Source organism: Labeo rohita, chromosome 6 (assembly GCF_022985175.1).
Source record: "Labeo rohita strain BAU-BD-2019 chromosome 6, IGBB_LRoh.1.0, whole genome shotgun sequence".
NCBI lineage: Eukaryota > Metazoa > Chordata > Actinopteri > Cypriniformes > Cyprinidae > Labeo > Labeo rohita.
The window spans coordinates 14,867,630-14,939,718 of NC_066874.1; the positions used below are offsets into that span (position 1 = coordinate 14,867,630).

The following is a 72,089-nucleotide window of genomic DNA, read 5'->3' on the forward strand; positions in this document are numbered from 1 at the left end:
GACAGGAGAGATCTGCGTGAGGGCGACATGTTTCAGGTCGATGACGAAGTCAGAGAAGCTGCATAGTTTGGGAGTAGGAGGATTTCAGTTAAGACAATCAAGACTTTAGCTAAGCACAGTTAACGTTTTAAATAAAGATGCACCGATCGACCTGTTTTGTGTCTGCGTGCAACACAGCGGTGTTTCGTTACTGAATAAATCCACGCATTTTAACGAATCAAGTGAGTCAGTGATTCAGTAATCCATTCATAAAGACAGTTGCTTGCCTCGTTTCTGAATGAATCAGCTGTTTGAACGAATCTGTTGAACTCAAACAGCCATTTGCTGCCACCTACTGGTGATTTTTGTGGATGGTTTGCGCGTTCATTACGAGCGCATGAACCGTGACTGCGAGAGATCCCGCCGCTCGATCGGCTGTTGAGGAGGACGTTCTCCGGGCCGCCTGGGAATTTGGGTTGGACATGTTAAGGCATGTTCTCCCACTTTTGCTCAGGCTGGATGATTGGTTTTCTAGGGGGTCGAACGCCGCACTGCCGCGTCCCCCCTGAGACCTTTTTCCTCGGAGACACATGAGGCGCTATCTAGGATGTGGCAGCCCCTCACACGGCTCGCTTTCGTCCTTGCTCCTCACCCCTCACCCCTCATTACCCTCGTTCGCGGCCAAACGGTTACGTGGATGCTTCTCTTGTGGAGAGTGCAGTCGCGGTGCATTCGTGCTCGCAACTCGCCGCCACCTGATGGAGCAAGCTGTGAAATAGCCTCCCTGACTCGGGCAGCCTGGAATGGTGGAGATTGCTCTTCGGGGGACGACGACATCTACGCCCCACTCCCGGGGGAGGGCCGGGAGCTTCTGTGTGCTCAGCTGCCGCCGACCTATGGGTCGGTGGTACCACCCTCTCACAGAAAGAGCAATTTCCTCTGTTTCTAGGTTTCCAGGCCGTGTCTGTTCCTGAGTGACGCTGCTGCTTCCTCGGACTTGGAGCCTGAATTCGCCAACGCGGGGACCGGGAAGAGGTAAGTGCTGCCTTAGCAGCCTGACTTTTCTCCAGGACGTTCATCCTTCTGGGTTTAGTCCCCCTTTTCCTCTTTTCCCTTTTCCTTCTGGACTGCCCCACTGTGGTCACGTCGGTCAACGCTCTGTCGATCCCACTTGCACGCAGGCTAAAGCTCGTCCTTTCAGCTTCTAGCCCGTCTCATTGGTTGATCCAGGCGGTACGACTCGGCTATGCGAGTAAAAAAGAAAAAAAAAAACTCGCAAGGCGTCTGCCCACACTCAGGACGTTCTTTTACCTTAAAAGCTGAGAATGTATTCTTGTCCTGTGTGCAGAGATTGTCGTTCTCCTGGCGAAAGACACAATCAAGCCTTCCCTCCAGCCGACATGAAGTCCTGACTTCGTCGTGCCCGTTAAATATGGTGGGTTCGACCGACCTTACGTTGAGTTCTGAACGGTCCCCTTTAGGCTGCCGTTTATGACTTCGTCAGGATTGGTTTGCAGTCCTTGACCCGAAGGTCGCGTACTTCCATGTCTCGATTTTTAGCTTGACTCAAACCCTTTCTACGGTTTGCCTTCGAGGGTCGAGCGGATCAGTACAAGGTCCTCCCATTTGGCCTCACGGAGATCGCGGAGGGCGCCTTGAACCACCTTCGGTGGAAAGGGCGTCCGCTTCCTCAACTATCTCTGTGACTGGCTCATCTTAGCCCACTTGCGAGATCTGTGTGCACAGGGACCTGGTGCTCCAGCACCTCAGCCATCTGGGCCTTCAGGTCTACTGAGAAAAGAGACAGATCTTTTCTCGGCACGGAGCCGGACTCGGTCAACACGGCAAGGCCACGCCTCACTAGCGAGTGCGCGCAGTCAGTGCTTAACTGTCTATAGCGGTCCCTTTCAGAAGGCTTCTGGGGCATATGACAGCCGCAGCCGCGTAACGCCGCTCGACTTTATATGAGACCGCTTCAGCACTGCTACACAATCGAGTCCCGAGATGGGCATGGCATCGCGGCACTCTTCGGATTGGCGTTTTCCCGGAGTATTGCCGCCTATTCAGCCCGTGGTCAGACCCTGCGTTCCTACGGGCCGGAGTTCCCTTAGGACAGGTGTCCAGGCATGTCGTGCTGCACGCAGATGCCTCCTCCATGGGTTGGGGTGCTGTATGCAACGGGCAAGCAGTCTCGGGCTCCTAGAAAGGACCTCGACTGCTATGGCATCAATTGCCTGGAGTTGCTGGCCGTGCTTTTTGTGCTGCGACGATTTCTTAACCGATGCAGCGCCACAAGTACGTGCTTGTCCGTACAGACAACACTGCACCTACGCTCCCGTCGTATGTCGCAACTTGCCCGCCATCTGCTCCTGTGGAGTCAGACATGGCTCAAATCGCTGCGCGCTGTTCACATTCCAGGAGAACTCAACCGTGCAGCCAATTAGTCTCACGGCAGCCTTTCCTTCCTGGAGAATGGCGACTCCACCCCCGGACAGTCCAGCTGATTGGAGACTTTTCGGAGGCCCAGATAGATCTGTTGGCCTCCCCAGAATCCTCCCATTGCCAGCTTTATCACTCCCTCAGTGAGGCTTCCCTTGGCAGGAACGCACTGGCACACAGCTGGCCTCCGGGGCCTAAGTACGCCTTTCCCCCAGTGAGCCTCCTTGCACAGAACTTGTGCAAGGTCAGGGAGGACAGGGAGCAGGTCCTTTTGACTGCGCCACATTGGCCCACCCAGACCTGGTTTGCCGACCTCTTGCTCCTCGCGGCAGCCCCTCCCTGGAAGATCCCCTTGAGGAAGGACCTTCTTTCTCAGGGTATGGGCACTATCTGGCTCCCGCGTCCCAATCTGTGAACCTAACATGTGTGGCTTCTGGACAGGACACAGTAGACCTCTCCGGCCTCCCTAACAGGCCGTGGTAGAAACTATCAATCAGTCTAGAGCTCCCTCTACGAGGCAGGCCTACGCACTGAGGTGGGTTCTGTTTGTTGACTAGCGTGCCTCTCGTGGAGAGGACCCACAGAGATGCCCGACTGCAGTAGTGCTTTCCTTCCTGCAAGAGAAGTTGAAGCGCAGGCTATTCCCTTCAACTCTCAAAGTGTACATTGCTGCCATTGCAGCGTATCATGATGCAGCAGATGGAGCATCCATTAGGAAGCACATCAACTGGTCGTGAGGTTCCTCAGAGGTGCGAGAAGGGTTAATCCCCCTAGACCGCACCTCGTACCCTCTTGGGATCTCTCCGTCGCCCTTCAGGGCCTGCGGGGAGCCCCCTTCGAGCCGCTGGTTTCAGTCGAGCTGAAATTCCTATATCGCTTAAGACGACGCTCCTGACCGCGCTCGCCTCCGTCAAGAGGGTTGGGGACCTACAAGCCTTCTCTGTCAACGAAGCGTGCCTGGCTATGTGCCCAAGGTTCCCACCACACCCTTTCGGGATCAGGTGGTGAACCTGCAAGCGCTGCCCCCGGAGGAGGCAGACCCGGCCTTAGCGTATTTACGTGGACCGCACCCGGAGCTTCAGACGCTCTGAGCAGCTCTTTGTTTGCTTTGGAGAACAGCAGAAAGGAAATGCTGTCTCCAAGCAGAGGTTGGCCCATTGGGTGGTAGATGCTATCTCCCTGGCGTATGAAGGCCAGGGGGAGCCGTGCCCCCTTAGGATTTCGAGCTCACTCCACCCGGAGTGTTGCCTCCTCCTATGCGCTGGTGCACGGCGCCTCGCTAGCAGACATCTGCAGAGCTGCGGGCTGGGTGACACCTAACACCTTCGCGAGATTTTATAATCTCCGCGTAGAGCCCGTGTCCTCCCGTGTGTTAAGGTAAACATCAGGTAATCTGTGGGAGGCCGGCAGGTGTCGGCTTGTTGTGCCATTCCCACGGGATCCGTGCACTATTTTTCCCAGAATGTTCCCTCCGGTGAACCCTGGGTCCTCCATGCCCCGCAGTCAGGACTAGATGCGGAGTAGTCCACGACTGTGCTCCGACTGGGTCTCCTTCGCCCAGAAGGTTGTGGCAACATGTCTCAGTATTTTTCCACAGTCAGCCAGAAGGCTGTGTTTCCCCTCATATATCTATAACCAGAATAGATATATTAAATTTCTTTATTCCACATGCCTAAACCACATGTGCTCCGCCCCCCGACCCATGCTTCAGTCCAGGGTGTTGGGAAGGTTACATATTGACTCCACTGTCTGACACGTCCGCCTGTCAGCATTTGGTCTCTTGCGTAATGCGGCCTTAGGGTTGTGGCCTTTTCCATGAGTCTGTTCCCATATGTAACGGCGTAGTGAAATGACTGAAGGGGAACGTCTAGGTTACGTATGTAACCCTCGTTCCCTGAAGGAGGGAACAGAGACGTTACAACCCCTTGCCACAACCCTAGGTCACGCTGACGCCAGGCTGCGGCTCGGCTCCTCAGCAAAAACCTGAATGAGTGGATACACACCGCCACCTTATATACCCGTATGTACGGGGGAGTGGCGTTGCATGCAAATTCTACTCGCCAATTCTCATTGGCCTTTTCTATAAAGCTCAGAGGTGATTGGTCACTCAAGCGAGTTCCCATATGTAACGTCTCCGTTCCCTCCTTCAGGGAACGAGGGTTACGTATGTAACCTAGATGTTTTTTGTTGTTGTTTGTTTTATTTGTGGTAAAACCATGGTTAATTTTCATAAGGGAACAATAACATCATGCTCCTTGTGAATGGTCATGTTTTTGGTTGTGTAGTGTGGACTGAGATCATTTCTAAGACGCAGGGGAAACGTTCATTCAGCCATTTCATTCAAAACACTGGATCATTTAGGAACAAACACCATCTACTGCTCAGGGGCAGGCAATGGTTAATGGGAAAAATTAACAGTAAGTTGTCTTTACAGTGATTCATTTATTTTTGTCACAGATATCTAGAAATACATAAATATATTTTTGGCGGCTGCATCTATGAGCTGCCATCCTCCATATAGCATTTGTCAAAGAGGGCATGTTCACTGTAAACCTGCAACCACTTATCCACATTTAACTACACTGCCCTCCAAAAGTTTGGAAACACCCCTGGCAAAGTGTGGTTTTGGACGATATCAGCATAAATCATTATCATTTTTGGTGCAAATACATTAAAGTAACTTGACATTATCATTGAATACCAGCAATAATAATTTTGCATTATATATACAGGTCCTTTTCAAAAAATTAGCATATTGTGATAAAGTTCATTATTTTCTGTAATGTACTGATAAACATTAGACTTTCATATATTTTAGATTCATTACACACAACTGAAGTAGTTTCAAGCCTTTTATTGTTTTAATATTGATGATTTTGGCATACAGCTCATGAAAACCCAAAATTCCTATCTCAAAAAATTAGCATATCATGAAAAGGTTCTCTAAACGAGCTATTAACCTAATCATCTGAATCAACTAATTAACTCTAAACACCTGCAAAAGATTCCTGAGGCTTTTAAAAACTCCCAGCCTGGTTCATTACTCAAAACCGCAATCATGGGTAAGACTGCCGACCTGACTGCTGTCCAGAAGGCCATCATTGACACCCTCAAGCAAGAGGGTAAGACACAGAAAGAAATTTCTGAACGAATAGGCTGTTCCCAGAGTGCTGTATCAAGGCACCTCAGTGGGAAGTCTGTGGGAAGGAAAAAGTGTGGCAGAAAACGCAGCACAACGAGAAGAGGTGACCGGACCCTGAGGAAGATTGTGGAGAAGGACCGATTCCAGACCTTGGGGGACCTGCGGAAGCAGTGGACTGAGTCTGGAGTAGAAACATCCAGAGCCACCGTGTACAGGCGTGTGCAGGAAATGGGCTACAGGTGCCGCATTCCCCAGGTCAAGCCACTTTTGAACCAGAAACAGCGGCAGAAGCGCCTGACCTGGGCTACAGAGAAGCAGCACTGGACTGTTGCTCAGTGGTCCAAAGTACTTTTTTCGGATGAAAGCAAATTTTGCATGTCATTCGGAAATCAAGGTGCCAGAGTCTGGAGGAAGACTGGGGAGAGGGAAATGCCAAAATGCCTGAAGTCCAGTGTCAAGTACCCACAGTCAGTGATGGTCTGGGGTGCCATGTCAGCTGCGGTCAATGCAGCTAGCTATCAGGAGATTTTGGAGCACTTCATGCTTCCATCTGCTGAAAAGCTTTATGGAGATGAAGATTTCATTTTTCAGCACGACCTGGCACCTGCTCACAGTGCCAAAACCACTGGTAAATGGTTTACTGACCATGGTATTACTGTGCTCAATTGGCCTGCCAACTCTCCTGACCTGAACCCCATAGAGAATCTGTGGGATATTGTGAAGAGAAAGTTGAGAGACGCAAGACCCAACACTCTGGATGAGCTTAAGGCCGCTATCGAAGCATCCTGGGCCTCCATAACACCTCAGCAGTGCCACAGGCTGATTGCCTCCATGCCACGCCGCATTGAAGCAGTCATTTCTGCAAAAGGATTCCCGACCAAGTATTGAGTGCATAACTGAACATAATTATTTGAAGGTTGACTTTTTTTTTTTGTATTAAAAACACTTTTCTTTTATTGGTCGGATGAAATATGCTAATTTTTTGAGATAGGAATTTTGGGTTTTCATGAGCTGTATGCCAAAATCATCAATATTAAAACAATAAAAGGCTTGAAACTACTTCAGTTGTGTGTAATGAATCTAAAATATATGAAAGTCTAATGTTTATCAGTACATTACAGAAAATAATGAACTTTATCACAATATGCTAATTTTTTGAAAAGGACCTGTACATGTCAAAGTCAGACATTAAGTTTTTTCTATGTATAAACTGTTTATGTAATAAAATATGTTTTCGTAGTTTGTGTTGTCCCTTATCAGTGCAAAATTATCACAAATTAAAAAGGATTCATGCCAATATTGTTTTCTAGGGTGTTTGAACTTTTGTATATCTGCAATAACAGCTGAGTTTTACAAGATTTAGATTATTATTAATATAAGACCATTTTGCATATGGTAAATAAACAAAGAATATTATTTAAAGCTCTTATAAATATTACTGATTAGTGAATCTCTATCATAAATGTTGGGTTTTTGCAACCACAAAATGCACAGTGTTGTGGTATTTTTGATGAAAGTTATCTGTGTGATAGTGTGAGTGACAAACATCTTTGAAATGTTGTATGTAACATTCAAATATGTTATCTACGTATAGATATCTATAGCATATTTTGTCTGTACAAGAAAGCAGACATGAATAGTTGACATTTCAGCTCTTCTGGTCCAAGTTGGGAGTTCTTTAGTCATTGTTTCAGCAGCATTGGCCGCATACAGGAAACATACGTGATTAAAATTCCTTAAACACAAGCTTATTTTATTTTTATCCTTATCTTTATATGTGAGTACGTATGAAGATTATCAGTAAAAAAAAATTGGTGTGTAGTAGAATAACCAGTTTAGTTACTAGACATGCAAGAACCACATTTTTTTGGTAAAGTAAAAAGATTTTAGAGCTTCAGTCATTTTATAGCAGATCACAAAAAAGTCTCAGTGTTTCAATTCATTCATTTTTGTCTGTTAAAAAAGGTGTGGTTTTACTGTTGATGTACAGCAGGAAGGCTGTTTCATGAATGTATTTGAATGGACTCTGAATGGAATGGGGAACCTAGGTTAATTTTCTTGCAGGAAGTTACTCAGTGGTCTCATTCCTGCTCATGCAACACACACCCCTGCTCAGGAAGAGACAATATTTACATGTAGTTTTTTTCTCTGTGTAGTCAAATAATAACAATAACACTGACCCTAAAATAAGATCCAAGTTAATAGTCTCCTCCCATGTTTTGAGCCAGTATTTCCGGCCTTGTATTACTGGCGTGGAAGACACTAGTAAATGATTTGCTGCTTGTGCTGATTGCAAAAGCAGGATGTAAGGAGGATATCAAATTCATAATACGTTACATAACATAAAAAAGAACATAATTATTCAGTTTTAAATACCCCTCAGTGGTATTTGTGCCACGAGCCCTGGTTTATTTCTGACTTGTGTGTGAAGTTGTTATGATAACTGTATGATTTCTGATAAAATCATGTGCTATTGTTTATACTTTTACAGTTGAAGAGAATGAAGGGAGAAAGACTGAAAGCAGCATTGTTGTTTTTGTGAGTGGATTAGGCCTATGTCATGCTTCGTGCTTCAGCTGCCTGTGGTTTTTCCCATTTAGGTCAGGTATGTCTGTGCCAAAGTTTTGGAGTTTCAATTTGCCCAAAGGCATTTTTTTGCTATTAAGACGCCAACTTCCCATAGGTGTAAGTTTATTATATATAAAAATAGAGTTTGTCACGCCACAGAGTCTTTGTTAAAGCTGGTAAATCATGAAATATCTCAGTATACAGACCGGTACTTATTAGTGCTTAATTACCTGTTGAAATGCAGATTATTAGGCAAACCCTGTATGTTTAACTCCATACCAATAACTGTTACTGTTTTTGTCGTAGTCAAGCAACTGCAATTCATATATCTTTTCGGTACAGTTCATCTGCAGTTATTTATTTTAATCTTCAAATTCTGGTTTTATTTGCCAAGGTTTCATGTCACTGTGTACTCTACAGGATCTGAGACAATGACTTTAATTTTGAGCGACTGACCCACTTCACACTTTCCTGTAGACTTGCCGTGTCTTTTGGCAGGTTTACTAAATGTTCCTGTCAGTGCATAAATCTGCCTTTGGCTCCATTGCATTTGGCCAAGATCATTTAAGGTAGACCTCCCTCCCCCTACTCAAACACATTTCCCAAGCCCAGAGAGGTAGACCGCTGATCACTGTCCACCGCTTCCTTATATTGTGTAGCAGTGAATACAGGATATCTGAGTAATTTATACTCTGTAACTGTAAAACAACTTTCTGGGGGCCTGTTTATTTCAATATAATATATATGATTTTTAATGTTTTTTTTTTTTTGTTTTTTTTTAAAGTCTCTTCCGCTCACCAAGCCTGCATTTATTTGATCCAAAGTACAGCAAAACAGTAAAAATATTTCAAAATTTTACTATTTAAAATAACACTTTTCTATTTGAATATATTTTAAAATGTAATTTATTCCTGTGATCAAAGCTAAATTTTCAGCATCTTTACTCCAGTCTTCAGTGTCACGTGATCCTTCAGAAATCACTCTAATATACTGATTTGTTGTTCAAGAAACATTTTTTATTATTAATATTATCAATATTTAATACAGAAATGGAAAATGGAATATATTATCAATATTTAAAACAGAAATTGAATGTTTTCTGAAGGATCATATGATGCCAAAAATTCAGCTTTGAAATCACAGAAATAAATTACATTTTTAAATATATTTAAATAGAAAACAGTTATTTTAAATAGTACAAATATTTCACAATTTTTACTTTAGATCAAATAAATGCAGACTTGTTGAGCAAAAAAAAAAAAAAAACGGTTTTGACTGGTAGTGTACTGCTAAAGCAGGGGTGCCCAAACTCTGTCCTGGAGGGCCAGTGTCCTGCAGAATTTAACTCCAACTTGCCTCAACACACCTGCTGGGAAGTTTCTAGTATGCCTAGTAAGAGCTTGATTAGCTTGTTCAGGTGTGTCTAATTGAGGCTGGAGCTAAACTCTGCAGGACTCCATACTCCAGGACTCCATAACTGTAAAACAACTTTCTGGGGGACTGTTTATTTTAATATAATATATACCTTTGATTATTTGTCTTGTTTAAGTTTACACTTAAAGGTATAGTTCACCCCAAAATGGAAAATTTGTTCACACTTATATTATTTAACTATAGCATGTTTTATTAACATGTCTGGTTAAAATTTTTCAATGGTGGTGTAACAAACATCCTTTTTACCTTGACAAAATCTGCAAAAATCAACCTGTTCTGGTCGAAGTTGCTTTAAATGTTAATGAGCTCTGCTCGCCCCGCCCCTCTCTTCTCTCTGTGGAGTGACGAGTCTGTTTACTTTAGCTGCATTTAGCTGGGTTTAGCCACGAAACTTGCTAACTAGCACGTTATTAGGAAAAGCGATTACAAAGATTCATTAAAGGGGTCATCAGATGCCCATTTTCCACAAGTTGATACGATTCTTTAGGGTCTATAATATACTTTGGGTCTATAATATACTTCTCAATGGTTATGTAAAACAAGACCCTTTTTACCTTGCCAAAATGAGCTCTGCAAAAATCATCCCATTCTAAGGGGTTGTTCCTTTAAATGCAGATGAGCTCTGCTCCCCCGCCGCTCTCTTCTCTCTGTGGAATGACAAGCCTGTTTACTTTAGCTGCATTTAGCCACATTTAGCCGCGTTTACCCGCTAAACTTGCTAACTAGCACTAGCATTCATAAAAAAAAACCTTATACTCACTTCTGCTGTAAGTGAAGCCGGATCACAAATGATTCGAGTGAACATAGACGGATATATGTAAATCGGGAGCCGCATTCCCTTCACAAACGTAATCCACTGCATCTTTAGTGACTCAGATGTCGGGAGTAAATGACGACCACTATGTTCATTATTACATCCAGCCACACAACACCTCAATCGCTTAGTCGGAGATATTCTTGTCTAACTTACATGCCTGTTCCGGCATCAAAACAATGGAGGTTGGACTGAGACAGCTGATCTGAGGTAAGACGCTCATGTCAATCAACTATCGTGGGAGCGGCCTCGGTCGGTGTGACGCCACACAAATGATTCACACCAACATAAATGCATTTATGTGGATCGGGAGGCACATTCCCTTCACAAACAAAATTCATCCACTGGGTCTTCAGCGGCTCAGATGTCGAGAGTAAATGACGACTACTATGTTCATTATTACATCCAACCATTCTTGTCTATGTCCCTGTTCCGGCATGAAAACAATAGATATCGGACTGATACAGCTCATTAGGGCGGGTCTAAGGTTAGACAGCCCATCAATCAATATATCGAGGGAGCGGCCTCTGTTGGTGTGATGTCACATAGACAAGATGCTGAGAATAGCTTGATTTGAAAAAGGGGAAATTATTTTTACAGATTAAATAATAACCACTGGGTGAATTTTTATCATTATAGGGTGTTTGTGTACACACACTGCCAAAACACATTTATGTTCAAACAACATGTAAAAGTGAACTTTGCATCCGATGACCCCTTTAAAGAAGCCTCTTCTGCTCACCAAGCTTGCATTTATTTTGAAGTACAAAACAGTAAAAATTTTAAATATTTTTACTATTTAAAATAACAGTTTTCTATTGAATATATTTTAAAATGTAATTTTTAAAAAAAAATTTATTCCTGTGATCAAAGCTAAATTTTCAGCATCAATGATATAATAATAATAATAATAATAATAATAATAATTATTATTATTATTATTATTATAATGTTTTGTAACATTATACACTATACTGTTTGAAATCCATTCAAAATTCTTGCTTTATTTAGCAAGGATGCTTTAAATTGATCAAAAGTGATGATAAAGACATTTATAGTGTTACAAAAGATTTCTATTTCAAATAAATGCTGTTCTTTTGAAAGTTCTGTTCATCAAAGAAACCTGAAAAAATTCTACTCAGATGTTTTCATCATATTAATAATAAATGTTTTTTTTTAACAGGAAATCAGAATGTTTTCTGAAGGATCATGTGACTGGAGTAATGATGCTAAAAATTCAGCATTGAAATCACAGGAATAAATTACATTTTAAAATATATTCAATAGAAAACAGTTATTTTAAATAGTAAAAATATTTCAAAATGTATTTTTGGTGTACTTTGGATCAAATAAATGCAGGCTTGGTGAGCAAAAAATAATAAATAAAAATTTAAAATCTTACTGTTCAAAAACTTTTGACTGGTAGTGTACTTCTAAAGCAGGTCTGCCCAAACTCGGTCCTGGAGGAAGTTTCTAGTATGCCTAGTAAGGGCTTGATTAGCTGGTTCAGGTGTGTCTAATTGGGGCTGGAGCTAAACTCTGCAGGCCACCGGCCCTCCGGAACTGAGTTTGGGCACCCCTGTTTTTAATTTATATTATTTAATGAACCTAAACTACCAGTTACAATTTGCAACTAATGTTAACAAAGAATTGTTAGTTAATATTAATGAATGCATTAATTATAATCTACTAACAGGACCTTATCATAAAGCGTTAATCTTTCATTCCCTCTCTAAAAAAAAAAAAAACGGTTTACAATGACTTTCTTAAGTGTTTTAGTAATTATAGTCTATTATACGTATGTGAGGAGTTGCAAAAGGTTTTCCCCAAATATCTTGTTAGCAATAGAGCCAAGGCCCAATTCTTGCTGTTCTGATCATTGTCCAGTGTGGCGCGTGCAGATGGGAAGGGTTCTTCCTCTCGGTGAGAGTGAAGTGTGTACTGGGGACGTGCTGCCACTGTCCTAGTGTGGGGATTTCCACAGCTCTGCAGGCTGTCTTCCCATCTGAAGGTTTGTTTCAGAGAGATATCCTGTTTTGTGAGAAGTCTGTAATGGAGACGAACAATCGGAAGTCCCTGTTTTCTTTCCTACTGCTTATTTTTTTGAAATACATCCAGGTCTTAACTTTACAGTCATGTTAATTAATTAAGCCATTTAGACTTTAAAGACCTAACAGTGTAAGACTACATTCGAATTCTGCAATTAAAATGTATTTTAAAGATGGAAATCAACTGAAAGTTTAAAATTTTAAAAGAAACTGCACTGTTTTTAGGTCACCAAAAAAGCATATTTATGATGACGTTAATCATGTGGATTCCTTTGTACAAAAATAATATCAGATTTCCTTGTGTTCACTAAAACACACAAGTTGATCTTTGCAACACTGTCAAATCATGATGATAACATGATCATCAGGTTTTGCACAAATGTGGAGTTCATGTCAGCTCAAGTGCCGATAACTATACTATAACGTTCTAGTATTCATGGTCATTTTTTGGTATACCTTTTTGGTCAAATTGTCTTCCTGACAGTATAAAACTTTGTAGAAAAGTAGAAAACTGCAGACTCACTAGTGGTCTCAGACTTGGATTCCACTTGCTGCATTAGTCATCAGAGGCAGTGCAATTAGTAAAAATGTCTTGGAGGAAGTGCATACATGCACCACAAGTTCATCTGTTGGTGTTCAAGTTCATCACAAGTTCTGGCTGTTTACCTGACACTGACAAAATGAGTATCATTTGATTTTTAGCTAAATACTTTAGGCATGTCACAAGCATTTGTCTTTAAAATAACAGACACTATTTTAAAACCGCAAATGCCAATCGTATATTTTTACATACATACATACATATTACAGTTTAATCTATAGGACTTACACAGCTGGGTAGAACAACTTAAAATAGCACGCAGAGGAAGTGGTTGTTGTTCCTGTTACAGTACCTAGAACTCAGTGTGTCTAGTCCAGATGAACCCACTCTTTGAAAGGAACTGTCTGCATATGTCAGCTTTTAAGGTTGAGTGCTGTAGGCAATGCAGGGCTGATCTTATAAGGAGTTCTGTGAGTTTTCATCCCCTGAGATGCTGAAAAGTCTGCAGCACTGGAGCCTGACTGAGTGTGCAGTAAAAAAGACAGGTACTGCTATTTCTATCTCTCTCTCACACACAAACAGTTGCAAAGAAAGACAGGGATCTTGCATAAGCCTGCTATCCATTCTCCCTCCGTCTCACTAACATAACATAGCATACACGCACACCACTCTTTCCTCCCACATTTTCAGTTTATCTTAATTTGGTCTTGTACTAGTCAATAGTTATCTTGTGCAGTTAGCTACTACACTAGTTGTGTGCTACTAGTTGTGTGTTCAGTTGTTTTTTGTTCAAGTGTTATAAACAGACAGTCTACTAATAAGTGACATGTAGTCGCAAGGTTACTTATAGTTGGTAAAATGTCTAAAGTGGGCTATCAAAATAAAGTGTTAACCTGTTTGAACGTGTTTGTTGTTGTGCATCAGTGATTTTGAATCATGTTTGTTTTTGTCCGCGAATAATGTTATTGACACGACACTCATTGTGTCTGCCTAATTTATTCAAAAATACATTAATAATTAAATTCATATATACAATGACTTGAATAGACCTTTTTGAGAATGTTAATTTCTGAATTGAAATTCATGTTAATGTTAGATTGGATTTAATTAAATGAATGCAGTTCTTGAGTTCATGATATGGAGAATCAAAATTGTTTTGAGGCACTTATAAGAGGTTACTCTAGTATGAAACGCCTGAATTTGAATTTAAGAGAATCGTAACCTCATGATTCTCCTCAACCACGTTATGTATGGAGGTGTGGCCTAAACAAGTGTTTGAACTTGTGTTGCCAGAGTCACGGTTTTTCAGCACAGCTGGGCTATTTTGAAAACACATAGTTGCGAGAAAAATTACAGAGCCGCGGGTTGCACTTTTTCAGGTACTTACATACTGTACTGCGACCGCCAAACAGTTTATTTAATGTAAATACATACTTTTACCAATTTGTGTTGATCCTTGGAATGAATACCTGGCAACCGACTGTAAGGACAGCTGAACGATTGAGTGGAGGTGATATCGTGTGAGGGGCACTACCACAAGTTAGAGGTTGCGTGAGTTTCGCACACATACGGAAATTTAAAGCAGGTTATATATATAAGCAGGTAACTGAGTTTGGCATTGTAGATTAATCGCAGACAAAACAATAGTATGTGAAGTGTATGTAGACTATGTTCTTGACTGAGAAATATAAATATGTAAATATATCATTTATTTAATGAGGGTGTTTATAGTCTTCAGTATGTTAAAATAATTGGAGGGTTGGAGGGGTGCACAGACAATAGGTTAAGGCAAAATACATTTTAATCTGCTAAATCTCTAATCTGAAAATGCATAAAGGTAGGCCATAAAGGCTTTTATGATTTGACATGATCAGTAAAGTTGCTTTTATGGATGGCTGTGTCAGCATATTACATTGTCACTGTGTTATTCATATTTATATGTTACATTTTAAACTATTTATTTTGTAACAGTGTTAGAATTTATCATGCAAAGAGCTAAAAAATCAAACACAAAGAAAAAGAAGAATTAAAGGTATATCACCTAAAAAAAGAAAGAAAAAAAAAAAGAAAAATCTGTGATCATTTGCTTACCCTCAAGTTGTTCCAAACCTGTATTATTTTCTTTCTTTTGTCGAACATAAAAAGAAGATATTTCAAATAACCAAACAATCAATGGGCCCCACTGATTTAAATAAATACATAAATAAAATACTATGGAAGTCAGTGGGGACCAGCAACTGTTTGGTACACAAATTCTTTAGTTTAGCAGAAAAATAAACTCATTCAGGTTTGGAACAGCATCAGAGTGAATAAATGATGACAGAATTTTTATTTTTGGGTGACATGCCAAAATGTAAAAACTAAGTAACTGAAGAGAAATAAAATATATTAAATGGTTAAATATGCACCCTACATGTAAACATGCCTTGATGTAAACATGCCAACAATAATCAATCAAAAAAAAAAAAAAAAAATAAATTAAGATTAAAATTTAAGCAAAATTAAACTGTTTATTTAAGGGCCCATAATGGGAATCCCGTAGGAAAATTGCGCTGGTTTTCAATCCTTTTGGGTGGGGTTTTAGTGGGCTGGAAATTTTTCAGGGATCTGGCAACCTTGAATGTCTTGCATGTCTATGAACCACAAGTGCTATACTGCTGTTAGATAATAATGTCGAGACTGTCAAACTTTGATGTTTTTCTGATCAAAATGATTATTTTTACAACTATTGCTTCATATCAAGAATAAACCCTAACCCATAAAATAACCCCAAAAAGTGTATCAGCATATGTGATGTTCATTATTATTATTATTTAAAAAAAAAAAAAAAAAAATTACTTCGTATTAACATTTGTAAAACCTTTTGAAAATAATGATTACACATAAATTCCGGGAGTAAGTACAATCTAAAATTTATATTACTTAATGTAAATTAAATATTTTTCAAAAAACTATGGAGCAAAAATACAAAAAATAAATTTCTATAAACTATAAAAATATATATTTTAACTAGATTTTAAAAAGGTGTTTTTTGCTCTTTAGCTTAAGAACACTTGTCACTGACCTTCCTAATAATCTCCACACCAGGGTTATTACCAATGTTTATAGAGGGATTTTAGAAGTAAAGACTAAACATAAGGTGGGAAAGTAAAAGTTTGTAAGCGTAACTTTTTCTCTAGACTGGTACTAAATATATCTCAGTCTTGTGTGTGGTCCGCCCCCACATTTATGGGGACAGGATATGTGTCAGGTCCTGTCATCTACTGTCTCTCTGAGAGTAAGGGCCAAGTGAGTGGCAGGAAGCCTGTGGTTCAGCGAGCTGCTTTCTGTGCTGATACAGCGCTCTTGACCTTGTTTCTCTTCACTAGTTCAGTGCCTTTTTGTGCAAGGATCAGGGGCTTAATCTTTGTGTGCAGCACTAGGCTTAACCAGACCACATTTGTGTATGCATCACGTTGTTTGGCTAGATATGAAAGTTCATGCTGAACTTGTTCAAAATCCAGATCAGGGTGTTGTTTGTAATTAGAGTGATACATTAAACAAACATATTGAAAGGACTTTCCCTTCAGTGTGTCCACACACCCACTCCGCATCTGTTCTTTCACACATTCAGCCACCCTTTCTCCCCTGATCCTCCTTCGAAACTTTCCTCTGCCATGCCTCTGTCAAACTCTCTCTCTCTCTCTCTCTCGTTTCTCGTCCCTCCCTCACGTTCACTCAGCTTTGAGTCAGAGTTGCAGTTGTCCTCAGTGACAGCCGCAGCAGTTAGAGGAAGTGTTACACAGTGTGCAGCTCTCACTCTGACTGTTTGGCCAGCACAAGTTTTTATTCATTTGCCATATGATGTAGTCCACTGATAGTCTCACAAAGACGAAAGGTAAGGCGGTAGACTTCTTTTTCTTAGACTTCAGCATTGTATTGCACTTAACAGACAGTTGCTGATTACTGTGAAGTGTGATTCTGAGTTCAGCACTGAGAAACCAAGCTATCGGAAAGTTGCATAATTACGAGCTGTGTCGGTCACTTAAAAAGGGCCCTTTGTTCAGTTTCAGTTATTTGGTTTGCATGCTTTTTTCGCACTCGTTCTGGGTTTTGGATATCGTAGTTTCTTGGAAGTCGATTCTGTTGTGACTTAAAGTGTCTTAGCAACGGAACAGTTATTATTTGCATTGCGTTTCTGGTCAGTTATAAACCGTATCTGAGAGGGTGAAATGAAGGGGAAGTTTTCTTGTGTAATCAGTAGTGGGTAAAAGTGCACCTGAGACTGTTAGCCATGGTCATGTGCAAGTGTGTTTGCTTTTTAGTACACAACCTGAGCTATCAATTACAGTAAAGAGTTTACTGTAACACAGAGTGCATGTAATCATGCTAAAATAACCTGATACTTGAACTGTTTTATAAGCTCAAAAATATGCAATTTAAGATAATGTTTCAGCATGATGAAGTGGAAAATAGAAGAATGAGTCAGATTAATGTGACCAGCACATTAAAGGGATAGTTGGGCAAAACATTTATTCACGCTTAAGTCATTCAAAACATGTATGGAGTTCTTTCATCTGTGGAGCACAAAAGAATTTATTTTGTAAAATCCCAGCAAATGTCAGTGTGTGGTTTTTTTTCCGTCAATGACATTCAGTGTGGTCCAGTGTTGTTTGGACTCAGATGTTCCACAAATTATGTTCTTTGGTGTTCACTGTTTGGTCATTTTCTTAGAGTGAGTAAATGATGATAGTGATTTGCAAATGTAATGTGTTCATTTTCTCTTTTAATTTTATATAATAATGTTCGGAATATTTTTTGTCTTTGTGCCAGCAATCACAGCAGTGATTATTTCTATTTACCTCAGTATGTAAGGACCAAGCCACAGTATGGCGTCCTGGAGAAATTCTAGCAGTATTAATATGGACTCGGCAGGTGAGTGTTACACCTTTTGGAGAATTTTTTTGTAAATTATAAGTAACAAAAGATGCTTTTTGACATATCGCTGTTTTAACCCTTTAACTGTCACCCCCATTTTTAAACATAGTCATGAAATTACATTATAAACTATCTTAAATTGTTAGAATTCATGAACAAATACATTTTGTTATATGATTTTGAAGTCCAATTTTAAAATCCTTTTTTAAAAGGTGAATTTTGATAATTTATCAAAAAAGTAATAGGGAAAAGGTTGTGATGTGACAAAGGTTGGAACACCTGTTATGATGCAGATTTTTGAGCTTCACTCTTGTCATAAATTAATCTATTACTGTTCCTACATAATTTGTAACAAAGAACAGTCCTAAAATATCTATTTAGGAGCCTTAGACCTTTCAACAATATAGTTTGTCATGATTATATTTAGGATTTAATTGTAATATAGTGAAGTAAACCTAGGCATCCCTCTGAGGGCACAGGTGACAGTTAAGAGGTTAATATTTGATTATCCATTTGAGTACCATTCAAAATTTTGGGAGTGTTTTTTTAATGATTTTGAAAGTTTCATTAACACTTTAGTATAGGGAACAATTCTCACTTTTAACTACACTGTAAAAAACAATTTGTTGGGTCAAAGTTTATTCAACTTGAAATGTTAAATTATACTAAGTGACAACTCAGATATTTGAGTTGAATCAACTTAAAATTTTAAGGCAGCTGGGTTACTTAGCCATCTGTTAAGTTTAACAAACACAAATATCTAAGTTGTTACTTAACATTTCAAGTTGACTAAACTTATTTTAGTTGACTGAACTTAAAATTTTAAGGCAGCAGAGTAACTAATTATTTTAAGCTGACTCAACAAATTGTGTTTTTTTTTTTATTTTTTACAGTGTAGTTGCTTATTAGCATGCTTATTAATAACATATTGGCTGTTTATTAGTACTTATAAAGCACATGTTCTGCATGACCATATTCTACATCCCTAATCCAGCCCAATACCTAAACCTAACAACTACCGTACTAACTACTAAAAAGCAGCAAATTAGTAGTTTACTGAGGCAAAAGTCATAGTTAATAGTATGTTAATAGCGAGAATTGGACCTTAAAATAAAGTGTGACCAAAGTTTCTTATGCTTAGGCTGTAAAACAGGTAATATTGTGAATATTATTACAATTTGAAATAACCGTTTTATATTTTAATATATTTTAAAATGCAGTTCATTTCAATAATAGCAAAGCTCAGTTTTCAGCAGCTGTTACTCCAGTTCTCAGTGACACATTTTAGGACAGTTAAAAAACATTATTTTCATCAGCTTTCCAACTGACCCCAAACTTTGTATCTCACACATGTCATTTCATTTATATCAGCATTTAAATGTTATGTTGTTGGCTTCTTTTTAAAAAGTGGAATATGCTGCCATTGAATCCGAAATCTACCGTAGCCTGCTAACCATTATGAGAGAAATGGACCTTGAGCAACAAACTGTCAACAAAGGTATGACTTACACTTACAAATTACACACAACGACACACATACACCTGAAGTCCAAACCTAGATGCAGTTGATTTTCGTACAAAAAGGTACAAAAGCTGTCACTGGGGCAGTACATTTTCTAAAGGTACACTTTTGTACTTTTTAGGTACTAATATGTACACTTTAGATACTAATATGTACCTTTAAGATACCAGTATGCTTTACATACAAAGGTGCATCTTTTGAAAACAGCTTTTATACTTTTATTTCTGAAAGTGTACATACTATGTGAAGAAAAAGACAGGCTAAAATAGACACAGTTTCTTTAAGAACCACAATCTACAATCTAATCAGTCATGTCATCTGTTGATGTTACTGATGCTTACAAGTCACACTACTCTGTAAGCATTAGTTTCATGTAACAACTGGGGTACCATTTTCAACTGATAGTTTCAAAGTACGAAATCTGTCACATGAATATTCTAGTTTGTTGTATATAAGAGCTGTTCATTTTTGTTCATTCTGCAGGGATGCTGAGATGGACATTACATAAGAAAGTGCAGGACAGTTCTCTCAGGAGTCTGGCTTTGGTGAGAGTGGCCATCAAGGAACTAGAACGAGTGAGTCACCAGTTTCTATGGCATAATGTTTGTTGAAATATAACAGTACAATTCCTATTTTAGTGATTGACATAATGGTTCGAGCAAGTTCAGTTAGTGCTACATAAAAACTACTGAATTTAAATGAATAGGGTGTATTATGACAATGTTACTTGAAGGTACTGGCCTGAAAAACTTGAAATGTTTATCTGTCACTACTGTCACTAAGAATAAAGAGTTAATTTATTATAATAACAGTTAACAATAATGGGATAGTTAAACAATAATAACAGTGAATTAACTCTAATTAATGATGATTAACATAATTTCAACACACAAATGACAACTGTATGATTTATCAAATAATTTATATGAATTATTGAATGATTTGATAGATAGAGAATATTTCCTTGAATGATTTTCCTTCTTTTTATATACAGGCTGAAAGAACTGACTGCAAGAAGCATCTCATTCCTCTGCTTAATACACTCATATATGCTGTAATGCAGGTAAGAGAAAGGATGACTACTCTTATATCTTTTAACTTAATTTTACTTTTAGACTAGTGATTCTCAGCTGATTTTGACAGTCATCCAAGATATTCATGTCTTTCTTTCTTCTGTCATAAAGAAATTATGTTTTGTGAGGAAAACATTTCTGGATTTCTTTCCATGTAATGGACTTCTATGGTGCCCACAAATTTGAACTTCCAAAATGCAATTTAAATGCAGATTCAAAAGGCTCTAAATCAGGGGTGTCAAACAGCAGTCCAGGAGGGCCGCAGCCCTGCAGAGTTTAGATGCAACCCTAATTAAACACACCTGATCCAACTAATTAAGTCCTTCAGGCTTAATTGAAAACTGCATAGTATGTGTGTTGGAACAGAACTCTGCAGGGCTGCGGCCCTTGTGGGATTACAAATTTAAGGATCTGTTAAATATCTGCAGATCCCACATCCTAACATATAAAAATCTAAGGTGATCTATATTGTATTGGGCATTTAATGTAAACATAATGGCATCTGTTTGCAAAGTTTTAGTTCTCGTGACTTATTCTTGTGATGTTGATACAGTCTTAGTTCCCGCAACTATGGTGCTCAAACCATTTGGTGATGTCATTATGATTATTTGGATAGGTCTGCTGAGGTGTTACAGTTGGGGGAAGGGTAATGTCCTGCATCCTCTGTTCTTGATCTGATCAAAGGATGTCACCTCTGAGTACTGTGTCAATATCTCTAAGGCCCACCTACTAAATGTATATAAACTACAATGTATCACTGCCTTAGTTAGACGACTTTTTGATGACTGCAGCACCATGCAACAAGTATCTGAATAAAGAGAAATTTCTGCTACAAGATATCCAAAACGTCTCCTGGTCTCTAAGAAAAAGTTTACAACACCCTCCAGGAACTGAGTTTGATACCCCTGCTCTAAATGATCCCAGCCGAGGAAGAAGGGTCTTATCTAGCGGAACGATCGGTTATTTTCTAAGAATAAATTACAATTTCTATACTTTTTAACCTCAAGCCCTGTCTTTTCTAGCTCTGTGTGAACTGCTTTTTCCGGTCATGACAGTTTGGGTACGTTTCAAAACTCCCATCTCATTTTCTCCTCCAACTTCAAAATCATCCTACATCGCTGTTTTTACCTTTTTTTTTGTGAAGCGTGTTTGATCTTCTTTGCATGTTCATTTTGTAAACACTGGGTTGGTACTTCTGCAGCGATGTAGGACAATTTTGAAGCTGGAGGAGAAAATGAGATGGGGGGGTTTTTAACTGTCATGATAAGAAATAGCAAACTTCACACGAAGGTAGATGAGACAAGCGTTTGAGGTTACAACGTATATAAATATTGTAATAAAAAAACAAACAAAAAAAACATCGTTTTGCTAGATAAGACCCTTTTTTCTTGTCTGCGATAATTTAGAGGCCTTTGAAGCTGCATTTAAACTACATTTTGGAAGTTCAAATTTGGGGGCACCATAGAAGTCCATTACATGGAAAGAATCCTGAAATGTTTTCCTCAAAGAGCATAATTTCTTTACGACTGAAGAAAGAAAGACATGAACATCGTGGATGACAAGTGGGTGAGTGCATTTTCTGTAAATTTTGGTTCTGGAAGTGAACTAATCCTTTAAATTTCTTTGAACTTATATAACATATAGCTTTGAAACATTTTAACTTGCACAGTTTTTGACATCTGCAACAAAACATATTTTTGATAAACCTATATAGTTTATCTATAGAATGCAAAAAGCTGTGTGAAGTATGGGATCTTATATGATTATATCAGAACAGAGCAACCAGTTGAAAACACTGTTTTAGACATTGGCTCATTTGCTTAGTTAAAGATGTCTTGGAGACGAGAAATCACCTACAGTGATCTGAGTCTGTGTTTGTTCGCTTGTATACACACAGAAGTGTTATTTCCAGAAAAAAGTTTTTGTCGGTTTAATCAGTTTGCACCTTCTAAAGGACATTTGCTAGAAAATGAAAATTTGGACATCATCTATCCATCAGAGTGTCAAAGCTGTTCTTTTTCATACATTCTCAGAAATAAAGGTACAAAAGCTTTCACTGGGACTGTACCTTTTCAGAAGATACACTTTTGTTGTTACGGAGGGCGCGGAGTGGGGGGATCCATATGCAAGCTTTTATTGACATTAGACAGAGACATGGTCATAAACAGGCTGGGCCGAACACAAACAGGTTTACAGACAGCAAGACACAAGAGTATTCCACGAATAGGCGAGGGCTGATCAACGGCGAACGTAATATTAGAGGCGAGGCAAACGGGTATTCCAGACAGGCTTGAGTCCATATATGAGGGGGCGAACAGAGTCTGTGACAAGACAAAGGATAAATACATGACGGGCAAGACACGAATGACAAAACTAGATCACAAGAAATAACTAGACATGGAAACTAGGAAAGGGCTCCGTAATGCAGCTAACATAGGACGAGTGCTAAACACTGTACAATACTTTGCCCAGAATAGTGGGAAGGGCCTCATATTTATGCTGTTCGTGATTGGCTGCAGCTGTGAGCACGGTGAGTGAGGTGGAGCATGGGAAAGGTAGTCCGGGGTATAGTGCACCCCGTGTAATGGCAAGGCGACCTCCGGTGGCGAGTGGACCGAAGACCAGGACCAGACTCGTGACATTTGTATCTAATATCTACCTGTATGGTGCCAAAATGAACCCTTTATGTACAAACATATAGCTTTTAAAAAGGTACCGCCCAGTGACAGATTTTGTACCTTTATTTCTAAGAGATTTAAATTTGATCCCTAAACAAGAACTGTAGAAGACCCTAGCGTCTTGCATGACTTCCTTATGTTTCTTTGCAGACTGTATACATACCTGATGACCTCTATAAAAGAGTTTATGACTTCTGCAAGAGGTTGTTGACTCTGCCTCAGCCCTACTGCACTGTGGGCCTTAGTTATGCTGGCCAAATGAAAGCAGAACGATTTGCTCCAGGTTTGTGGGTTTTTATTTTATCACTTTCCTCAAACAAAACACGACAAGCGTGCTTAGTTTTTTTTTTCTTGGCTTGCAGTCGAGAAAACTTATCGGCCAGTCAAGTTATAAACAAGAAAAATGATCGCTGTATGTCTGATGAGCATTGTTTCTTTTCTCACAGGCCTTTTGTATCAGAAAAGGGTAATTGCAGAACAAAGTCTGAAAAATGAACACTATCCTCAGCAGGAGAGGTAAGTCAATGTCAGAGCGAAACTTTAATTCGTAAACATGCCTTTTCCCTGATCTGTGAACTTTTGTGTGAGGGCTCTATTATCATCATCGTTGTCATCACACTACTTCTAATATAGTTCATTAACCTGGAGTGATCCCTAGAAGTATTGAACACTTAAGTCATATTTAATGTTTAATGTTTAATGCCTTATATTAAAAATAAGTGGCAAATATAGCACAAACACTCACTGTTTATCAAAAGAAGTTTTAAACATTCAAAATATTGTTTAAAATTTAGACAATGTAGTATGTTCTACACAATTATGTTGTCATAAAACAGAAATTGCAACCGTCTTTTCTTCCCTAATTATAATATATATTTAACTGAATCTTTTTTCCAGTAAGAGAGAAATATAGAGAAAGACTTGACTTTGTTCATCAGAATTGATTTGATTGTTGTTGTTTCTAACTGCCGTTTCATGTTAGTGACAGATTGCTGGAGAGTTTTTAGTTTTATATGTATATATTAAAGGAGAACTACACTTCCAGAATAACAATTTACAAATAATTTACTCACCCCCTCATCCAAGATGTTCATGTCTTTCTGTCTTCAGTCGTGAAGAAATTATGGTTTTTGAGGAAAACATTTCAGGATTTTTCTCCATATAATGGACTTCATTGGTGTCCCGATTTTGAACTTCCAAAATGTAGTTTAAATGCAGCTACAAAGGGCTCTAAACGATCACAGCTGAGGAAGAAGGGTCTTATCTAGCGAAATGATTGGCCAATTTTTTTTGGAAAATAAACGTTTGTTTACTTTTTAAGAACAAAACTTGTGTAGCACAGGCTCTTGGATGCGCGTTCACAACGTTACGTACTGTTGAATCAGGTCAAAAGGTCACACGGAACGTAGGCAGAACTACAGACCCAGTGTTTACAAAGCAAATTTGCAAAGACTAAGGAAGTGCAAGTAAGTCAAATGCTGTTAACAAACAAAAAGGTACAACTATGTCAGATGATTCTGAAGTTGTACGAGAAAATAAGATGGAGTTTTTCACCATACTCTACCTTTTTGAGTACACAGACTATAAACTTGACTTGATTCGTAGCGTCGTGGACGCGCATCCCAGAGCCTGTGCTACATGAGCTTTAAAAAGTATACAAATTTTTAATTTTTAAAAGAAAATGACCGATCGTTTCACTAGATAAGACCCTTCTTCCTCAGCTGGGATTGTTTAGAGCCCTTTGAAGCTGCATTTAAACTGCATTTTGGAAGTTCAAAATCGGGGCACCAATGAATTCTCCATTATATGGAGAAAAATCCTGAAATGCTTTCCTCAAAAACCATAATTTCTTAGACAGAAAGACACAAACATCTTGGATGACAAGGGGGTGAGTAAATTATTTGTAAATTGTAGTTCTGGAAGTGGAGTTCTCCTTTAATACATTAAAATTTTAAGAAATTATTGTATTATCAATGAATGAATGAATTTATCACTGAGCAATAGTATATTTATTAGTATAATTAAAATAAATTGTTCAGTGTGAGTTTGTAATACCTTATTGTGTTTAAGTATTGTGTTACTTAGCTATTTTCTGGTTGTTAAACATTAGTGGAGCATGTCTGTATTAATAATGATTTACTACATCTGTGGTTACTCTACTAGCACACCTACTGTATGTAAACATGGTTATTTATACCAAAGGTCTAGCGCCATTTGTCATTTTGGAGCAATCAGGGCCCTAATCTTTCTTTTTAAAGTGTTGTTTATACTGCTGTAGTGTTTGACAGTATATCTCTGAGTGGAGTTTCTGCTTGCTAATTGTTCAAACCTGTACTACCAGATATTTCCGTTTTGGAACACTTTCGAATGAGGGTTTCTAATTATCTAAAGCTATAATCATAGCTAAGACTAAAGGAACAAGGAAAACATTGTTGCCAGGGCTTGTTATAAAAAAACAAAACAAAAATTATTTCTTTAGTTGGTCTAGGTGTGCACTTTTCTAATACAGCACCATATAACACAGACAGGGAAAACCAGCACAGTAATTATTTGTGAAGTCAACCGTTCTAATACGTTGTGAATCCAAATATCTCAAAGCCTGTTATCATTACGGCCTTTACTAAGTTGCTGATTGTTTTGAACTGGTAATAAATTGCTTCCAGTCTTCATTGTGAGGTTGATGTGGCTGCTGAAGTCAGCAGGAAGCTTTATCAAATAAACCTCATGTCAGGTTTTCTCTATCTTTCTGTGTGAATAATTGTGTTTGTGAGTTTTTCATGGCTGTGTTCTGTGTCTGCCATGTTTAGGGTGTTTGTGTTTGCGGATCCTGCAGTATTTTCTGAGTCTCTCAGCACTGTTCTGAAGGCTGACATTGAGGCTCAAGGAATGTTCCGGAACCCATTGAGCTTGATGCGCTGTGTAGTGCAACACAGTCTTCAAGCGGTACTGGGAGAGAATTGCCATGGGTCCGCTCTCAATGATGCATTACAGGTCAGTGATGTTATCTAGAAAAGCTAGTTTTGGACAAGCATATCTAAGAAGTTGACTACCAAATCTTAGATCTTCAAACTTTAATGACTCTCTTCTATGGAACACAAAGACTTCTGTGGAATACAAATATTTTTGACATGCGTTTTATCTGGTTTTGTCTAAATAATAAAAGTCCTGTGGTATCCAAAAAAAAAACTGGAAAGTAAGTAAGTAATGCATACAGAGTAAAAACATTTTGATGGTGCATAAATTACTCTTTTTTTTTTAATACATCCAGTAAAACGAACAATATAATATAATCTAGTTGCAATTGAAGAAGTTTGGGATAAGTTTATGAAAGGTTCTTCTGAAATGTATTAAGAAAGGATGCACTGAATTATAGAAAAGTTACTTTTACATTGTTACAAGTAATGTTTATTTTTTATAAATGCCATTCTTTTAAAACTTTCTAAAAAAGTACCACAGTCTTCATGCAAATAATTAACAGCACTATTTTTTTCAGTTGTCATAATAATAACAAATGTTTCTTAAAGGAAAAGTTAACTTGCAGAACAAAAATTTACAGATTTACCCACCCCCTTGACATCCAAGATGCCCATGTCTTTCTGTCTTCAGGAAAAAAAATTCAGGAAGGTTCTCCATATAATGGCCTTCTGTGGTGCCCACAAATTTAAACTTACAAAATGCAGTTTAAATGCAGCTTCAAATGATCCCAATTGAGGAAGGAGGGTCTTAGAATATGCCCTAATTGGCATAAGAGACAATAAAACAATAAAAACCCATACTGACCCCAAACTTCTGAATGATAGTTTAGGTCCTGTTATGTATTTGTTATGTATCTGCTAGCGCTGTCAAAATTAGTGCATTAACGCAGGCGAGTAATTTTTCCAGTTTAAAATATTTAACGCAGTTAACGTGGGAAAGGCTAGGCTTGGCCACCCCACTCACAATTGCTGCTTCTGTCTCTATTAATTGACAAGAAGTGGATTTATTTAGTCGCAGAACGTCTTTATGACCACATCAAACGGAAAACTCTTCAGATGTGCAATCCACTTCGCCTTAGCGACAGGCCCAATTAAACGAGTGCGGAAACAGTACGGGTGACAAGGGAGCTTCAGCAGAACAACAGTGAACTGTGGTTAGATGAGACGTTGTCAAATCATGTGTCAGTAAAACAAATTTATCTTTCCTGTCAGCCATTATACTGTGCCTGTAGCATGCACGCTTCAATTGCACGCACAAATGTGGCTACGTATATTAGTTTTCATATTAAAGCACAAATTAAACTACAAGCATGCGTCTCAGATCTGCATCATGTTTAGCAGTGGCAGCTCTTAAAGTAATAGCAGCCAAATAAACTAATAACCCAGCTTCTGTGATGTCTGTTAATCAAAGAACAAAAGAAAAAGAGGAAATCAATAACTTAAGTTGCTTTAATAATTCATATATATTTAATTTAGTATTTAGCGTTTGATAACTTTCTGTATATTTCATAATTGCTGAAGGTCATAGGTAAACAGTGTGTTTATGTGAAGATTGTTTTAAGTTAACTTAAATTAGAAGTTATTTTCTAAACATAATACATTTTTTAAACATAATACATGTTAAAATTGTTAGCCCTCAATTATAATGTAATGTTGAATGGCTATATGGTTACATATTAGGAAAAAAATAACAGTTTTCTAGACACATCGGTAACATTGCTTCAGTCAGTGTTGCCAAGTATTGGGTTACTTTCATACTGTTGCCGCGGGTTGTTTTTCATGTCAGCGGGTTAAAGCGACCCCAGTAGTGTAATATTTAGCCCCGGGAATGTTAATTTTACCAGAGGAACCCCACCACAAAATGTGTATTTTACCCCCTGGAACTCCCTTCGAAATGTGATTGGGCTAGTTTTGAGTAGCAATTGGGCGGGTTTTGTTGTGAAAACCTGGCAACCCTGGTATCAGCGATACAAATATTATTTTAAAATATGCTGTCTTTATGTTGTTTCTACATTACTTTGAAAAATGAATGTGAAATTTTTGCAATATAAAAGTATATTTAAAAACGTTAATGTTTGGTGGGATTAATCGTGATTAATCTCAGAAAAAAAAATCTGCAATTAATTAGTTAATTTTTTTGTAATTGATTGACAGCACTAGTATCTGTATCTGTACAGAGTTGATTGATTCACTTTTCTAGTATACCCCATATGCTCAGAATTGATGTTTTCCAGGCAGCACCATTTATCAAATCCTTCTGTATTGAGTATGGGTCAAGAGTGCAAATATTCAGATGCTACATTTTTTCACAACAACCAGCTATGAATCAAAATTGAGCCCTTGGACACAGTGCAACATGCCATTTTGCTCTTACCTAGTCAAAACTGTCCCTCAGCTGAATAGTTTCTGTGAGGAGAAGGGATTAATTATTCTAAATGAATGGGAAATGATCTGTGCCTACATTTAACCTGTGTATAACAGTCTAGTACTCTATAATTTTAGTTGTAAGACTATACAATGATGGAGACAAAGGGCGAGCATTTATTGCAGGTCAGCATCTCTCTGTCTCTGTCCACACGTCAGCTGTCTGCAGTTTATTTTCAGCAAACTCAAAGCAACAGGAAAGGACATCCACAGGACATCCCATATGTGTCTATGTGAATTATGGCTGTATGTTTGTGTGTGCATCTGCATGTGTGATTTCATGCTGTGTGGCTTTCTGTGGAGGTGTTTGTGTGTCTGATTATCTGTCTGTGCATATGTCAGGACCAGGATGTGGAGTCGTACTTTAATGAAGTGCTTGCAGCAGTGGACCAGAGCACAGACGGTAACAGAGGTGATCATGGTCAGATCAGGCAGAAACTACAAGAGTTATACTTACAGATCCTACATGACACCAATAAAGGTACACTACACTAAAATTCTATTCTATTCTATTCTCCACTGTTTCTATATCTTTATCTATACTCTCTCACAAACACAAACAAATATGCTTGACCAACTCCATCTGTACCAAAATAACTTTTTTCCCTTAGTAAAAGACCTAGATATTTTTTTATTTTTTCCTCCTTTTTTGATATTCAACTTGTGTAGCCGGATCAGGAAGCAGGATTTGTTTGTGGTGTCATTGTGACGGTTTTGGGTTTCAGGTCTATTGTCCAGCGGCTCCCTGTGCGATGTTCCGCTTCCCAATCCGGAGATGAGTTTCCATCTGTGGTGGGAGGAGGAGGAGCTCTGTAAGTGGGATTTATTTACTAAAATATTTTGGCAGGGGCTGTCTGCACTAATAGCACTGCAAGATAATAGGGTAAATTAGATGCAATTTACACTTAGTGTCAGATACAATTTGCACCTCAGTGTATTGTAGTACATTATAAAACAGTATGCAATAATATTAACCTATTCGGTGTTTATTTATTGAAATCATACATTAATGCTTCCTTATTGGGATCCCTAAAGCCCACCCCTAACCATCTTGAACCTGGAGATCAGTAAAGTTGTCCACATAGATTCTTGATGGACCACATCCAGTTTCAATTACAGAGCTATTAAATGCCTCTTAAAACACTTTTTTTTGGAACAGTTTCTTCTTTTTAAATTTAATATAAACAAGCTGATATGTATGGAAACCAGTTTCCAGCAGTGAATAAAATATGTTAAAAAAAAATAAATAAATAAAAAATTATTGCAACATTTTGGCCTGGTTTCACAGACCGAGTTTATACTAAGCCAGGATTAGGCCATAGTTTAATTAGGACATTTAAGTAATTTGTTTTCAGAATTGTGAGATATAAACTTGCAGTTCTGAGAAATTGCTTGAGAAAAGTCAGAATTGCGAGACAAAATTCAGAATTGTGAGATACAAACTCGCATTTGCAAGAAAAAAAGAGTTGTGAGTTTTAATCTCGAAATGGACTTTTTCGCAATTTTGAGTTTATATCATGCAGTTCTAAAGGATAAAAGTCAGAATTATCTCACAGTTCTGAGAAAAAAAGTGAGAATTGTGAGAAAAAAATCTAAATTGTAAAATGTGAGATACAAACTCGCATTTGCAAGAAAAAAGTCAGAGTTGTGAGTTTTTATCTCGCAATTCTGTCTTTATTTCTCACAGTTGTGAGTTTATATCACAAGTTGTCTCACAGTTCTAAAAAAAAGAAGTCAGAACTGCGAGAAAATTGTGTGATATAAACTGGTAATTGCGAGTAATTATTTTAAAATAATAATAATAATACGCAAATAACCCTCTATTCACCCTCTATTCTCTATTTTCTATTCACTGGTGGAAATGGGCTTCCATAGATATGTGATGGGAAAAAGGATACGTTTGTTTATTTCAACTTGAGTAGCTAAGTCAAAAGTAAAATCTGGTGTCCTTAACTCTCCATGCATTTGTCCTAGCTACTGATTACGGCTTTCTTTTGTTAGTGTACATGTAGATTATTGTTAATAGCCGTTGACACTGACTGATTGATTCCACTGAATGCGTTGATTGATTGCAAACTTTGGTAGCTTTTAAACTGAGCATAGTTTGTGACATTGTTGAGATCTCATGCGATCTCATCTCATGATCTCATACTCTAAAGGACATAACAGTGAAATTACTACACAGTAAAATATGCATTTCCAGGAAAAATATTTTTTTCCAGGAAACCTACAACGTGCTTATTATAGTAACTTCTACATTTACATAGGGACTTTTATTAAAGTCAAAAATAAGACATTAGATTACAGCAACAAAAGTATTTTTTTAGGGTTAGAACAAAATAGATCTTACCATACATAAACTCATCTAAACCCAAGGGAGTTACTATGCTGTGACTGTTCACTAAAATACATATTTTTTCATCCTGTCTGTCACAGGGAGAGAACTGGCCAAATTCATTCGTTCTGGATCGATTAGCGAAAGCCTTATGAGTTCAGAAGACTTCTATATGTCAGACTTCCCCACAGACCTCAACTCAGACATGCCACGGCACTCTATCATGTCGACGGATAGTGGTATAGAGCGTGACATGCAAGGAACTGAGGCTTCTGATATGGAATTTATTGGAGGAAGAACCTTAAAGCCTGAAATTACCAGTGGGCGACTCTCGCGACGGGGAGGAATTAAGGTGAAGCCAACAGTCACCGACAGCATGGCTCTGATGCAGGACGTACTGGAGGAGACGGGCACAGCTGGCAGCAGTAGCACACTGCAGAGGAGAGCAGGAAACAGTAGTACAACCTTGCCCAAGGAAGAACGGGACTACACTGCTAAAATAGTGGTGATGGGAGATGACCGGGCAGTGGGAAGGCTAGCCAGGGCATACTACTGGTTAAGGTATGAGGCATTATGTCATCTGTTATTATCTTACTCAAAGACAAATTTTGCAAATTATTAGTTCATAAATGCCATTACATTTTAGGGAGTTGCATCTCATGACATTTTACAACATGAACTAACCTTACCATATCACAATAACAGCAAATTTTAATAGAGTTATCGGTCACACTTTATTTTAAGGTCCAATTCTTGCTATTAACACTGACATTTTTGGTGTAACATCTTTAAGGGGACAATATTCTGAAAAAGGACTCAAAACAATGTTCAAAAAACTGTCAGTTAAAATAACTTGGCTTATGTTGTTGTATTAGAGCATAAAGTATTGTCTGTCAGTTGAAGAAGCCTCTTAATTCTCTGTAAAAAGGAAGTTTTCTGTATGTTTCCTTGTTCTAAGATCATCAGATCCCTAAACGCTTTCCCACCACTGTGTTTAGGGCTTTGTTATGATTGAATTAGGTTTCGACAGCAACATTTTGGCTTTGATTCACAGGAAACGAGAAGCCAGAAGACGGTTTCTTACTATGAAAGTCAACCTACAAATGTACTACATCCCTGTTGTTCGCCAGTCATCTACAGCTTCTCCTGTGAGGGTAAGTAGAGTATACACTTTCGTTCCCTTTAAGAGGAAACTTCAGCAAGTGTACTGTGATGAATACTTGTGCACTGTGCACTGTACAACTTCCATTTTAGCAGAACTTGCATGATTTTACAATATCTGTTTTAGGAGAACGTGCCCTTAACAAGCAATAGCATCTGTGCTCTGGGCTCTTATCTTGGAATGATGGATCCGTGGTACGAATGCAATGTCTGTAGCCTTGGCCAGATGATTCCTGATCTTGCAAGAACGGTATGTTAAAACATATTTAGCATGTTAACCATACTTGGGTAAGAAATATTTTTTGGGTAAGAAGTATTTTTAGAAGATTATGTCAGTCAGTATGGAATGAGGAAGTTTTAAAGTTTCTCTTTCAGGTTTTTTTTAAAATCATTTCCTTGTGTAAATGCAAAGCTAGCAACTGTTCATTGTGAAAAAACATGTTCCTCATGCCATTTTGGCTTACACATTCATTTTTCCAAATTTAGTAAGGCTGTTTATTGCTTTGTGTATTAAGAAGTTTGTGAATTAATGCTAGAGTAAACTAAATGTAATGTTTTTGTCTTCATTGCAATCAAAATATTATAGTTATAAATCATAGTTTAAATTTATAATAAATGCTGAACTTTGGTGTGTGTGTGTGTGTTTGTTTTGTTTTGCTTTGTTTTTTGACCCACTTAATTTGAATTTAAGTACATCTTTTTGTGTAATTTCATAAGTACTTCTATTGGAAGTACCTGGAAATATGGCCAAATTGTGCTGCCTAGCATGCTGAAAAGCATTTATGGTAATCTAAAATGTATTTTAATGTAATTTCTGTTGAAACTTTTACGCAATGTACTTACTTGTTTTGGTAAAATAATTAACATTTTGCAGATTCTGCAAGGTGTATGTAAACTTTTGACCTCAACTGTCATCAAACAACACTCCCAATGAATGATGTCAGTACAACTTTAAATTATAATTAACTTAAAATGCAAATGGTTCTGTTTTCTTTCATTTTTAATCTTCCAGTCCAGCACTGGCAAACCACAAGAATCTGACCTTTTCTTAGCTGACGTCATCTCATACTACGTGCGCATGGGACAGCAGCCGGTGTACTTCAACATTTACTACATTAAGGTGAGAATGAATGGCCTTTTGTTATGTTTTACGTTGTAAATTTTTTCAGCTATGATGGCATGAGAATCAGGTTTAATTTAGTCACCAAGTAAGTTTGCATGTAGAACAAACTTTTTTAAATTTTTAAGCTTTTTTAAATTACTCTGAAGTTTCCAGTAAATATGTTATAAAATACGCATAAAGGATTTGAAAGCCAGAGTAGGTCCTTATTTAGGCTGTTGAATGATGTACAGAGTCCTTTTTAAAATATAACATACTATTCTTGTATTTTCCTTTCTATTTTTGCAGATTTATTTTTCCAACAAGTCCAAAGAACCTGTGGAAGAAGTTTTTGTCACAGACCTGGAAGTGGATTTTCCAGAGTTCAGAATGGCCCAAGCTATACATAAAGGTATTCAGTAACAAAATCTGGGAAAAGTACAGTCATTGCCACCCCAAATTTAGGCCATCAGTTCATTTAGCCAATATTACATTCGTCCTTTAGACACTGGTAAACAGAAGAAGATGCCTGCCGAGCTCTGCGGGGCACTGATCTCATTTAGCTACCTAAAAGTAAGTGTCACTTATGCTGTCTTTGTTATCAGAGTATTTACACAGTACTTAATACTAGTCTAGTCACACAGTATGGCTGTTGTTGCTGATTGGTCGGTTTTCCGGTCAGTGACATTCTTTAGTCACAAAGAAACATTCCAGATTTTTTGTAGAATTAAAAATTAAGTGACCAGCAAATCTTAGTTGACCTCATATGGCCCTTCACATTCCTTTTAGGTGTCGCTAAGCAACAGGGAGGTTGAGAGAGGATTCTCACTCAGAACCACAGGCGCTCAGATTTCAGCAATACCACAAAACAAAACTGAAGGTAAAGTTTAATTATTTGAATAAAAAGGTTTTTGTTTCTGTTAATCAGTTTAGATAAACATTAACTTTAAGCTAGACCGTTTGAAATAAATGACTTTTCTTTCCACTTTGTAGATCTCAACTGTCTAACGGTCACTTTCAGTGACATAAAGCCAAAGAGTATCACGGTAGGTCCAACTAAGCCAAAACTAAACCAACTGTTTATTTATTTATTTATTAGAGATGCACCAATGTATTTGCCAATAATTGGTATTGGCTGATAAAAACAATTATTTGCACTTTCACAATTATTTGCACAGCTGATAAACAGAACTGATAGATAGATAGATAGATAGATAGATAGATAGATAGATAGATAGATAGATAGATAGACAGATAGATAGATCTTATTAGGGGCCAAGCACCGAAGCTGCGAAGGCACCTATTGTATCTGTTGGCGTACGTCTTCTTCTTCTTCTTCTTCCGCTCTTGAGTCTATGGCAGCCGTTTGCGGGAAAGTTGTGAAATTTGGCACACTGATAGAGGACAGTCCCAACATTAACCATAGCAAATTTGGAGTCTCTAACCCAAACTCTCTAGCGCCACCACTTGTCCAAAATTTTACTCATGTTTATGCTAATAACTTTGGAACCGTAAGGCACAGAATGAATTTTTTTTCCTCTGAATCCTTGAATACTTTTTCGAACTCGTCCTAGACGGTTTGTCCGATTTTCACCAAAATTGGCTCAGATCATCTTTAGACCATGCTGGCAAAAAGTTATGGAATTCATGTTAATTAGTCAAACTGTCTCGAAAAACGGACGAAGAAAATTGACGAAAAATGCGCAAAAATTTACGTGAGGCTATATCTCCACAACGGTTTGGCGTATTGAGACCAAACTTGGTGTGTGTTATAACAAGCACGACCTGAGGCTACCTGCAGTGTTTCGGCGCAGTGCCACCTAGTGGTCAGGAGATATGAAAAATGCCTCTTTTGCTTATAACTTTTCAGTGGTTTGGCCAAAAATCACAAAACTGGTCTCTTTAGATTTGGTGCATCATGCCGAGTCGAACCATACATAATTTTCATTACGAAACTCTGTATGTGTCTTCGGCACCATGCCCTGACAGCACTCAAAAAGCTTGGGGGCTTGTGGCCAAAAGAAATTAAAAAAAATGCTAATAACTTTTGTTTACATTAGCCTATTGTAATGAAACTTGTCTTGATATATTCCTTGGATCATGCCTAGAACAAATACCAATTATGCCATAATTGGATGAACTTCCTGTCTGCCATTTTGATTAATGTTGAAAACCTACTTTTTCAAACTCCTCCTAGACCGTTGGTCTGATTTTCACCAAATTTGACTCGGATCATCTTCAGACCATGCTGACAAAAGTTATGGATTTCGTGTCGATATACGAAACCTTTTTCAGTTAACACATCAACAAATTTTTTTGGAAAGATGCCAAACTGCATCTGAGGCTGTATCTCCGCAAAGCTTTGGCATATTTACACCAAACTTTGTGTGTGCCATTTTCACCTCACACTGAACACACCACATCAATCTGATAACAGCGCCACTTGTTGGTCAAAAGTGATAGTCCATTAAATCAAATTACTAGTGGTCGTTTTTATGATTTTTCACCCATTTTGACTAAAATTTTCTTAAAATGGCAGAGCTCTTGTTAATTAAATTTCTTTAATTATTAATTGCTTTAATTGCTCTGATGCTTGCTGCCTTGTCAACCTAGTGCTTGGCCCCGCAATTACTGCTTGCAGCTATATTTACATCTTATTATTTCTTATATCTGATCAAGTTCAGATATTTATGCTGTGATTTTTTTTTTCCTTTTATTTTTAGGAGACAAAGATCAGAACATGCAATTTTAAATTGAAAACACCAGACAAATCAACTTTCACAGTGCGCTTGGACAAAGACTTTCGAAGGAAATTTATGAATGTTGAGAGGTAAGAAATCAAATTCAATTTGCAAAGCATGTTATCATCTTTTAAATCAAGAGGCCTATTACCTACTCTAAAATTCAAAACTGTAGGGCCAAAAAGATTTTTTTTGTATTTTTGAAATAGGTACATTATGCTCACATTTATTACATAAAAATACAGTGAAAACAGTAGTAAAAAAAAAAACTTCCCCAGCTCAAATTTTTGATTTTAAGCAATTGTTTTGATAGAGGGAAACAAGAGATAATTCTAATTTCAACATTATTTCATCTTCAGACATTGTTCTTTAAATCAAATAAGTATCAGCTGTATACAAAGTGACTAACATTTGGTTTTCAACCACTGAAAATGGGTAATATTTAAGAATTTAGACATGGAGCCTAATTGAGATCCCCATATCTCTGGGACTGAATGATGTAAAAATTAAGATTCCAAAAGAAAAGTTTATTAACAACTAGAATCTAAAATCACATTGCTAAATCGCTAAATCTTTAATACTTAAAGGTTATAGGCATTAATACATGAGTTATAGGCAACTTTGGAAAAATAATATTAATGGGACTGGTAGACAGGTATGTTAAATGCAGTTATTTTGAAAGAAGGAAACAAGATCTCTAGTTTCAACATTATTTGTTCTTCAGACATTTCTCTTTAAAAGAAAAGAAATATCTTTTTTTTTTTTCAAGCTGACCCACATTTGGTTTTTAACCACTGAAAATGTGTACATTTGAACAATTTACTCCTGGAGCAATGTTAAAATTCTAATATCTCTGGAACGGAACCATACAGGGTCTTAATAAAGATGCTAGAAGGAACGTTTTTAAAGACCTTATATCTAAAAAGTGCATTAAGATATTGTTAATACTTCTCGAATTACAGGCATGCAAACTTTGGAGAAAAACTTGAAAAGTGCTGTTTCCCCATTTTGGAATGGTCACCATTTGGCACATAATGCAACAAAGATTGCTAAAGTCAACATTATGATTCTGCTATCTTTCTGAAGTCATTTTTACCCCCTGTAACTTGCCTCTGAATCTCAAGTGAAAATTGCTGTTTTGTCCTCCCTCTACAAAATAATGGATTACTAAGTAAATATTCAATATTTTGGCTTGCATCACAATACAGTACATGAGCTGGGGAAGTTTTCAAAATGTGGTTGATTTGACACGGAATTACCCTATTTTAATATATTCAAAAAATGTATTCCTTTAATAGCAAAGCTGAATTTTCAGCAGCCATTACTCCTGTCTTTAGTGTCACATGATCCTTTAGAAATCATTATAATAAGTTGATTTGGTGCTCAATAAACATTTCTTATTTTTGTCACAGTTCAAAAGAACAGCATTTAGTTCTAATAAAAAATTATTATGAAAAAAAATATTACATATGAAAAAAGAAACTTACTGACCTCAAACTTTTGAACAGTAGTGTATTCCTAAACAATTTGAAGCCAAGATTTACTTTTTAAAAAATAATTAAGATTTAAAAACAGAATAAATAATGCATTTTCTGGTCTTAGATTGATATTGATTTCTTTGCATTGTGTTATATTTTCTAACACAGCATTGAGGTTGCTCCATGTCGAGACCCTGGATATTACATTCAAAAATCCTTAAAGTCAAAGTTCGTGGCAGAAGGCGACAGTGATGCTGGACTGAGCAAATACATGAGCAAAGGATTGACTTTGCCTGTTAACACGTTTGCTGGAATAATTGACTAACGAACAAGGATCTGGATGAAGGCTGCTTGCTGTCAAAGGCCAGTTTTGGACACTTGCAGTGTGTTATGTGTATTGTGTTTTAAACAATGCACTGTGCGGTAGTGTCGCCATGTGGTCAAATGATCAGCTAAGACACTTTACCAAGCAGGTTTTACTGCACTATATACTTTTCTCTTTGAATCACAAGTTGATCGATCCAGGAAGTATTTTAATCTGTAACACAGCTAACTCACTAACACTAATGCAGTCACGGTATTGAGTTTCTCAGAGACTTAAGATTTACTTGAACTTGTTTTCTGCTTTAACAATCAACCTGTTCCTTCATAAGTACACATGAAGGAGAGAATTCTCCACATGATGCCAACAGATTTTTTGCCAGAAAAATAGAGTAACTGTTTATTACAGTATAAAACAGTAACAATGTGCAGTGATTAGTATGTCTGTATAACATACTGTAAAATGCATGCCATATGACCAAGTGTTTCAGAGAAACTGACATTAGCTTAATGATTTGCACATCTTTGATACATTCTTTGTTTAATGCTTTTTTAACCCACTATACATGTTTACATTCGGGACCTTCCGTAGGAAGTTTTTATAGCATCAAAAACAAAGATATGAGTTTTTATTACTGTCTGTGATTGATATGTGTCAAAAAGCACCATTGTTACACAAATTGTTCACGTTTTGAAAGGTTGTATTGTGCATTAAGCTGCGTGAAAATCTTTCTTTGAAACAGTAAGTGGTGCCAATATTTTGATCAGACTTCAATCTCTGTACATTCTGAATTATATTTTGGGATTCTTTTCCAGCAGCTCTGATCTGATAGTCCCAGTCTTCCAGTTACTCCAACCATTTATTTGAAAGAACAAATATATAATCACAATACGATCGGCCAAGTTTAATTCACTTCTATTACTTTTAGTTTTACGGCATTAATTTATGCCACTACTTTGCACAATTGCTGATTTGACCTCTGTTTTTGTAAATATTGTGATTTGATTTTGTAAATAAATATGCTAAATAAATGTAGCATTTTCAAATGACAACAAAACTGCTACAAACTTGGGTCTTGATTTATTTACACAACTGCAATGTATAAAACCTTCACATTTTTTAAGAAGATGATGATGAAAAAGCATTATGAAATAATCTTAAAGATACCCTGGCAGCACAAAAAATGTTGTTGTTTTGATGACCACAAGATGTCGTCAAAGAGTCACGAACAGCAATTCAACCGCTGCCGCTGCGTAATGATGTCTGGTTATCCACAGCTGACGCTGTTTTCCTCAGCAACGAGAACCGCTGGATCCGCTGCATTATTTTAGCGAGGTTTCTTGCGTTGCTTGTCTCAGATAAGTCAAGATATTCGTGTTAAATTAGGCTTCAGTAGCGTGCGATGGATGAAAAGCGCAGAGCCTCCTGTCAGTATGGATCCCTGGAATGCACGAAATGGAAAACAGATGTGGACCAAACAGGTATCCCTACACCTGTCTCTGTATCAAAACCTCTCAAAACGTATTTGTGAAAGGTATAGTAGACTATCACACACATGCATTCTCTTCTCCATTGGGGTTTATGCAGACTGAGTGCCACAGGTGGAACTTCTGCTGATGTAAATAACGAGTTCAGGTTAAAAAGATATGTTGAGTTTAGCAATTAATATAACTTAAATGTTCTGCAAGTATATATATTATGTGTAGATTGCATGCTGTGGTGGTAATAATGAGGATTTAGAACAGACTTTCAAATGTGAGTTAAATGAAAAGGAGTTTAAGCATAGAAGAGCATGCCTTTTCCAGAGCTCTTGGTAAGTTACAGTGTCATACTGGCTTTATTACATTTGATAAAATGTTTGCACCCCTCTGCTGCTTTCAGAGATCAGTTACTGAACCTTTCTAATAAAATTTAGCAAAATAAACTTACGTAGATGCTCAGTGTTCAATGGTATGATTAAAAATAAAGCAACTGTATAATTAATAATAATACTTTTTCCACAGAAAAAAACAAAAAAAAACTAAAAATGCTGCAGTGAAAAGCTGTAAATTTTTTAATTGAAAGAAAAAAAAAAAAAAGTACTGCACAGCCATTTTACTGTAAAACACTGTCAAATGTAGGTTTTCTTATCATTTATGGTGAAAAGCAATAAAAGGACATTCCTGGAAGTCCCTGTGTGACACATCACATATTTTATTTAAATAGTTTTTTTTACTTGTTTTTATTACGTGTCTAACCAAGAAATTCCTTTTGCAACACTTTTTGAGTTTTTTTTCTGTACTGTACCACATTAATCCTGCTGATTTCTAACTCAGTGGAGCACATTTGAATTATTTTCTTTTATGAATGCCTAACTTGACATAAAAGCCTCAATGCTTCAGTGGAGTTGTTAACTTGCACATGAAGGAGCAACTTGCCTCTTGGCACTGGTTTTTGAACAGCTCTTTTCATAAGAATATTTGATGTAAATGTTCTAGTGTCATCTTAGATCAGTACCTGAAGACAGCTACCGATGGTTTGGATATTAAGAGGGTTGTGTGACCCAAATAAGAAAGGGGAAAAGGTCAAATTCATAAATCATCTAACACCAAAGAGGCAGACAATACATTTTTAACATGTTGTTCCTATTTCTTATGTCTATTTCTTATCTTCCTTTGTCTTTTAGGAATCCAAAAAGGCTTAATAATCTGTTAAAAAAAGTCTACGTAATAAGAATTTAGATTAAAATGTTCCTGCTGCAATAGGCAAAAAATGTAAAAAAAAAAAAAAAAAAAAAAAAAAAGACTAAATGAAAGTAAAGTAGATATAGTTAAATAGATGTACAAAACAACTAATAAAAATGACAAAAGCACATTACAAAGTTACTTAAACTATATATAAAAATAAAAGCTAATTTAAAAAATATTAATAAATGCAAACTAGTATACTGTATAAAAACTACTGTTTTTTTTCCTGCTGATGTCCACGTATATAATTCCCATTGTCAATGAACAATTATTTAATTAAGACCAATAGTTTTAAATTTCGATTTAAATATATATGAATATATAAAGGAAAGTATATATTTTAGGTGCTGTGACTGGTCACCTTTTTTTTACCGGTTTTTATTTAAAATTGGCAAATGGTGTGAATTTTTAAAAGTATACACATTTTACAAAAGATAATAAAAAATATAGCTTTTAAAATACAGTGATTACCAGAGTTCACGCGCTTTAAGGCATTTAAGCACATATAAAAAAAGTCATTATTTAGCAACCACCTCAACCACATCAATGATTTAAAAAAGCATTTTTGGCAAATCCAGATAATTTACCATAGAAATATTATGTTTTTTTTCTTTGCATGCTTGTTTAGAATCACCTGTCACATGTGCTCAGCAGGTTTCGTGAAGTTTTGAGTTTTCCTTTAGGCTTTATAGGATTTTGGGTAAATTTGGACAGGTCCTTTTTCTAAACAACCCCGTTATAGCTTCCTTGTCACAACTACGTGTGAAGGATAAGCAAGAAGATGAAGGTCAGTGAAATCAAAAGTCTTAATTATATTCCAAACGGGTAAATCCACAAGCAGGACAAGAAAACACGTACACATAGAACACACAAACACTGAACTGAAACCAACTTATAAAGACAGGTGGTTACAATGAACTTAATTAAGACACAGGTGATACAAGGTTAACTAGTAAATGACATAATGAGGGCAGGAACAGGAAAACCATATATGGGAACATGAGGGAAAAACCAATACAAATAGTCCAGTTTTTTTTTGTTTTTTTTTTTTGTTTGTTTTTACCAGATTGAGCAAAAACCCTAGGACTAGTTCGCAAAAGGTTTCTTACATCTTCTCAATCATTTAACAAATGATTTGATTCACAGCAGTGGTTCTAGAGGCAAAGTTGTCAGGAATGAGGAATCTGATCGTATGATATGGATATTGTGCGTATGTGCGAAAAACTGTGCGATGTACAATCATTTACACCCTTGAAAAATGTGATATCGCCCCCCCAGTGGCTGATTTTTTTCAAATTCTCTTAGAGGGGCCTCTGGGGTCATGAGTCAAAAAGTTGCGCAGTTCTAGTTATTTTTATGTCTTTTCGCTCTTATAGCTCCACCAAATGGCCAAGCTCCACGATTTTTTCCTGTGGCCTCAGATTGAGCTCTTAAATAAGTGTTCTGAGTTTGGCGGAGATATGTCATTCCGTTCAGGAGTTATAGGCATTTTACTAAAAGTGGCCCTGCCCCTTTCTAATGTTTTGGCGCTCCTTTGCGACGGTGAGTCGAAAGTTAAACTTTTTTTGATAATTATTGATATTCACTCTCCGGAGAATCTTTTTGGACTCCACTGAGAATCTTTTTGCACTCACAATCAAATCTGTAGCGCCCCCATCAGGTCGTTTGGGGCGAGCCTTGGTCACTTTGTGAGTACTACCATCCCTCCAAGTTTCAAGTCTCTACGACTTAAGGTTTGGTCTGCACAATCAGTTTTAAGTGGAGGTTGCTGATCCGTGACCATTCTAACAATTACAATAGGGTTTCAACGCTATGCGCTTGAACCCCTAATGACATGATAGTTATAAATCAATTAGGTAATTTCTGTTTAAAGTTGCATGCTAATTTCCCAAAAGTGTTTCATATAATCAAAAGATGCTGGAACAGAGATATGGTTATGAGCTAATGCGAAACATCTTTAAATGGCGAACAATTGGTTGATTAATCAGCCAACAGTGGTTTGTTACTAGATAACAAATGAAGACACGTTATATTGCTTGAAGAAATACAGTCTTGACGAAACAACAAAACAAGGCTTTATTACGAATGCATTCTTTTTTTTCCAAATATTGTCATATTTCCCCTTCACACAAACTGAGTGGCCACTCAGCCGAGTAAAACTGACAGAATGTATTAGCCTCAGCCTAGCATAACGGTTACCATGCCATTCATGAGAAGGAGACAGTGCACAATGCCACTGGAGACATCAGCAGTGACATAACCAATTGTAGGATCAGGAGAAGAGTTATGCTAGGCCTCCTAAACCCTTGCAAGTAATAATTTGTTGTCTGACAGCCGAGGCGTGTAACCTGGACATGCTGCAATTTTCTGCTGCTGCTAAAGCTTTGATTTATTGGTGCAGGAAGGATACAGAGGAAGTCAGTTTTAAGAACCTCTTCGAGAAAAGGAAGAAGGTAGTAACGATAGACCTGAAGGAATTGTAGAGGTTTCATTTACGCTTCCTTCGTGTATTTAAAGAGGCTCGGTGGTTGTTTAGCTATTTTTAAACTTGCAGCAGGAAAGGGGTGTAATGATGGTGAATTGATTTCAGATTGGTTGCTCTTAAAATGTACCTCACTTTTCAGAAATTCTCCACAAGCACTGCTAATCTTGAGAGAGAAGATGTTACATTAAATGTGATTTTTGCTATAGAACGCAATCTGAGCTGTATTCAGGTCCTTGTGGTCGTGATCAGTGCGGCTTCAGTCCAGTTCTTCTTGTTTTCTGTTTTTTCAGAGGCAGATGTGGTCTCAATGGCAGACTCTACTATCACAGTGGGGGACATAGAGGGAGAACTCTGCAAAATCGAACGGATCAGAGACATTTTGATCAGGAGGGAATCTGAGCTGAGATACATGTAAGTAAACTGGTTTTAACACGTAAATATTTATGATATATACCACGGAGCCCAAATGTCTGTGACCACTAGTGAAAATATTTCTTCTTTTTTACAAATTACATTATCAGCGTCACCAGTGAAGTGTTTCATTTAAAAATGTAGGTATACAGTACATAAATTCCAGATTTTTAGGCCCTTCATACAAGCTATAATAATTTCTTATCATAGCCCTAGTAAAAATACATTTATAGTGTATAAAATACATTTATTTCATACTAAGTATAGTACAAATTTATGAACATATTTGTGACCCTGGACCACAAAAACATAAGGGTCAAAACAAAAAGTCATAAGGGTCATCTGAAAACTGACTAAACAAGACATTGATGTATGGTTTGTTAGGATATGACAAAATTTGGTCAAGATACAACTATTTAAATATCTGGAATCTGAGGGTGCAAAAAAATCAAAATATTGAGAAAATCATCTTTGAAGTGGGCCAAATGAAGTTCTTAGCATATGCATATTACTAATCAAAAATTAAGTTTTTATATATTTGCAGTAGGAAATGTACAAAATATTTTCTTGGAACATGATCTTTACTTAATATCCTAATGATTTTTGGCATAAAAGAGAATCGATAATTTTGACCCATACAATGTACTGCTGGCTATTGCTACAAATATACCTGTGCTACTTATGACTGTTTTTGTGCTCCAGGGTCACATTTACTGACTGACATATAGCGTGATTATATACATGATTATTTTTGTATGTTCCTTAATAAAACAATAGCTGTTCATATTCAGTTTACACCTTGATTTATTGTGGGGTTTTTAAAGCATTTAAGATTATGTTGAATTTGTAACTGAATTTGAATCAACATGCTATCCTGTAGCTTCTCTAGCAAGTGGTTTTTAAGAATGGATGGATGGCTGTGGCCCCCTGGTTGACACTACAGCACTACAAGTTTGAGCAAAACTTGGTGATCCATTTTATCTAGCATGATTTGAGAATGTTTCAAAGAGAATCTTCATCGGATGCGAGGAAATCTGACCTTATATACAAAGGAATTCACACGGATTCGTGCAGAATTTACTCATTTTACGTCAACGTTTTATATTTAAATCTTATATATTTTATATTTTTTTAAATCTTAATTTTTTTTTGTCCCAGGCAGAAATTTTAAACCTAAATTGCATATTTGATTGCAAATATCCAAATGCCCAAGACCACACTGTATTTATATTATATTTATAAGTTTATAAGTTATTACACAACTTTTTTGAACACGGTACTTCATTCTGATTGGTCATTCTCAGCATTCTAATAATATAATGACTATTAAAGGTGTAGTATGTAATACTGATAACTGCACTGCAGTGCAAATTGAAGAGACTGAAGAGAGTTGTTTTTCCCACCCACTTGTCAGACTTTATGCTCATGCATGTTGCCAGACTAAAGACGAGCAACAGGAAAGAGTGCAACTGACAATGGAAGGTGACAAGCCTTACACTGTAGGTTAATGAGTTGATTTATCTGCATTTTAATATGCTTCTGGTCATAGAGCTTTTTAGATCTGGTGTGTCAAAATACTAGTGGGTAGAATTACTGGCTGTAGCATTGTTTTTCAGAGAAACAAGTATGTAAACTTAGCATATTATGGTACTATATTTAAGTACAGTCAAAAAAATTACATATAGCACCTTTAAGACTTATTTACACAGTGATTATAAAGATAGCTATAACCAACCAGCACTGCAGTTAACTCGAATTCTTTAGTGAATTCTGATTTGGCTGTCAATGTTTTTTTTTTTTTTTTCATTCATCAGCTGACAAAAAATGTTCTGAAAGTGATTCCAACAATATCAGTCCTCTGTGTCATTATCGTTAGAACCTGTGATATGGACTTCCTTATTCTCATAGAATTAGAACAATTATTAAAACTTTACAGTTATAGTTATCATCCTTGGTTAGAATGCCCATTTAACCTGTATAACTAACCATTGTCCTAGTAAACTGATTTCCTACATTTTTTGTTAATCACTCTACAGTGTCTTTCTTTGCATGCAGTAACGTAAGTTAAAGGAACAGTTCACCCAAAAGTGAAAATTACCCCATGAATTACCCCCAAGCCATCTTAGGTGCATATGACTTTTCTTTCAGACAAATACAGTCAGAGTTGTATCAAAAAAATGTCCTGGCTCTACCAAGCTTTATAATAGCAGTAGTGGAGATTCTGAAGCAAAATAAGACGTATCCATCCATCATAAAAAAATACTCCACACAGCTCCGGGATTGGTAAATAAAGGCCTTCTGAAGTAAATTGATACGTAAGCTCCTGTAAAAAGAGAGTAATGCTGAAGCGCAGAGGAGAGAGGAAAACAAAACACCGGTCACGAAACAGAAGTACAAAATGAGGATTTGTAAAGAAAAATGTTGGAGGATTTCAACATAAGCCAAAAGAAGGCTGGTTTTCCCTTGCTGTAAACAAAACTTTGTTGTCATGAGACTATCGTATGTCACTGGAGCTTATACTACACCTACGTCCTACGTCATCCTCTTGAACGCCACACAAACACATTGATTCACTTCAGAATGGCTTTGTTATTCCCCAGAGTCATGTGGAGTACTGTTTATGATGGATGGATGCACTTTATTTTGCTTCAAAATCTGTATCACCATTTACTGCCATTCTAAAGCTTGGAAGAGCCAGGACATTTTTAGGTACAACTCTGATTGTATTTGCCTAAAAGATAAAAAGTCATATACACTTAGGATGGCTTGAGGGATGTGGTCAAATCATGTGGTAATTTTCATTTTGGGGTGATGTATAGGTGGGTCCTGATAACCTTTCTGTGTTTATTTAACTATAAATTAATAATAAATGCTGACTATATTGTGAGTTCATTAATGTTTTTAGATTAACAGAAGTGTTTTCATTTATTATATTTTCACATTCCAGATAAACACAATCACTGCATGAACAGTAAACCGCTATATGAATGTAATAACCAATTTTGTCAATTATAAATGACTGTCAACAGCCAAACCCACAAGCCTTGAGCGGTTCGTAAAGTTGATCTGCGATCCTTCTCACCATCACATCTGCAGTCATCTGTCCTTCCTGTTCTCATTACCAAGAGCTACAATCAGCCAGCTGCCCCTCATTAAGATGTTAATGCTTTGCTTTTGAAGCTGCCAGAGTGTCTAATGCATGGATATTGGTTTCCCCTCACAATCGTTTGGGGAAGAGCTTTGCCTATCACAAAATCAGTGGGGCATTTCTTCCCAAGTATTTGATTGGTGCTCAGCCTCTACTGTCTGTCTCAGCTGAACCGGAGAGATACAGAGAGAAATCCAATGGTGCAGCCTCATCATTAGACTGCATAAATTCAGGGACCGAATGCACTATAAATACTAAATATCAGGCATAAATTTCTTTAAGATAACATTTGCAGGTTAGCACTTTTTATAGTGTGTTAAAAAGTTGGCTTGTGTAATTCTTTGAATATCATACACTTTCTAAATGCATGGGTGACCTACTGCAACTGCCAAAATGAGCAGTATATAGAGATTACAGCATGGAATACTGCATCCCAAAATAAAATGTGTTTACATAGAATTTGAGAATTTTATTTTCAACTTGACAAATTCATGTGACAACAGTGTAGAAAATGACAGTTTGAGATGTTTATGCAAGATAATGCTTACTTTTTTAATTACTGTTAAATCAGTTAGACAGTATACAGTATTCAGTGTGCCATACTCAGTAAATTTTAGCCTGTATTTCATTCTGAATAAATAAAGTAAACACTGAGTCACACTATGAAGCTTTTTACACACTCAGCACTGTAAAACCTGTGACCCTGCGACTGTTATTTAATAAAGCTATTTTTACTGATCCTACACTTACATTTAGTTTGTTGGTGTAACATATTTTAGTTAGTTCAAGGCATTTAAGCACATATGAAAAAATATATTATTTAGCGAGCCTGTAACCACCAATTCAATGATTTAAAAAAAGCATTTTTGGCAAATCCAGCCCAATCTCACAGCAATTTGTACGTATTTTACGAGGTGGCTAATTCGAATTCGTACGACCTCACTCATACAAATTCATACGATTTTAGCTAAAACTTATGTATTTTACAAGTTGCACAATACGTATGAATTTGTATGAATGCCCTACACCTAACCCTGCCCCTGAACCTACGCGTCACTGAAAACGAGTGAGGTCGTACGAATTAGCCACCTCGTAAAATATGTACGAATTAGTCGTACAGCAAATAGCATTAGCAAATCCGGGTAATTTTAACATACAAATATTATGTTGCATGGTAATGTGGTCGGATCTCCTTAAAACTTTGCATGCTTGTTTAGAATCACCTGTCACGTGTTCTCACCGGGTGAAGTTTTGAGTTTTTCTTTAGGCTTTGTAGGATTTGGGGTAAATTTGGACAGGCCCCTTTTCTAAACGACACCATTATAGCTTCCCAAAGGCTAAATTTCAACATTTTTTGATAATTATTGACCTAGAGAGTCCAGAGAATTGTACTGCTATGTTTTTTTCCAGATTGAGCATAAAAACTAGGACTAGTTCACAAAAGTAGTTTTTTTTACAATGTTACAACGATCTGATTGACAGCAGTGGTTGTAGAGTCAAAGTTGTCCGGAATGAGGAGTTCAATCATATGATATGAATATCGCGTGTATGTGCGAAAAACCACAAAATGTACAATCATTTATGCACCTGTGACCTCAGATTGAGCTCTTACATAAATGTTCTGTGATTTGTTGAAGATATCTCAAGAGTTATAGACATTTTACTAAAAGTGGGCCTGCTCCTTTTGAATGTTTTTGCATCAAAAGTTCACCTTTTTTTTTTTTTTTTTTGATAATTATTGACATTACTCTCCAGAGAATCTTTCTGCACTGGTTTGGTTCCAATCGGGTGAAAAACCTAGGACTAGCTTGCAAAAGTAGATAGTTTGTAAAAGTAGCATTTCGCCTTGGACTCCAACGACATAAAACACTTGAGTTTGACGGTTTAGGAGTTATGAGCATTTTTGTACTTTTGATCGCTGTAGCGCCCCCGTCAGGCCGGTTGAGGTGAGCCTTGGCGACGTTGCCATTGGTGTGAGTACTATCATCCCTCCAAGTTTAAAGTCTCTACAACTTACGGTTTGGTCTGCACAATCAGTTTTACGTGAAGTTTGCTGATCCTTGGCCATTCTAACAATTACAATAGGGTTTCAGCGCGATACGCTTGAACCCCTAATAATAATAATTAATACAATTAATTAATTAATTGTATATGTTACCACGTGCAAAAGATACCTGCTTTTTATTTATTTAGTTTATGTATTTATTTATTTTGCAGTAAAGTCTTTAAATGCTTCTCACAGTTTTGAACAGAGGTGTTATCATATTTGCCTGTCCTTTTCTTTTGCAGGATGGATGATATCCAGCTATGTAAAGAAATTACAAGACTGAAGAAAGAGCTTCAAAAGCTTTTATCTATCCCAGGTGAGATCTGGGAGAGCCTCAATACTGAATACTGTTTTAGCTATCAGTGTTTTGTACAGTACAGCTGTAAAATTTACTTCTGCTGTACCTTTGCACCTTTACGATAAAAAAGTTGCTTTTTACAGATAAAAAAATTAAGTCCATCCTTGTTTTTCTCATAAGATATAAGAAGTGGCCTTGTCTTAGTAAACATGGCAATTAAAGCTGTTGCTTGCTAAAATCCATTTTCAGATAATGACAAGTCTAATGAAGACAAACAGAAGGAGGAAGAGCTTCTGAAACAGATTCATAAATTAGTGGAGGCCAGAGACTTCCTGGTAGATGATGTGGAGTTTGAGCGTCTCAGGTGAGCTGATTTCAGCATGCTTGAAAATGAAGAAAGCTGACACACTATTCATTTGCACCCTTTATTAAATCTCTGACTGAACTCAATTCTGGGGCAGACAGCATTCTGTCTAAGGCCTGAGGAAAAAAAAAAACATTACTCACACTCTAAGTACAGAAGTAATAGGATTTTATTTGTAATAAAGCCATGCTGCCACATTCTGTCTCAGCAATTTCAGGAACTGAATTCTGGAAAAGTCTGCTCAGTGCTTGTGTCGTCCGCACAATTTTGCAATTGAATCTGTGCATTGACTCCAGTGTTGATTGTTGATGTGTTTATTTTTTGCCTTGTGTATAATAATGCTAGTATATGAACATAATGTAAGGGCATTTCAGACTTAAAAAGGCTTCAGAGATCTTATGTATTCTCTTTTAGTTTAAGTGCATTTATGTAATCAGTGCAAAGGAATAATTTCCATATTGCATCTCCACATTAATAATTATCAACTGAGGAAAAACTGAATGTATTTTTAGTCCAGCTGGTGTTAAAGACACGGTGCACATCACTGTGTATTTCCAGGCAGTTCTCAAAGGCTGGAATGGAACATAGAACATGTTGCAAACCATTCACTTCCACTAAGCAGATTCCGGCAGAATACCATGAACAAATAAGGAAAGAGAAATGCATGACACATGAATGGATATCATATTTTCAGATTACATTTCCCAGGAATAATACGAAAACCTTGAGCTAACTGAAGGACATGAAGACCATTCTTCCCATAATACATTGCCTCATAATCACCATAGTTACCTTTGCTATACAGGGAACGGGAGGAGGACAAAGAGATGGCTGAATTTCTTAAATCCAAACTACCAAAAAGCTCTCAAACCAAGAGTAAGTCCTTCTTTTATGGTTGGTGGAACGGAAGTAATGTTTATGATTTTAATGGTCATGCAGTTGAAGTATGAAACTTCTTAACTGCATATAACTTATTACTAAATATGACCTTACTCCATGAGCTAAGGTGGGATGTTTTCTAAACATTAGTCATGGCTGTGTTTCAAATGGTTTAGCCCCTTTTACAACCCTAACTAACTCTAAAGATTGTACTGTAATACACTACACGATTTTTGCTCAGATTTTCCTCTCAATCTACAGTCTGAACAAATTGACAATAGTTGCCCAAATTTAGAGCCAGTCTGCAGATTTTACTGACAGATTTCATAGAAAATTGCTTAGTGTATGATGGTCACAGACTGCAATTTTTTAGCTTCAGATTCAGATTCTGTCCAGCCAGAATAAATCAAACATGTTTCATATTTTTAGAACATATTGTTTTCATTTGTCACACATCTCCTAGCACAAGGCATGTTTTTGTGTGAGTTTTTTGTGTTTTGAATGACTTGAAAGTCAGGTAGTGACAGATAGTGTATGATACGCCCAGTTTTCAGCTTTTTTAGACAAAAAACCCACACCCAAACCCAAACCCTACCATTTAGATAGCTAAACATGTCCACTGCAATGTACATATAAAATGGGTAAATATGCACTGCCAATCAAAAGTTTTTAAGTAAGACTTTTAATGCATTTATTTGATCCGAAGTACAACAAAAACAGTGATTTATTACATTTGTAATAATAATAACAAATGTTTCTTGAACAGCAAATCAGCATATCAGAATGATTTCTGAAGGATCATGTGACACTAAAAACTGGAGTAATGATGCTGAAAATTTAGCTTGATCACAAAAATAAATTACATTTTAAAATATATTCAAATAGAAAGCAGGTATTTTAAGTAGTAAAAATATTTCACAATATTACTGCTTTTGCTATATTTTGGGTCAAATAAAGGCAGGCTTAGTGAGCAAAAGAGACTTCTTTAAAAAGCATTACAAATATTACTGTTCAAAAACTTTTGATTGATAGTGTATATAAAAAAATAAAAAAATAAAAAGTAAAAAATACCAAATACTTCCTCAGACACACAAAGATCACAATTTTCCAGCCCTGGCTGACCGTTTTATTGTCAAACGTCCTGTCCACACCTAGTATAAAATTAAATTGTAAATGTAATTAAACAATAAAAAACTTACTACATTTACAATTTTAGATCTTAATGAACAGCTTCCTTGGCTGCTGGCCCTGGCCTGTTCTTCTTTTACTGTATTTTGTGAATTCCGAAATATGTGGTTATTATATTAAATGGGTCAGCGTACAAATAGATCCATCTGATAAATTGGAAAAGCACATTTATTTAACACACAAAAGTCTTTACCTTCTGTTCTGAATTATACAGTTAGGAATTGTACTCTTGTGACTGTCAACTACAGATTTATTCCATCTATTAAAATAACATAAATGGCTATCCCAGTTCAAAGGATGAAGGCTGGCATAATAGCTGCTGAAAACTGATCTTTTCTATCACAGGAATTAAATTATATTACATTAGAAAACAGTTTTTTTTTTTGTAATTGTAATAATACTTTAATTTATATCAGCACAATATACCCATCATGTTTTACCCAGGGGCATTACTAGACCTAAAGCTCTACTGGGGCACAGGCCCCCATTACTTTTTTTTTTTTTAAGTATATTTATTGGTTTTTTTTACACATTTTTTATGAGAGGACAGTGGAGAGCTGACAAGAAAGTACTGGGAGGAGAGAGGGGGACAGGATCGGCAAAAGACCCCAAGGCGTGATTCGAACTCGGGTCGCCGTGAGCACAGTTGCGCCAAATGTCAATGCGCTAACCACAAGGCTATGGGTGCCTGATCACTTTTTTTTTGAAAGCCTGACGTGTGGACGTGGATTTGTGCGCAAAAGGATGGCACGAGTTTGTGTTTTCGGTTAAAGTGCACGACTGCGTTGCTTTTATAAGCGTGAATTAGGTTACTTTTTGCTGTGATTATTAAATGTAAATGAATACACCGACAAATAAAGTAAATTGTTAAAACTTAAATTTGAGATTTATACTGGGGCACGTGCCCGAGTAAAAGGGGTCCAGTAACACCCCTGGTTTTACCCAACATGATTTGCCACCGATCCACTCAAAAAACATTGAAAACAACACAATACCAGTGACGGGACATGCAGACGAAACTAAATATAAACTGCTTCTTAATAAACTAATAGAGAATACTGCAGGTCATTGCATCTTTGTATATAAACAAGCTCCTTGTCTATGAAACTCTTCTACATAGGTGTTGCTCGCATTGGGAGGAGGCCGCCCAGAGCCCAGCAGAACTCTACTCCCTTTGTAACCAAGACAGGCCTTACTTTGCTGAAGGAGTGCTGTGGATTCACCTGCTCTATAATGTAAAAGGCACACTCTCGGCAGAGGCAGCAGGAACACAATGCAATTCTAGAGCCTTGGATGAAGATGACCTTTTATTGACATCAGGAGACTCAAAGAATACGATGTGAACCAACACTACAGTTTTCTGAAAGACAAAGCTCTGAAGTTGTCTGATAAGGAATAGCAGTCTATCCATCACTCTTATATTTGTAACTTTTTTTTCCATGCCCATTTGCTCACTTTCTACGTCTCTCATTTTTTCTTTGAAAAATCCTGTTTCATTGTATTACAGAGAACATTTTGTGCTCTCTCAAGGGTCCTGCTGTCAGCAGCTCAGCTAGTTTGCTGTCATCCCCTACCCTTACCTTTTCCCTCATGAGACATTGCTACAGCACTGCAGTACCTGTGACTTCATCATCCATAAATGCTTAAGTTTCAGTAGAGGTTCCATTTAGACTGCTGATTCTTAGCCAAGCCAGGCTCATTGAAAATATGTGCCTGCTGCAACATTTCTGCAAAATAATATTATGTTACTTCTTGCATTCATTCACAACACTTTGAAAGTAAAACGTTCCAGTGAGCGGCGCTAACTAGACGTTCAGTTTTATCCAAAACAGATGAACGTGGCAATGTTTTATGTTGGTTTTTACACGTATCGTGGCAGTTTGGAAATGCAATGTTCTATTGTATATGAAAATAACGCACCACCTACACTAAATCCTTAACCGACAGTGTTAACAAAAAGCAAACCTGAGATAACAACACTCACTTGAAGGAACAATGCCATTTTAGCTTGCTTCTATAAGTCTTTGAGCTCATTTATTGTGATTAGTGCTCTACGTTGCAAATGAACTATTGTACCAGGTGAGCTAATGAGCAAGTTTACTATGCCAGAAAAGCCATATGGAGCTAATTATATGATGCAAACATCAAAATGTATTAGTTTACAAATCCTTCACTATGGTAAAAGTGTTTTTGAGGTCATAACATAGTATTGTTCAAGAAACTGTGCACAAATATATCTTTATTAATCTGCCCCCTTTAATCAATTTGTGTGAAAAAGAATTAAAGTTGTCTGTGTTTTACTGCTTTATATTTCTGCATAAAACTGTAGTGAATTGTAGATATATGTAAGTTTTCCAATGAGCCTGGGTTGTTCTCAGTCCATGTACAGTGGCTAATAAGATTATTATTAGATAATTAAGCTAATTTGGTTTTTATTATGTTACAACAATTTCCATAATTGACCATATAACAGTTTTCACGGCAAATATATTCAGCGGAGCGCAGGCGCTTGCATAAAAAATTAAAAAATGAATTAAATGAAGAACATTTCATTTTTGGGTGAGCATCATCTAATAGAGCCACACACCAGGAGCCTGTCCTTTCCACAGCTTGGAGTCCAGCATGTCTCACAGTGCCAAAACATGTTGTTTATGTTCTCTGGTGAAGTGCTTTCAACAATGTCAAGGGCTCTTCTCTGTGGATACAAGGCTCCATAGCAACCAGCGCATAGAACAATAATCTTTAGTCGCTTTAGTGGCTTTATAGTAACTGAAAATGTTGTTAATCAGAAGTCAATTCAAACACTTATAGTGCGTATTTGTATTTGTAGATGATAATGGAAAAGATCAACATGCCGTTATGGCCAGGTGAATCTAAGAATAATATACACTTTGGGATTTTGTTTGCATAAGTCCAGGCCTGTGCTAAAACTTATCAATAATTCAACTAATCAGCTTTGACCCTGAATTATGCATATCATTTTATTCATTTTATGTTGCAGGATTAATTACGGTATTAATAAGCATCACGAGGCATTGTGTTAAGGAGCCTTTTAATTAGTATGTTAGACTGCCGCGTCCCACGGCTCTCAGCGGTGAGCATTGTTAGTGGAAACCCCTGTTGACTCAGGTCTTAGTGAGTCTTTATCGCTAGTTAAAGGTCGTTCCTGTCACTCATACACTAATCACCTGACTGCAGTCTATCTCTTCTGAGTGGACTGGTCACATCTGCTCATTAATCTGAAGGGTGTGTTTCTCAAACATGAAATCAGCTGATTTTGTTTGCTAAACTTGAACATTTCCATTGGCTCGTATCTTGTACTTCTTAGTTTACATATGAAAATGTGGCATTGGGCTATTATTATATACTGAATTGTGAGATTCATGTTTTCCTTTCATATGCAAGGTCTTTGGACAAAATTGCACTTGAAATCAACTTGATTTCATGGGGATTTTAATGGAAATGAATACAATTTTAAGAAAATAAAAAGGACAAAATCAGATTTTATGAAATCGTACAGATTATATGAATGGAAAAAAAACTGAATTGCCATAAAAGTGTGTTGTCATCAGTGTTTTTAGTATTATTTAAGGACTATTTATAAATCATTATAGTTTTTACTAATAATTTGAATTAGATTTTCATTTTTTCATTTTAGTTTTAATTTATTTTTAATACTTTGCACTGTCATGTCTCGTCGTTTAAAAAAAAAATCTTTGCTCAATTTTTATTTAATTTAATTTCATGTATTATTATTATCACTACCTTTTTTCTCTCTACTTTAGTTAACTCCAGTTAACTGCCATAAGTTTTTTTCATCTAATACTGTACTTACACTGCCATTCAAAAGTTTAGGATCAGTACGATCTTTTTTTTTTTTTTTAAAGAAGTCTCTTATGCTCATCAAAGTTGCATTTACTTGGTCAAAAATTCTGAAAATACTGTAATATTACGAAATATTATTGCAATTTAAAATAACAGTTTTCTATGTTCATATACTTTAAAATGTAGTTTATTTCTGTGATGCAAAGCTGAATTTTCAGCATCATTACTCCAGTCTTCAGTGTCACATGATCCTTCAGAAATCATTCTGATATGCTGATTATTATCAATGTTGGAAACAGTTGTGCTGTTTAATATTATTTTGGAACCTGTGATACTTTTTCAGGATTCTTTGGCAAATTAAAAAAGTTCAAAAGAACGGCATTTATTCAAAATAGAAATCTTTTCTAACAATATAAGTCTTTACTATCACTTTTTATCAATTTATCATCCTTGCTGAATAAAAGTATTAATTTCTTTCAAAAAAAGAAAAAAACTACTGACCCAAACTTTTGAACGGTAGTGTATATTGTTAGAAAGGATTTCTATTTTAAATAAATGCAGTTCTTTTTAACATTTTATTCATCAAAGAATCCTGAAAAACATATCACAGTTTCAAAAAAAAAAAAAAAAAATTAAGCAGCACAACTGTTTCTAACACATAATAAATCAGCATATCAGAATGATTTCCAAAGGATCATGTGACATGGAGTAATGATGCTGAAAATTCAGCTTTGCATCACAGAAATAAACTACACTTTAAAGTATATGAACATAGAAAACCATTATTTTAAATTGCAATAATATTTCACAATATTACTGTTTTTTTGTATTTTTGATTAAATTAACACAACACTGATGAGCAGAAAAGGCTTTTTTTTAAAAAACATAAAAAATCTTACTGATCCCAATGTATATTTTAATTTATTTCAGCTCTATAATAGTTTTATAATCGTTTTAGTTTCAGTTGTTCCATAAACAACAGACAACCATTTTCAATGCCACTGTGACCCGCAGGGATTTTCCTTTAAATATCATCTGGAAAACATCTGCTGCCTTTAGCAGCTGCTGACTGGATGTAAAACATAAAGGGTGGCTTTCTGTATGACGTGAAGTATTACAGAACACTGCAGCTACAATTAGAGTAACTGTTTCCCCTGAGGTTGTCTCCTTTATGAAAAGATAAAACAGTCAGGTTACACTCTGATGAGTTCTTTCATATCGCTCTCATCTCTCTTTTGCTTTTTCTTTGGTTAGACACTGATGTAGCCCAAGTTATTTTCAGCACTGGGATACTTGTCTTGCTATACTACTCTGTCAAATTACTTTCAATGAAACTGTTGGAGCAAACTTGTGTAGCTATTTAGTGGTCTGTAGAAGCTGCTGTATTGTCTCAGGTGTCTTTATACAGTCTATTGACATGATTATGACTATTTATAATGATACAGTATTTATGTGATTTGCTAAATCGCAATATATGTTGATGCATTAAAGATAAATGATGAATAAGCTGATGGCATTAACACATTGTCACTGAATTACAGTAGCACATGCTGTTTTAGCATTTCCAGTGTTTAAATTTTAACTTTAATTTATACATTTGGACATTATGTATATATGGACGTTTATGTATGTATATATGTATGTATATATGTATTTACTTATTTATTTACATATTTACAATACCATTTAAAAGGTTGGGGTCAGTAGGACTAAACAGTTTAAAGAAAGAACAGTTTTATGCATAAAATTAATCCGTAAAGACTTAAAAAGACAAAATATTATGAAAATAAATGCTGTTCTATAGTTTCTATTTAAATCTAATCAAAGAATACTGGAAAAAAGAGAAAAAGAAATGCTTCTCAGCATATTAGAAATATTTCTTAAGGATAATGTGATACTAGACTTGAGCAATGGCTGATAAAAATTCAGCTTTGCATGAAAGGTATAAATTATTTTAAAATATAATAGAAACCAGTGATTGCAAATTGTGTAAATAATATTTAAAATATTATCAAATAATGCCTTGGTGAGCTTAAGATACTTCGTCCAAAAACATTAAAAAGTCTTTTTGAGTGTACTCTTTTAAATGGTTTTGTGAATATATAAAACAGTTTAGCTGCCATGTTACTGTTTTATGTTATTTTCAAGCTGTTTTGTCTCTATTTTTTACCATGAAAATAATTTATGCTTTCATCTTTTATCTCACTCTCAGCTGCTTGAGGGAAAAAAAGTACATGTAAATCATTGTTCTAAACCGAAAAAAAACCCCGATATAATCATTGTAATGTAATACTGTAAAATACAGCTTGTTTCAAATCATTTAGATGTTCCAATTGATTGTCTTCTTAGATCAGACATTGATTATGACATTCACATTTTAATTATGAAAGGAGGACAACATGTTGATGACAAATTATGCTTTGCACACTGAAAATGATGTGCATCTCTTGTTTTAGAATGGCACACGTTCATCTCTGATCTTTGTACAGCAGAGGCTACACTCTGATAAATCCAGTCCCTCTATGAAATATGCATGCTAATAACCCAAGGGTGTTGGTCTCCCTAATTACTGACACCGGCATGTCCGTCAGTCTTATTCACTTATTCTGTTTGTGAAATCTCATTTTAAATCACTTCATATTCTATTCACAGATCCACCTGGACCAGTCAGCTGTACCCACCAGTGACTAATTTGTAAAATATCTATACGTATGTTCAAATAAAAGAGGTTTTATTCAACTTAAGCTGTTCACATATTTGTTCTGAAAATGTCACCAATGAACCATGTCTCAAGCTCCTGTACACATGGCTAAAATAAACCTTAGATTCACCATGATAAAGGTGTTTTATGCTGCAAATAAATGGATTCTTCCAAGATTTTTTTTTGTTGTTGTTGTTGTTGTTTGGGTGCTGCCTGCCAATGAGGCACCCAGAGTCCAAGTGGACACGGCCAGTGTGATAATCCATTCATTTGGATTCAGGGTGATTCAGACACTAATCCATCTCACTGCTTATCTTCCTCACATTTTGTATACCAGAATGACATGCAAATGCTACCTATATATGCATATCAGTCATATGCAATACTAGAATACTGAACACCAGGAGCTGAGACATACAGTACAGTTGTTTCGTCTGACAATGCGACAGGAAGGTTGCCATGGTAGTCTGAGTATTTAATCACATTCCATTTTGAGTATGGAAGTCATGTTTAATATATACAGTGTATTCTATTTGCCTGAATAGCTTCATTCTTCTATCCATCCATGCATAAATAACTAGTCTTATAGGAGAATACACAGTATTTTTCTCAAATGTTTTCTTGGTTTAATCACAAACCCTTTAAATTCATGCTTAAAGTTTGTTTTTTTCAGTGTAACGGAAAAATAAGCACCTGATTCCTTCTCTGACTTTAATCGAGCGACTTTCTTTCTCCGTCATCATGTATAACAGCAAAGCAACCAGTTGCAGTGATGATCAGATTTCCCAATAGTGTTAGCATGTACAAAGTGAGATAAACTCCTCTTTGATTTCACGTCAGGCTTCCAACCTGCTCTGAGCATTTCCATTGCCATGAGACTCTTCACATTCAGTGTGTGTTGTGTACAACAGCAAAACAAACAAAAACAGACAGATCAGAAATGCCCACTATTCAGTCAACACCATCTGGGTCTATGTCTGATCTTAGTTTGTGTCTGTGTTTGAACTAAAGCTCTCATGGGAAGCTTCTGTCAGTCTCCACCCTCCCTCAGTATAGGTTATTGTGGTGCATTGCAGAGTCTGATGATGACTCACCCACAGGTTTCACTGATCACAGGAAATTGAAGGGTGTTAGAACATGACTTATTAACATTACGTTTAAAAGCAGTTCAACAAATTGACGTAACAAGTCTAGCAAGACTGTGAGCGTATTTACAAGCTGGCAAATAGATATTTTTATAGCTACACACACTTATGAATCAAAAAAAGTGTTCAGCTGAAGATCCAAAACAACAGGGCTGCCATCAGAATGGCCATGCTGGCCCCCTAGAGCCAACGAAAGACCATGACAACCGCACATTTCATCATGTCTAACACCTCTAATTTTTTGAGATTGTTACCATGACACTGAGGCTATGGTTAACTGCACTTGAATGCTTCAGTTAGTCTACAGAAAGTGCGACAGCACTGCATTGACAGTTCTGTGTAAGCACAGCAATAATCAGATTCATATTCAAGCCCAACTAAGGAGAACCAGAAAACTGGCCTGTCTGCTGGGCTCTAACCTCCTGGCTCATTAGTCTCTGTGCATTAATTAAGGAAACATATTCCTCACACTTCTGCCTGGGTGACAGTGTGATTCACTCCCTGCTGTATCCCACTCTGTGGCTTTTTCGACATCTTTGGAAGGTTATTAAATATAAAAAGTTGTCTAGAAGAGCAAAAGTTAAAGCTTATTATTTTTAACCGAGTTTGTGGTCAGAAAGCAGGCGTTAAAAATTCACATTACATACCACTTGCTTCGGTATTTACACAAGAGTCTTGTCAAAGACGTCATGATGAGATTGGTTTGAGGGTTTGGTGTGACTAAAGGAGACGCTTACGTTGTGTGTCAGTGAGGTTAGAGGATCGGGTCAAAGAAGACGTCTTTTTTTTTTTTTTTCTGATGGGCAGTGAGTCATCCAGCTCTACGTCAGTGGACAGTGGCTTACGCTCTACGTGCATGTGATTGAGAGAGAGAAAGGAAGGAAGAAAGAAAGAAGGGAGAGGGGTCTTGTAAATGTGTGTATTATGCTATTATAGTATTATTTACCTTCTGCATTCGATAAGTCACTCAATGCCATGGTTCAAGTTAGTCAAACTATTTAGTTGGATAAAAACGGACGTTCTCTAGAGAGATCTCTAGATCTTTGATAAACAACAATGGAAATATTTTAGGACAGATGGTTCAGATGTCTTTCACAGTGTACGGGCGTTTGTGTGTATGCAGACTTCACCCTAAATAGTGGATCTCAGGTGTTAGTCGCGAAAGCATGAAATACATAATGCGTAGAGCGACACCTTGCGGACATAACTATCAATCGTTTTAGTTTGCGTTCATGTAGTCCTGTTAATCATAACACACATGTATCACTTTACCTCTATTATTTAATCTCTAATAACTAAATAAATGACGTATTATTACTTATATACCCTAATGAAAAAAACAAAACAAAATAATAGAAACCATCACAGAATTTGTAATGGTTTTACTGATTATAATGGGAATTGTACTGGTTTTAATGGAAACTATGCTGTCTGTTGGTCTCTACTGGTAATTGGTCGCCTTCTATTGGTGGCTTGTTAAAACCACTAAATCCTAATGGAATTTGTTCGAAAACACGCTACAGGAAACCATTTTTTAATGCTTTTAAGGGTTAAAAGTTGATGGTTTGTAGGGTAGAGTGGAGGGAAACACCCCCTTAAAGACTGTGTATTTATTTTTTATTTTTTTCTGTGAAACAAAAGTTAAATGTGTTCAGAAAAGTTAAAATAGTTTTAGTGACAATGACATAAATTATAAACATAAAATGTATAACATTTTTAACAAAAATTAAATTTGTACCAAGGGGGGGCATTTTACAAATGCCCCCCCAGTCTGACAAAGCTATTTGCTTTAAACATTTACAACAAAATCAGTGTACAGGCAGTTTTAGCTTAAAATAAAAAAGAATATAGTCAATAATAATGTTACCAAAACATTTAGCTGATGCTATCTGGCTAGCTAACTAGCTACCTGATGCTAACTTGAGGTAATTTTTAAATATAAAATCCAAATAGTTTCATTCAACCAACTAGTTAGAATTAATTTGATGGAAAAACAAAGGATTTGATGTTCAAAACAGAGTAACTACAGTAATTGCCCATTGCTCCCTGGTGGCATTTTACCCCACTGATTGTTTGAGAAAAAAAAATTATGTCATTCTGAAGATATAATTATATTTTTATTAAATAGCACATCCTCCCTATCTATAGGCCCTACTGTTCTCATATCATATATAACTGTGATATATAGCTTTAAAACACTTTTTTTCTTACTGCTGAAAATAGATCATTTACTGTGAAATCCGCTTTCTCTCTGGTACATCAGCAGTGTAAGCTTCATGAAGAAAACTTCTACATCACTCTTGTCAACGTACAGGTGCATCTCAATAAATTACAATGTCGTGTAAAAGTTAATTTATTTCAGTAATTCAACTCAAATTGTGAAACTTGTGTATAAAATAAATACAGTGCACACAGACTGAAGTAGTTTAATTCTTTGGTTATGATGATTTTGGCTTACATTTAACAAAAAGCCACCACACACAGACGTGTCAAGGAATTTGGCTACAGTTGTCGCATTCCTCTTGTTAAGCCACTCCTGAACCACAGACAACATCAGTTGTCTTGGCTAAGGAGAAGAAGAAATGGACTGTTGTCCAGTGGTCCAAAGTCCTCTTTTCAGATGAGAGCAAATTTTGTGTTTCATTTGGAAACCAAGGTCCTAGAGTCTGGAGGAAGGGTGGGGAAGCTCATAGCCCAAGTTGCTTGAAGTCCAGTTTTAAGTTTCCACAGTCTGTGATGCTTTGGGGTGCAATGTCATCTGCTGGTGTTGGTCCACTGTGTTTTTTGAAAACCAAAGTTTACCAAGAAATTTTAGAGCACTTCATGCTTCCTTCTGCTGACCAGCTTTTTAAAGATGCTGATTTCATTTTCCAGCAGGGTTTGGCACCTGCCCACACTGCCAAAAGCATCAAAAGTTGGTTAAATGACCATGGTGTTGGTGTGCTTGACCGGCCAGTAAACTCACCAGATCTGAACCTCATAGAAAATATATGGGGTATTGTCAAGAGGAAAATGAGAAACAAGAGACCAAAAAATGCAGATGAGCTGAAGGCCACTGTAAAAGAAACCTGGGCTCCCAACCACCTCAGCAGTGCCACAGACTGATCACCTCCATGCGTGACCTGTGCTGTAAGAAAACAATATCCACATAAAAACTAAGAAGGCATTATTTGTTAAGTTTATTATTTGTACTATTAATTTAAATTTAAGATTTTATATGTATTATTTTTCGTTATTTATCTTATCTCATAACCCGTCTTCTTCCCCTAAGCGTAACACTAACAAAAACCTCTGCAGACCACTAGAAACACATATATACACAGTGGATACTCATCCCTGTTATCCAGTTTCATTCCTGTTACCTAATAGTTTTTTTTTTTTCTTTAAAAAATAATAAAGTTAAATCACTATTTTTTTTTTTTAAATTAAGTATGGTCCATCATGTACCCCCTTGTTTAACAAATTGCATTATAGAAAATTGAGGTTTGAGTCGCCTTTAAAATACACCTTGTGTAGATAAATAGTGTTTGTTTTATGATAAATATAATTTATATTAATTAAAAAAAATGTCCATGAAACCAACAATTTCTTTAAAATAAACACCTGCCTTAGAGGAAAATGAAGGAATTTGTCGACATACTTTTAAATAGTTTTAAAGAGTTTTGGTAACAGGACTGAGAATTATTATTATTATTATTTTTTTTTTTTTTAAAGAGTTTTGGAAGCAAATGGCCCTTCAACATAATTTTCACACAATGCTTTGAGTCAGTATTATTTAAAATAATTATAAAATTGTATTTTCAATCAAAAATCAAAATGCATCCAGTAATCCAAATGATGCACTAAACCTGTGAAATACAGTGGTGTCTAAATGTTTGGGGCCACTAATTACATTTATTTTCTATGTATTTCACACAATTTATTGTGGATTTCTGAAGACATATCAACTTCACATTCAAAACCTTAAGTTGTAAACACTAGAGGGTGTGATGGATCAGCGCTTGGTTTTGCCAGAGCCGTGTTGCCTGTTTCCTTGAACTCGACAGTCGTTGTTCTGGCAGCAGCTCTTAGGAAACGATGTCTTGGTCAGTACACTGACGTATATGTTCAACTCATTATTAAAAAAATGATTTAAATTTTTTTAAATCAACAGACATTTGACGTTCTTTGTCGAACAAAGACTTATCCTGAGACGCATGCGGATGAACAACAGCCTATTTTCTAAGGGTGTCCAATGAAATGCTCCTGACCGTGACGTCACCTAGCCATACTCTAATCACGTTTCACTCCATCCAATCAGAAACGGAAGGATCTGAGGCTCTCTTTAAAAGTTCGGCCAAAGCAAAAGCTGTTTGTTAGGAGGATGAGAGACAAACATACAGGATTATTTTCTAAAACCCTTTGGAAATACTGGCACTCGTATAGTGACTATTTATTTTCGCTGATAGGTATGTGTTTTTATGTTTAATCAAAATATCTATGTTTGTAATGGTAGCAGTGGATGTTATGATTAAGCAATGTTTAACTTAAATGGATTGTTTTAATCGTACGGGTTTAGATGAGTGATTTCATGTTTTTATTAAGTTAAAATTAAGGACTCTGCTATTTAATTAAGTGTTATCCGAAATCTGTGTATGTCACTTTTGATGCCATCTTAGCAATATGTTGCGTCAGTATGTTGTATTATGCCTAGCATATGCTTAGCATTTAAATAGCCTAAGGTGAGTTGAATTAGTGTTTCTGCGGTTATGAGTTCCCTCTGTGAGGTTAGTGGTAATAACGTTGATTTGGTTAAATTCGTACACGACAGTCATATTAACACAAGTAAATTGATAATGAGACGCTCGCTCTTAGTTTTCCATTGTCTGAGTTACTGCGTAATGGACCGGAGTGGCTCTACCGGCCACGTTGTTTCTGATAATGGAGGGATTCATTTTCTTCTTTTTTCGTTTTACGGTATGAGAAGTGTATTTACAACGGTTTTTTCTAATAGGTTTGATATAGCACAACCATGGCCACTTCAGCCAGTTCCAACCTGAGCAAAGCTGTGAAACAGCAGTACATGGATCTCCCTCAGGGAGACAAGGTTCAAGCTATGTACATTTGGATAGATGGAACCGGAGAGGGATTGAGATGCAAGACCAGGACTCTAGATTCAGAACCCAAGACCATTGAAGGTACTTATTGTATTAAAGTTATGTTTCTTATACACAAAATTGTTACCTGAAAGGCTAAACTGAGAGTTGTTTTTTCTTTTCCTTTGTCTTTGTAGATTTTCCTGAATGGAACTTTGATGGCTCCAGCACATATCAGTCGGAGGGGTCCAACAGTGACATGTACTTGATCCCAAAAGCCATGTTTAGAGATCCTTTTAGAAAAGACCCCAACAAACTGGTTTTGTGTGAAGTCCTGAAATACAACCGCAAACCTGCAGGTAAGCTATAATTGATATCAGATGATCATTATACCAGGTGATATCACATTGAATGTTGCGTTGAATGTTTCTTGTTTCCTTTTAAGAAACCAACCTTCGTCAGATGTGTAACAAGATCATGGATAAGGTGCAGAACCAGCATCCTTGGTTTGGAATGGAACAAGAGTACACTCTTCTCGGCACAGATGGTCATCCATTTGGTTGGCCCTCCAATGGCTTCCCTGGACCTCAAGGTATGTGTCACCTGTGGATAGAAGTTTTTTTTAAAAAGTTGGAAAATGTCTACTAAAAGGAAACTAATAGGATTTGTTTAATTAGGTCCGTACTACTGTGGTGTGGGAGCTGATAAGGCCTATGGGCGAGATGTTGTAGAAGCTCATTATAGAGCCTGCCTGTATGCTGGAGTAAAAATCTGTGGTACCAACGCTGAAGTCATGCCTGCACAGGTAAAGTCTTCCTACTGGGGTGACAGATAATAAGCAATGTCTTTTATACTTTTGAGAAAACGGTTAAATTTCAGTTGTTTGTTCTCTTATTATTCTTCAGTGGGAATTCCAAGTTGGCCCTTGTGAGGGCATCGAGATGGGAGACCATTTGTGGGTTGCCCGCTTCCTCCTGCACAGGGTTTGTGAGGACTTCGGCATTGTGGCTTCTTTCGACCCAAAGCCCATTCCAGGGAACTGGAATGGAGCTGGCTGCCACACCAACTTCAGTACAAAGGAGATGCGTGAGGATGAGGGTTTGAAGTAAGTGTCTGAAACGAGGCCTAGAATCTTTTCTCCACGCTGTAGCACTGACATAAAATGATCAAAAATTGGTCATGCTAATCAAACTTGTTTTCATTTTAGATACATTGAGGAGTCTATTGAGAAGCTGGCCAAGAGACACCAGTATCATATTCGTGCCTATGATCCTAAAGGAGGGCTGGACAATGCCAGACGACTGACTGGCCATCACGAGACTTCCAACATCAACGAGTTCTCTGCTGGAGTGGCAAACCGTGGTGCTAGCATCCGAATCCCGCGATCTGTAGGCCAGGAAAAGAAGGGCTACTTTGAAGACCGTCGTCCCTCAGCTAACTGCGATCCGTACGCAGTCACTGAAGCTCTTATACGCACATGTCTGCTCAACGAAGAGGGTGTCGAGCCTGTGACATACAAGTGAAATACTGGACTGAAGCGTTATTTTTAATTTTGTTTTTTTAGTAATGAAATATCTTACTGACGCCTTGTTCATTAGTCCATCTGAAATGAGGGATGACACTAAATGAATCATTTCCCTGTTTGTTGGTTGTAGAAACGCACATTGGGTCTTTTTATGCCACGATTTTAGCTTTCTTACTGCCACTGTCTTTATTTTTTTTTTATTTTATTTTATTTTTAAACAGTTTTGTGGATGTAATGATATCGGATTCTGGCATAAATCCTAGTCTGATAGAGACCGAGCTTTGCATCTAAGATTACTACTACTACTTCTACTCCTGCTACTACTACTACTACTACTACTACTACTACTACTACTACTACTTGGCCTTTAAAGCTGTTTTTGTGTGTCAAACTTTGATTTTTTTCAAATTTAACATGGGTTTTATAAACTAACTGTAGATATTTTAATGCTTTATTGTAGTCCGTTTTAGAACTTTATTCACGGGTTATAAATTATGGTACTGTTTTTCACAGGGACCAAAATGCATTTATACTGATGTGACTGACTGTTGCCTTCACAGGTTTGTGCATTTTATATTTGCAGTACCATGGTTAAAAAAAAAACAACAAAACAAAACACTTGTCTCTTTACATTAAAACACCAAGAATTTTACTAAAATGTGTCGTGTGTGTGTGGGTGTTTTTTTTTTTTTTTTTTTTTCCCTCCCTTCCCCTTACCTTCTGCATCAGTAGGGTGACCAGATGTGCCACTTCCAGGGGACAAGTTCAGCCCAGGATTTCTAAATTGCATAAAATAACCAGGTGCCGGCTGTTTGTGCTGTGCCGGATGTTAATTGTATGACAAAGTACCGCAAGAGCTATTTGATGTATTTGAGCTATTAATTGGCACAGCACAAACGGCCAACACCTGGTTATTTTAGGAAATTTAGAAATTCTGTGTTAAACGTGTCACCAGGAAGTGGCACGTCCTGGACAGGTTTAGTAGGTGTACCATGGTTAAAAAAAAAACAAAACAAAACAAAACGCTTGTCTCTTTACATTAAAACACCAAGAATTTTACTAAAATGTGACGTGTGTGTGTGTGTGGGTTTTTTTTTTTTTTTTTTTTTTTTTTTTCTTCCTTCCCCTTCCCTTCTGCATCAGTAGGGTGACCAGATGTGCCACGTCCAGGGGACAAGTTCAGCCCAGGATTTCTAAATTGCATAAAATAACCAGGTGCCGGCTGTTTGTGCTGTGCCGGATGTTTATTGTATGACAAAGTACCGCAAGAGCTATTTGATGTATTTGAGCTATTAATTGGCACAGCACAAACGGCCAACACCTGGTTATTTTAGGAAATTTAGAAATTCTGTGTTAAACGCGTCACCAGGAAGTGGCACGTCCTGGACAAGTTTAGTAGGTTTAGTAGGTGTATCATTTAGTTAAGTGAGCCAAATGCTGTGGGTAAGTTAAGCTGACACTTTAACTTACTATTTTTTTTTTTTTTTTTTTTTTTTTGTATTATACTGTACATATTTGTAGTTTATTTGATAGAGTGTACAAGTGCACCAAATCCTCCTTTTAAAAATGTTTTCATCACATTATAGCCAAATATGTCTTTTCATCTGTAGTCCCTAATGATCTGTTCGAATCTGCAGAAAAGCTACCATGCCCAGAATCTTTGGGATATAATGTTTCTTAGTTTCAGTGATGTTTATTCTTTCATTCAATTCATTTTTTTTTTGTTTGTTTGTTTTTTCTCTTTTTACTCAACAAACTCACTGTTTACTCTGTTTTTGAGAAAATTAAAACTTTGGTGTTCAACATATTGTTTCAGAAATGCCAGTTAAAGATTGAAAATTAAACTTTATTTGATCTTTTTTTTTTAAGTTAGCTTTAAGAAAAGAAATATGACTTTATAAAATCAAATTTGATTAAGTTAGTTTTTAAAAGAGGTAAATTATCTCTAAAATATCACATGGGTTTGAATCAGATTCAGTCAGATAGTCTGTTTTCACCCTGATGGTTCATTTTACCCACTGATTCGGGTCAACTTACCCCTAGCCTGGGGCAAATTGAGCCACAGAAAATTTTAGAACCCTTTGTTACATTCTGGTAACTTAAAATAATAGTAAACATCCTGAAATTACTTTAGATACTTTCATTGTACTTCTGCCTCATTTTCCTTTATCTTCAGGACATAAGTAAAAAATGGCTCATCTTACCCCACTCTCCCCTACTTATGCATATAATGTGTATCTGGTGGAAAGACCACTGCTATTTATTTGAAATTTGATGGAGGTTTGAAGTGGAATGAGCATTCCATCTGTTCTTTCGTAAACTATTTGTGATTGAAATTTTGAATGTGGGGAACCTTAAAACCGGGCTGTTTCTGGTGCTTTGTGCAAGAAAGACCACCTTGGCATCGCATCAAAACATTTTGTTGTAATTTCAGTTAGTGCAGTACGTTTTTGCTAACAGAAACATGTTTTTTGGGATTTAAAGAGAGGAGCTAAATGGAGCCAGAATTTGTGTACTAATAAAAACTGGAGCAACATGGATTGGACTGACAAACAACTATCGTTAAATATTTTTGTGCTGGAACATTCTGGATTACTTTACCTTAAATGAACTTGAGTTTTCCATGCAAAATAAGTGCTTGTTCAGTGAACAGCAGTATGCAGATTATTTTCTCTTTGTGAATCCTGTTGAGACTGTGTTTTGATATCCAGAGAGGCAATTATAAATACACCTTATTTCAATAATAAATACATCCTTATTTTAATCTGGTGTACTTCTGCTGAACAGTGTCAACACTTCTCGGAAGGTAATGAGGAGGTTTCCGCTGTTGGAAAATACTGAGGGAAGTCAGATGTTTATATGTACTTGCAACTGTGTATGTTTTAATGCTTTTCACCTAATTCCTCGAAATTACACTGGTTTGAGACAGTGATGTAAAGCTGAAAGCATATGGTTTGTTATGGAAATTATCTATCTTTCGTTATTTGCATTTATGGGGGTCTGCACTCCCTAACCTTCAGCACGTGAGGAAATGTTGTAGCTATACTGAGACCGTGATTTGGCAGCAGTGAAAGTACAAATACTCTGGCTCTAGACAAAGTGTGTTGAATTACTACTCTGCAATCCAAAACACATGGGCCTGTTTTGCATCCCAAATCATATTACATATGTTCTAAGTCACGTTTGATAAACTGCCCATAACCCTTTCACCCAATTCACTGCAACTGTACAACTCTTAAGATTTGAAGGAAAACATTTTTGTAATACTGTTGTTCAATTAAACAAACAAAATGGAAGAAGGTGACTAATGACCCGAACCAAGTGTTCCAATGAAAAGGGCCACGTTTGTGGATGTACACAGCTGCACACCACTCAAGTTCTAACCAAATAAAGTTATTTCACACAAACATGGCAACATTCTGGGAAGACTATGTTCCAACAGAATTCACAGAAAAAAACAAAGAGAACTACTACAGCCACATAAAAATGAATAACGGGTTTCATTTTCTGAACTGTCAGTTTGTTTTGCTTTAAATTGTACTTGCATAATTCAATGGTACAATTTCATTTCAAAAACATTGGCAAATGCCACAGACCACTCAAAATCAATTTACTGACTATCAGATGCATATTTTACACAGAAATGGAAAGCAGTTGTGAAAATCATAACTTCCGATTACATCAAATTGCCTGACAGCAGCACAACAGGAGTAGAGGTTGCTGGGTAACAAAATTGTTCAAAATATATACAGGGTTGATATTATGCATGTTTGTGAGGAAAAATGAATCACTGGCCAGAGAGCCAGGATTCAGAGTTTTGTCATTATCCGTCTGTTAGAAAATGTCTTGCTAGAATAACATACAGTTTGGACCAAACCTTATGTCACAAGTCAGTGCAAATTCATTCACAGCATCAGTTAAGCATTATTACAGCAGTCTAAATATGAAAATAAACAAATGTGAGTTTTTTTTTTTTGTTTTTGTTTTTTCCCAGAAGCTATGTATTGTTCTGTATCTTGGGCTACATCTACATTAATCCGGATAGATAGAGTTTTCGCTTTAAAATGCTCTCTGTCCACACTAGCGTTTTCACTGCACATGCGTAAAAACTCACTGAGATGATACAGACATAAGTTTTCACATAATTCTTGGTAGGATCATTTTATTTACGGAAATATCTCATCATTCACTGACGCGTCCATGTTGCGCGCTCTCAGGTTTGATCTAAAAAGCAGCTGCCGGAGTCAGGACAGCAACTGTGAGTACATTTTCTGTCATCTTTTTAGGACTGTAATATGAAGAGTGTACGAATATATCTTCAGCAGCAGTGTGAAAGTAAATAGCACAAAACAGCCACAATTACCAGTATAAACATAGATATCTATTGGTACAACATGCATCACATGACTAAACATGAGTCATTATTTTCAAAAGCCTCCTTTTTCACAGTCTACACTGCAACGCGAAAACGCCGTTTTCAAATTTATCCACTTTGGAGAGCGTTTTCAAAAAGCTCCATTTTCCTTGACCAAAAACGCCGTCTCAGTGTGGACGGAAGGCCAAAACGGAGAGAAAAGGTTGCGTTTTCAAACGAAAACGTATTAGTGTGGAAATGGCCTTGGTTTCAAGCACTACATTACGGGTCATGGTCCCATATAATTTGAAATTCCATTGTTCCAAACATACATAGACTCACCAGCCACTTTATTGGGTACACCTTGCTAGTGGCTGGTTGGACCCCCCTGGAGACTGTGAAGGCCATTCAAGTATAGTGAACTCTTTGTCATGTTCAAGGATCCAGTTTAGGATGGGACCTTTGTAACATGACCATTATACTGCTGGAGGACAATGTTCAAATGCTACTAAGGGGCCAAAATGGTGCCAAGAAAATATGCCTACAGCACCATCACCAGCCTGAACTGCTGATGCCATGCAGGATCCATTTTCTCATGTTGTCATGTTGTTTATGCCAAATTCAGACCCTATTATCTGAATGTCACAGCAGAAATTGATACTTATCAGACCAGGCAATGTTTTTCCAAACTTCTGTTGTCAGATTTTGGTGTGCGCTTGTGAACTATATCCTTAGTTTCCTGTACTTAGCTGACAGGATTGGCATCCATTGTGGTCTTTCGCTCCTGTAGTCCATCTGCTTCAGGGTTCAGTGTGTTGTGCGTTTAGAGATTCTCTTCTGCAAAACCTCAGTTGTAATGAGTGCTTATTTGAATTACTGTAACTCAGCTTTCATCTGGCCTTTCTCCTCAGACTTCTGGCATTTTTACCCAAAGAACTGCCGCTTACTGAATATTTCTCTTTCATCCATTCTCTGTAAACACTATAGATGGTTGTGTAAAAATCCCAGTAGATCAACAGTTTCTGAAATACTCAGACCAGCCCGTCTGGCACCAACAACCATTCAACCTTCAAAGTCACTTATCTTCCACATTCTAATACTTAATTTAACTTCAGCAGATTGTCTTGACTGTGTCTACATGTCTAAATGCATTAAGTTGTTGCCATATGATTGGCAGATTAGATATTTGTGTTAACAAACAGGTGTACCTAATAAAGTGGCCTGTGAGTATATATACCAGGGGAATTTTAGAAGGCAAGGGAGGCAGTAGCTATGTTTCCATTCAAAGAAGTGAATTTAACTTGTGTGTGAAACTGAAATATCGCACAAAACATTTGCGAATAAAGCACAGATTCCATCCAATGAGTCAAAGGGAACAAATTCATCACTTCCTGATAAACTGGCACTAAATATCACTAATAAAAGTAGGAGAAGCCACTGAATATAATAATTTTTATATTACTTACGCCTCAGAACAAGCAGTTGAAATAAATGTGGTCATTGCTTTCAGAGGTGGATAGCTGCTGTTTGGGAATGCAGTCATGCAAGACAGTTGTACAGAAATACTTTGATGACAGACATTGCTCAGGCATTTCAGAATGACCAAAACAACATTTCAGATGCTGTGCAGCGAGAAAGGTCCACTGGTTAGTCAAGTTATCCCATCCCATCATGCAAAGTCACATGACTTTTTTGATGCGCATGGTGGAATTTATTCAGTAAATGTGTTTCCATCTTAGTTTATGTGCATTTTTTCCTCCCGGATACAACACTTATCCCACTCAGTTGTGCGCATAAGTTTTATATGCACATTTTTAGAATTCATGCACATCTTGGCGTTTCCATCCAGCGTTTTTAATGCAATATTCCAATGTGCATAAAAATAGGTGGATGGAAACAGCTAGTGTCTTCTAAAAAAATGGACCCACTGAGTTTTAACAGAACCCCTAAAGCATGTGGTGGGTTTAGTGGGGGGCAAATGAGAATGAATGGTGGAAAGTCACATGAAAGGAAGCAATGCCTCCATCGCAATATGATTGGATATGACTGGTTATGATCGGCTATGATTAGTTCATGCAATGAATCCCGACTTGGCGTTAATAGGAAGACTAATTAGTTTACTTGCTAAATTTACTAATTAGGCTGTTTACTTTCTAAAAGTAAACAGTTCACACATTTATATTTCACCACTTTGTCAAGTCAAAATCAAGCTTCAGATGGCCTGAAAA

At 36.9% G+C, this 72,089-nt stretch overlaps 3 protein-coding genes across 7 annotated transcripts; all 3 read left to right on the forward strand.

Moving 5' to 3' along the window:
- The first annotated feature begins 13,370 nt into the window (after positions 1-13,370).
- On the forward strand, positions 13,371-38,731 carry LOC127167250 (phosphoinositide 3-kinase regulatory subunit 6). Of its 3 annotated transcripts, none has more exons than XM_051113172.1 (20): positions 13,371-13,510; positions 17,778-17,879; positions 19,291-19,380; positions 19,888-19,979; positions 20,399-20,467; positions 23,306-23,438; positions 23,602-23,671; positions 25,963-26,146; positions 28,897-29,035; positions 29,280-29,366; positions 30,991-31,450; positions 31,944-32,043; positions 32,178-32,300; positions 33,063-33,170; positions 33,459-33,561; positions 33,655-33,722; positions 33,939-34,029; positions 34,143-34,195; positions 35,873-35,979; positions 37,537-38,731. In XM_051113172.1, the coding sequence occupies exons 2-20, from the start codon at positions 17,834-17,836 to the stop codon at positions 37,691-37,693; spliced, it is 2,280 nt and encodes a 759-aa protein (XP_050969129.1). In that variant the 5' UTR covers positions 13,371-13,510; positions 17,778-17,833; the 3' UTR covers positions 37,694-38,731. The 3 variants fall into 3 exon arrangements, with proteins under 3 accessions (XP_050969129.1, XP_050969130.1, XP_050969128.1); XM_051113173.1 differs by lacking the exon at positions 13,371-13,510 and adding an exon at positions 16,695-16,842 and having other exon boundaries at positions 17,812-17,879; XM_051113171.1 differs by lacking the exon at positions 13,371-13,510 and adding an exon at positions 16,705-16,842.
- A 218-nt stretch (positions 38,732-38,949) lies between these two features.
- On the forward strand, positions 38,950-53,580 carry pik3r6a (phosphoinositide-3-kinase, regulatory subunit 6a). 3 transcript variants are annotated; one of them, XM_051111474.1, is made up of 6 exons: positions 38,950-39,171; positions 43,192-43,312; positions 48,750-48,823; positions 49,055-49,169; positions 49,975-50,045; positions 52,357-53,580. In XM_051111474.1, exons 1-6 carry the CDS (start codon positions 39,093-39,095, stop codon positions 52,473-52,475), a joined length of 579 nt encoding a protein of 192 aa, XP_050967431.1. In that variant the 5' UTR covers positions 38,950-39,092; the 3' UTR covers positions 52,476-53,580. The 3 variants fall into 3 exon arrangements, with proteins under 3 accessions (XP_050967431.1, XP_050967430.1, XP_050967429.1); XM_051111473.1 differs by lacking the exon at positions 49,975-50,045; XM_051111472.1 differs by lacking the exon at positions 49,975-50,045 and having other exon boundaries at positions 39,081-39,224.
- A 9,608-nt stretch (positions 53,581-63,188) lies between these two features.
- glulb (glutamate-ammonia ligase (glutamine synthase) b) lies at positions 63,189-66,165 on the forward strand. The gene is made up of 7 exons (XM_051112623.1): positions 63,189-63,355; positions 63,901-64,084; positions 64,180-64,341; positions 64,428-64,574; positions 64,660-64,787; positions 64,888-65,087; positions 65,190-66,165. The coding sequence occupies exons 2-7, from the start codon at positions 63,919-63,921 to the stop codon at positions 65,503-65,505; spliced, it is 1,119 nt and encodes a 372-aa protein (XP_050968580.1). The 5' UTR covers positions 63,189-63,355; positions 63,901-63,918; the 3' UTR covers positions 65,506-66,165.
- Positions 66,166-72,089: the final 5,924 nt, after the last annotated feature.

Bases quoted from the DNA above. Each gene is read 5' to 3' on its own strand.
- pik3r6a (XM_051111472.1), top strand. From the start codon at position 39,137: ATGCACGAAATGGAAAACAGATGTGGACCAAACAGGTATCCCTACACC. The intron at 39,225-43,191 runs GTATAGTAGACT...CTGTTTTTTCAG, and splicing joins TCAAAACGTATTTGTGAAAG to AGGCAGATGTGGTCTCAATG. The intron at 43,313-48,749 runs GTAAGTAAACTG...TTTCTTTTGCAG, and splicing joins GAATCTGAGCTGAGATACAT to GATGGATGATATCCAGCTAT.
- LOC127167250 (XM_051113172.1), top strand. From the start codon at position 17,834: ATGGCGTCCTGGAGAAATTCTAGCAGTATTAATATGGACTCGGCAG. The intron at 19,381-19,887 runs GTATGACTTACA...TTCATTCTGCAG, and splicing joins GCAACAAACTGTCAACAAAG to GGATGCTGAGATGGACATTA. The intron at 33,171-33,458 runs GTGAGAATGAAT...CTATTTTTGCAG, and splicing joins TCAACATTTACTACATTAAG to ATTTATTTTTCCAACAAGTC.
- glulb (XM_051112623.1), top strand. From the start codon at position 63,919: ATGGCCACTTCAGCCAGTTCCAACCTGAGCAAAGCTGTGAAACAGCAG. The intron at 64,575-64,659 runs GTATGTGTCACC...TTGTTTAATTAG, and splicing joins TGGCTTCCCTGGACCTCAAG to GTCCGTACTACTGTGGTGTG. The intron at 65,088-65,189 runs GTAAGTGTCTGA...TTTTCATTTTAG, and splicing joins CGTGAGGATGAGGGTTTGAA to ATACATTGAGGAGTCTATTG.